Raw genomic sequence first — 72089 nt, forward strand, 5'->3', positions numbered from 1 at the left:
GACATTCGATATCTTAAACACAGGGAGACTAACACGCTCATAATAAGAAGGGGCCCAAAAATGTAATTTGGGATTGGTGCGGTAGTTCAATAATAGTTCTCTAGTGGAATGAATTATTATTGATAAAATTAAGTTGTGTGTTCGGGGCGAACACGGGATGCTTAATTTTATCGGGAGACCAAAACCAATTCCTCCTCTCGGTCCCTATCGTAGCCTCTTATTTATAGAGTTCTATACCCACCTATACCCACCTTCTATACCCACCAATTGGGGGCCGGCCAAGCTAGCTTGGGAACCAAGCTAGGGCCGGCCTAGGTATAAAATTGGGTGGTCGGCCCTAGCTTGAACCCAAGCTAGTGGGGGCTGGCCAAATTAAATTAAAAAGGAATTTTAATTTTAATTTTTATTATGTGGAAGAAATAATTTATTAAAGAGAATTTAAATTAAAATATTTCTCTTATAAAAGATCTACAAAAGATTAAAGAAAGAGATTAGATCTTTTTCCTTATTTGTAGATTGGTGAGATATTTTATTTTCTCTTTAAAATTATTCATATGTTGATAAAATTAAAATTATAGAAATTTCCTTTTATCAACCATGAAGATATTTTTGAAGAGAAATTTTATTTTTAAAATTTCCGGAAACAAATTAGGAAGTTTTAATTGTTGATTGAAACTTGTCCAATTTGTTCTTCATGATGTGGCCGGCCACTTGAATTCAATTGGGGAAATTTTATTTTATTTTTCTCAATTAAATCATGTCAAGGAAATTAAGGAAATTTTATTGTAATTAAATTTCCTAATTTGCCTAGGCCAAGGAATATAAAAGAAGGGGTGAGGGTGCTTTCATGAGATAAAACCTCTATTATTTTCTCTCCCTCTTTTGTTCCTTGGTGTGGCCGGCTATCCTTTCCCTCTCTTCCTCTTGTGGTGGCCGAACCCCTCTATTCCCTTGGAGCTCTTGTGGTGGCCGGATACTACTTGGAGAAGAAGAAGAAGAAGGAGAGGAAGCTAGCATCTCTTGGAGCTTGGTTGGTGTTTTGGTTTTCTTCCTTGGTGAAGCTTCTTTCTTTGTGGCCGAACCTAGCTAGGAGGAGAAGAAGGTGGTTGGTGGTTTCTCATCTCGGAAGATCGTTGCCCACACAACGTCCGAGGTTAGAAGAGGAATACGGTAGAAGATCAAGAGGTTTTTCTACAAGGTATAACTAGTAATTTTTCTTTCCGCATCATACTAGTTATTTATGGAAATAATACCAAATACAAGAGGCTTACGTTCTAGAATTTCGAATATGTTTTTCGATGTTGTGTTCTTTTATTTTTTTTCTTTTTCTTGTGATTTGATTGTTCTTTTTGGTTAACCTAAAGTTCTTTTAGGAAATTAAATATTAGATTTCTATAAAAGGTTTTGTCTAGTCGGTGGTGGTTGCTCCCATATCCAAGAAGGTCGTGTGCCTCGCCACGTCAGTACTGGGAACCAATTATGGAAATTAATATTTAATGGAATTAATAACTTAAGGTGATTTGGGTCGAACGTGTTAAGTTCCGCAGGAGATCCAAGTCAAAACCTAAAAGAACAAATAGATTAAGTTTTGGATCAAACGTGTTAAGTTCCGCAGGCGATCCAAAATTTAATTTAAAAGAACACATGGTTGCTAGGAAAAGGTTCAGATCTTTGTACAAAATTTTTGTACAGTGGAACCTCTAGGTTTTCCGAGTAGCAACCAACAGATTCAATCTCAATTATTGTGTCGTCAATATGTCCTCCTAGGAACACATATCCTTTAGAGTATTTAGAGTGTCTGATGAAGATACACTTCTTTCCTCACGGGTCTAACTTGTCATACTTGTGTGAGAAATCTTTAACATACGTAACATAACTCCATGGCCAGGACAGGCTGCCTCCCTATCTAAAGTTTATATGGAGTGCTAACCACGAACTTTGTTGGAACATGATTAAGGACATAGACTGCAGTTAATAACACATCTCCCTAATGAGAGATTGATAAATTGACCTGCACCATCATGGACCTCACTATCTCTAATAAAGTCTTATTCCTTCTCTTGACGACTCCATTATGCTGAGGAGTAGCAGGAATAGTCAGCTGTCTTGTAATGTCTTTTTCGAAACAAAGTTTTCTAAACTGCACAGATAGATACTCGCACCCCGATCAGTTCTGAGAGTTTTCACTTTCATGTCTAACTGATTTTCTACCTCGCTAATCAACTTTCTAAAATATTCTAGCATCTCAGACTTGTACGAGATCAGGTAGACATAACCAAAATGCGTGAAATCGTCTATAAATGTAATAAAATATGTGGCTTTGTTTCGAGCTCTCACATTTATGGGTTTGTAAATGCCGAAATAAACCAACTGCAATGGAGTCCCAACCCTCATTACTTTTCCAAATGATTTTCTTATAGTTTTGCCTTCTAGATAAAACTCACATAAGGGTAACTCGACCTTAGTTAGCTGGCCTAACGTGCCACATGCTGCTAATCTACCCATCCTTTCTTGCCATATATAACCAAGTCTACAATGTCAAATATTTACATCATCCACTACACTATCAGATGTAAAGACAATGGTAGATGTAGGACAAAACTCATGAAAAGAAATCAAGTTCAGTGCATATAGTCCTTCATGGACTAAATCAGAACATATTACAACACAATATGCTAACTGATTTAGACTACAGACAGAAACTAGATTCCACATAATTTCAGGAGCATATAACACATTATGGAGATACATGACTTGATTACTCTACAACAATAGCTTACATGTGCCAATCCTTTCCACCTCCACAAATGCCTCATTCCCCATATATAGTCTTCTCACATGTGGGCTTAAACAATGGAATTTCACATATGTACTCTTATCTCGAGCTATATGGTCTATGGCTCGTGAGTCCATGATCCATAAAGGAGATGAGTTAGTGAACATCACATTAGATGACACATAACCCATACCATTTAAAGAAGAAAGATATACCTTTCACTCGCTATACTCACGTGCAAAATGTCTTGGCTTACCACATATACAGCATCGTAACATTGCTCTTTACAAGCTCCTTCTTCTTGCTTTTCTATCCCTATCCTTTTTCATCGATCTTTACAAATGACTTCTTCTCGCTACGACCTTTGGTCTTCTTCTCATGCTTACGCCACTTGTACTTTGTACCCAAGATCTCTTACTCAACTCCGCAAAGTGAGCATAACCTAAAGTAGATCTAGTCACCTCCTAGCTCTCCTCCTCGAACTCATAATGCCTACTCACATCTATAAAAGTACAAATACTTTCATTATGTGTGAGATAGGTCTTAACAATATCCAGGAGTTAGGCAAGTACTCGATCACTCCTAATACTTGAAGCTCATTTGATATAGACTCCCTCATGTTCTTCGAAGAGGCAATCATGCTTGACATATGCATTAAATGCTGCTTCATAGTATGATCAAACCTTTTCTTATAAGTTATGAACTTATAAATCAGCATCCTCAACTTAGGAGCTGATGGGGTGCCATATGCTCTTTAAGAGCATGCCAGACCGACACAACAGTAGGACACTGTTCATAAATTGGAATTAGTTCATCGTGCATGCTACTAAGAAGAATTGCCTTATCTTGGCCATCCTTCTTTTGCTAAGCATGATATACCTCCTGATCCAATCTTGCCTGTGTTGTGGTACCTTCCCTGGAGTCCACCATCTCATGCTTAAGAACCTTCCCGAGTTCTTATTCCTCATAAACAAACTGAACCTTCTGGTGTTAAATTTCATAGTTGTCACTACTCAACTTATCTTCTTTCACAAGATCCAGTATGACATTCTTTGTCGCAACCATATCTCTATTACACATAATAGAGAGATGTTAGCGACATTTAGTGCTTAATATCTCAACTTTGTGTATCATATAAATAATCTTAATTCAAATGACTCGGATATAAATTCCAAGACGAGAGTATAAGTCAACAGACGTCATACACAACAATCTAAAATTGACTCTCACCATTCAGATTAAGATGTTATACACAAGTAGTCACATTATACTCTTAAGGCTAACCTACATACCGCTGTGAGTTTACACACCGCCAAACACTAACAACGTTATGCCACACATCTCGGACTTGGGCCTCTTCGTCTTACCCCGAGACACTCGATTCAAGCCAAGGTTAAGTGGTTGTCTCCCACTTTGAGCCATAAACCATGTGTAATTCAGACAAGTGCCGAGTAATGCACATGCTACACAGCACTTCGTGCTGAGCACCTCTACATGTCGAGCACTGCAGGCCTCTGCTCCCAAGAACCACAATCGTGTGCCAAGAACTCGAGCATCGCAGCTTGGCTGCATTCCTGAGCACCTACACTGAGAGCGCAGTTGAGAAGTTTTGTACACGGTTGAACACGCTCACCAAGCATTTCTTCTCAGGCTTCCCAAGCATCTTTACATGCCCGGATTGTTAGGATCGATGGTCGCGGCTAGAGAGGGGGGTGTGAATAGCCGACCCCAAATTGCTCGTTTCTTTCTACAAATCAAGGTTAGCGCAGCGGAAATAAACAATAGAAACGACAACGGAGAATAGCAAACCTCAACTCGTCGATGTAACGAGGTTCGGAGATGAAACTCCTACTCCTCGGCGTGTTCGTAAGGTGGACGAAGCCTATCAATCCGTCGGTGGATGAGTCCCCGGAGAACCGGCTAATAAATACTCCTTGTGGGTGGAGAAACCTCGCCACAATGTTTTGCAAAAGCAATACAGGAGTAGAAAGCAGCAAGAAGCAAAATACAATACAAATGTATGAAACACCTTTGCTTACTTGCCTTCTCTTCGACTGGATGAAGCAGCAGCTTCACAAGACGCCTACAACAGCAGGAACCAGCCGATGAAGCTCACACGAAGCTTCAAGCAGAAGCGAGCTCAGCACAACTCAAATCACAGCAGTGAAGAAGAAGAAGCAGAAACTTTGAACCAGAAGAAGAGCAATCGAGAGAGTCCACTGTAGAAGCCCTTAGCCCTTTTATAGTATGCATCCACCTGCGAGAAGAACAGAGGCCAAAGACAGCAGAAGAATCTAGCCGTTGTCTCTCAACGGCTAGGGCCAGACCGATCAGGCATTACCCTGATCGGTCTGGGGCTGATCTGATCGGTCGTGGGGACCGATCAGGCTCTATGCTGATCGGTCCCTAGGCCGATCAGCATGCTTTCATAGAGAGTTGCCCAACTCTCTGTGCGTGCCCTGATCGGTCCCGGGGACTTATCAGGCTTCCTGCTGATCGGTCCCCAGACCGATCAGTAAGCTCACAGAGGCACACTGATCACTTTCTGATCGGTCTCCAGACCGATCCAGGTCTTGGTTTTTGCCCAAACCAAGTCCAAACCAATATCCGGTCAACCTTGACCTCTTGGTACATCATGCTTAGCATCCGGTCACTCCCTTGACCTGCTAAGACTCCCCACCAAGTGTCCGGTCAATCCCTTTGACCCACTTGGACTTTTCTCTTCATGTCAAGTATCCGGTCACTCCCTTGACCTACTTGACCTTCTCAACACCAGATGTCCGATCACCCTTGATCCATCTGGATTTTCCCTTGCCCGGCTTCACTCACCAGGACTTTCACCTATCTTCACTCACTAGGGTTTTCACCTGGCTTCACTCACCAGGACTTTCCAACTGCCTGGCTTCACTCACCAGGACTTTCCCACTGCTTGGCTTCACTCACCAGGACTTTCACCTAGCTTCACTCACTAGGGTTTTCACAACTGCCTGGCTTCACTCACCAGGACTTTCCCACTGCCTGGCTTCACTCACCAGGACTTATCCGCCTGCCTGGCTTCACTCACCAGGACTTTCCACATCCGGTCCAGAGAACGAGCTACCGAGCTCTCTCCGACTTCCATCCGGTCCACCTACCTTACACAAAATATCATTAGGTAATGAAAATTCAAGAATTTTCGTTACCTCATCGTTGATTGTGGATTGGTGGATTTGCTCCTTCGTCCACTTTTTCTTCTCTAGGGTTTCTCCGTCTTTATCCACCGGATGAGTAAACCCTACCTGCACACAACTCCAATGAACTAGGTTAGTCATAAGAAAGTACTTCATTCTTATCTTCCAAAACACGAAGTCATCGCGATCGTAGAAGGGTGGAATCGTGATGTCCTCTCCGAGTTGATCCATCTCTAGCTTGTGCTCCCTCGGGTGTTAATCCGGCGAAGAGTGACCTCGCTCTGATACCACTTGTTAGGATCGATGGTCGCGGCTAGAGAGGGGGGGTGTGAATAGCCAACCCCAAATTGCTCGTTTCTTTCTACAAATCAAGGTTAGCGCAGCGAAAATAAACAATAGAAACGACAACGGAGAATAGCAAACCCCAACTCATCGATGTAACGAGGTTCGGAGATGAAACTCTTACTCCTCGGCGTGTCCGTAAGGTGGACGAAGCCTATCAATCCGTCGGTGGATGAGTCCCCGGAGAACCGGCTAATAAATACTCCTTGTGGGTGGAGAAACCTCGCCACAATGTTTTGCAAAAGCAAGCTAAGAGTACAAGAGAATACAATACAAATGTATGAAACACCTTCGCTACTTGCCTTCTCTTCGATTGGATGAAGCAGCAGCTTCAAGGACGCCTACAACAGCAGGAACCAGCCGATGAAGCTCACACGAAGCTTCAAGCGAAGCGAGCTCAGCAAAGCTCAAATCACAGCAGTGAAGAAGAAGAAGAAGTTCAAGAGAGTCCACTGTAGAAGCCCTTAGCCCTTTTATAGTCTGCATCCACTGCGAGAAGAACAGAGGCCAAAGAGCGGTAGAAGAATCTGGCGTTGTCTCTCGGCTAGGCTGACCGATCGCATCACCACGATCGGTGCAGATCTCGATCGGTCATGGGGACCGATCGGGCTCTATGCTGATCGGTCCCCGCCGATCATCATGCTTTCAGAGTTGCCCAACTCTCAGACCCCGATCGGTCCCGGACCGATCAAATGACCCACAGTGAGCTTCACTGCAGGCTACTGATCGATCACTGATCGGTCTCCGACCGATCCAGGTCTTGGTTTTGCCCAAACCAAGTCCAAACCAATATCCGGTCAACCTTGACCTCTTGGTACATCATGCTTAGCATCCGATCACTCCCTTGACCGCTTCTCCACCAAGTGTCCGGTCAATCCCTTTGACCCACTTGGACTTTCTCTTCGTGTCAAGTATCGGTCACTCCCTTGACTTACTTGACCTTCTCAACACCAGATGTCCGATCACCCTTGATCCATCTGGATTTTCCTGCCCGACTTCACTCACCAAGACTTTCACCTAGCTTCACTCACTAGGGTTTTCACCGGCTTCACTCACCAGATTTCATCTGCCTTCACTCACCAGACTTTCCTTCCACTACTTCACTCACTGTGACTTTCCACCTGGCTTCACTCACCGTGACTTTCACCTAGCTTCACTCACTAGGGTTTTCTAGCTTCACTCACCGGGACTTTCCCACCGCCCGGCTTCACTCACCGGTTCTCACTGCCCAGCTTCACTCACCGGACTTTCCACATCCGGAGAATGAGCTACCGAGCTCTCTCCGACCTCCGTTCGGAGAACGAGCTACGAGCCCTCTCCGACTTCCATCCGGTCCAGAGAACGAGCTCCCGAGCCCTTCCGAGTAGCAACCAACACCGAGCCCTCTCCGACTTCCCATGTGCCAAGCTTCCATACTTGGACTTCTCCGTGCCAAGTCTCCATACTTGGACTTTTCCCGTGCCAAGCTCCTTGCTTGGACTTTTCACCATGCCAAACTCCCTGCTTGGACTTTTCCCATGCCAAGCTCCCTGCTTGGACTTTTTCGAGTCAGGTCAACTCACCTCGGGTCAACCAGGTCAACCTTGACCACGGGTTGTACCCACAATCTCCCAAGCTTGTATCCTTGTAAAACATCAAGGTATAACTTTTCTGTTCACTTCAAACATAGTCAAACATAACTCGTCAAACATCAAAACACAACTCGAGTCAAGTCAACTCGAGTCTGGTCAACCAGGTCAACCTTGACCTAAGGTTGCACCAACACGGATGTCCTAAGAAAACTCTTTGTGCGTGATTTCCACCAAGCTCATGAGTTTCTTACTCGTGAATTCGTTGATTACTTGGTCAACTAAGTGCATCAAATCAACTTGGCTCTGATACCAATGTTAGAAGTTGATAAAAGTAAAACACATAATTTACTTCTACTTTACTTAAATTAAATTTATCCCTTGGTTGGTGATACACTAATCTCCAGTACTATAAGCTTTCGAAATTGTTGTGAATTCTAATCATGGATTGCTCAAAGTCGAGATGATAGTTACGTATCTCAAACCATCAATGTTATGCCATAATGCTTCAACCCTTAACTTAGTGATGTTTGACGATAACCTTCTTTTTGTTATTCTCAATAATATAGAAACTACAACTCTCTTCTTTCTTAAATACCCTTATCTTGTTTTTACCCTTACTTCTTTTCTCCCATACTTCACACAGGAAGTATGAATTTATAGGAGAAGATAAGAATATTGATAGTCATTTCATTAGGGGAGTTACTAACATTCACTTATATTAGTGAAGTCATTTATGTTAATAGAGTCATGAAATGGATTACTAATATTCACTTATGTTAGTGGAGTCATGAGATGGAGTTACTAACATTCACTTATGTTAGTGGAGTCATTTATATTAGTGGAGTTATGAGATAATCTCATTATCCCATTTGAATGCCCTATAGTGGACATACGTTACTAACACCATATGAATATCTCATAGTGAACATAAGTCACTAACAGTTCCATACTCTCTGGAAGAGATAAATTACAAGAGGTATTTGTCCTAGCATAGCGACTTTTTACATGGAGGAGGTTAGACACCCAGCAAACCTATCTTAGAACTATATAAGATGTTACTATGTATAATTATTTCTACCTTTGTCATTGCAACGTTGTTGCATTCACCTCTTGGGACTGGCCATGAGACATATATTCTATAAAATTTTTGAATTAGCCCCACGAGTTGGAGCAATTGGTTCATACTGTAGGTGCACCGGAGGCCGGCAAGAGGGGGGTGAATTGCTGAAATCAAAAATAAACTATACCTTGTTGGACCCCGTGATAGTTTTGATGTGATCAACCAAGTTGGTTAGGTCATGCTGTGTTTGATCCCTGTGTCTGAGTGTGCAGGAGTTTAGGAACACAGGAAGTCGAGCGGAAGACGCAGCTAGCGAGAAGGACGGCACGGGTAGGGAGCCGACGGGCTCGGTGCGTCCGAAGGACGAAAGAGCTGCGGAAGAGTACTCCGGTGGGCGTGAAGAGCGTGCGCGACGTTCGAGGGATGTTAAGCCGGGACGGAAGGCTGCTCGAGGAGAAGGCCGGGAATTGGGTTCGGGTGAGCCCTATTCCGGTTGGCCGTAATCACCCAAAAGAACGGAGCGTCGGAAGTTGGAAAAACCAAGCTGAAAACTGTGCTGCCAGCTTGGAGGCGCCTCCAGTAGGCTTGGAGATGCCTCCATCATGAAGGCACCTTCAACCCTGTTGAAGGCACCTTCAACAGGTCAAATTTGACCGTTTATGCTGCGGATAAAGTTTTATCCGCTGACCGAGCTAGAGGCGCCTTGAACCTTGTTGGAGGCGCCTTGGACCCTCGGGATAGACTTTCTAGGAGCTATATAAAGGCCCCTGGAGCTAGGAATTCAATAACAACTCAAGCAATCAATCTGTAAGCAATTTCTAAGCAACTAGTGAGCTTCAAAAGTGTAAAAGGCTTCTCCGCCTTCAGAGAAGGAGATTTTTCTTACTACGCTCTTTTCTACTGTCCTGGATTAACAACCTCCTTGGTTGTAACCAGGTTAAATCCCTGAGTCTTTTCTGTTCCTATTCTTTTTCTGTTTCATTAATTTAGTTGCTGTTATTTTTATTGCTGATTTAAATTTTGAGTTGAAATCCGAGGAGGGTAGTTTTTATTTTCTTGTTTTCAGTAATTCACCCCCTTCTTGCTGGTCTCCGCTGCACCAACAAGTGGTATCAGAGCCTGATCGCCTCAGAAGGACTAACCACCAACTGAAGCACTACGATTAAGACGATGGCCGGAGCGAACATCCATCCCCCGAAGTTCGACGGAGACTTCGCCACATGGAAGCGCAAAATGGAGGTATTTTTTAAAACCGAATTTGACATTCTGTTAATAATGAAATATGGTTATGCAGTTCCAAAAGATAAGGAGGAAAATACCTGGATGAAAAAGGAGCAAGCATATTTCGTCGCCAACGGAAAGACTGAGTTCCACCTACTCAGCGTTCTACCGCCGCAGGAGGTAAATCGAATCAGAAGCTACGACTCAGCGAAAGATCTCTGGGAAAAATTCCTAGAGCTTCACGAAGGTACTTCCGAACCGAAGCTAGCGAAGCGCGACATCCTCCGGAACCAGTTAACGAACCTTCGGATGAACCAAGGCGAGAAGGTAGCGCAACTCCAAGCGAGAATCAAGGAGCTGATAACGCAACTAACGAACCTTGGAAAAGAGGTAACCAACCAGCATTCTATCCGATATGCGCTCAATGCCTTCCCAAGAACTCCAGAGTAGGCCTCCTTAGTAGATGCGTACTATATCTCTAAGGACCTCGAGGTAAGTACGTTAGAACAGTTATTTTCGACATTTAAACTTCACGAATCTCGAGTTTCAGAGCCAAATAGAGTAGAGAAGACCAGTCAAAACATAGCTCTAAAAGCAAAAGTAAACGGTTCTGACTCCGAAGCGGCACTACTGGTAAGACGCTTCAATAAGTTTTTCAGTTCTAATAAATTTAAATCGCAGAGGCATCATCGAAAGAAGATGACGGTTCGTTGCTACAACTGCAACGAAGAAGGGCACATCAAGGAGGACTGCCCAAAATTGAAGAGAAAGGAGAAAGAAAAAGAAAAGCCAAAATACAAGAAACCAGAAACCTCCAAGCACAAGAATCTGAAGGCTACTTGGTCAGATTCGTCAACCTCTGAGTCGGACATCGAAGAATTCTCAGGGTTAGCGCTATTGGTGAACCATCAACCGGAAGAAGACTCAAGCTCAGAGATGAGCATCGATGAAGGGGGAGGAACATCAGAAGAAGAAAGCAGCAATGAAGGGGGAGCGTCACCAGATCAGGTAAGTAAGGTACGCAATCTAACCCCGTCTCAGTCATTTCGATTTATTAAATCGCTTTCTAAAGACTTATTCGAAGTAGAAAAAGAAAATAAAGAATTAAAAATTAAATTAGCAAAAGCTTGTCCACTTGAAATGTATGATAGTGTAAAATCAGAAAATGATAAATTAAAATTAGAAATTGAAAAACTGAAATCTACTGCATGCTTTAATCAATTTTCAAATTCAAAATTAAGAATTTATGGTAAATTAAATTGGTATATAAGGAAGCATCAAGGTCAACTTAGGAAAAATACCAAGAAACAATATACCCCCTAGATTTCTGAATAATCCTGTAGGAAGGAACCTCTATTGGGTTCCAAAATCTGTGCTTAATTAATTTTTCAAAAAATTTAAAAGCTTATAGTGAGACAATTAAACATTGAAATTCTTTATGGAAGCTTTGTCTAAGGAAGTGGTTGTTGCTCCAATAACCAAGAAGGCCTAGTGCCTCGCCACGACCTGGAAGCTAAAATATTGAAAGAAAATGTTTAATTAACTTTCTAAAAAAGTATTAAACAAAAATTAAATAATGCTTTGAAAGTTTATCAAATATTTGACTTAGAAAATTCCTTAAAATTTTTTTAATATTCTAACTTAGAAGTTATTTTTTCTTAGAAATTTTTCCCAGAAAAATCCTAAATAACTTCATTTGACTTAGAAATTTTTCAGTTTAGACTTAGAAATTTGTTTTATAAAAAGTTCATTCTTGTTTAGAATTTTTTTTTCCTTAGAAATTTTTTCCAAAGCTTTAATCTTACTTGAAAATATTTTACTTAAGATCCCATTTTTGCTGTGATCAAAGGGGGAGAGAAAAGTACAAGTTTAGGGGGAGTTAGAAAAATTTAAAAATTTAAAATTTTATAAATTTCTGTTATTTTTTTTTTAAAAAGTGTTGCACTTTTACTAATTGCAAAAATTATGATTAACTTGTTAGTTTAGTAATTTCTTCTTTAAAATTACTCTTTATGTCTATTTTTAACCCTAACTTGAACTTGGGTTGATGCACATCAAAAAGGGGGAGATTGTTGGACCCCGTGATAGTTTTGATGTGATCAACCAAGTTGGTTAGATCCTGCTGTGTTTGATCCCTGTGTCTGAGTGTGCAGGAGCTTAGGAACACAGGAAGTCAAGCGGAAGATGCAGCTAGTGAGAAGGACGGCACGGGTAGGGAGCCGACGGGCTCGGTGCGTCCGAAGGACGAGAGAGCTGCGGAAGAGTACTCCGGTGGGCGTGAAGAGCGTGCGCGGTGTTCGACGGACGTTAAGCCGGGACGGAAGGCTGCTCGAGGAGAAGGCCGGGAATTGGGTTCGGGTGAGCTCTATTCCGGTTGGCCGCAATCACCCAAAAGAACCGAGCGTCGGAAGCTGGAAAAACCAAGCTGGAAACTGTGCTGCCAGCTTGGAGGCTCCTCCATCATGAAGGCGCCTTCAACCCTGTTGAAGGCGCCTTCAACAGGTCAAATTTGACTGTTTATGCTGCGGATAAAGTTTTATCCGCTGACCGAGCTGGAGGCGCCTTGAACCTTGTTGGAGGCGCCTTGGACCCTCGGGATAGACTTTTCAGGAGCTATATAAAGGCCCCTGGAGCTAGGAATTCAACAACAACTCAAGCAATCAATCTGTAAGCAATTTCTAAGCAACTAGTGAGCTTCAAAAGTGTAAAAGGTTTCTCCGCCTTCAGAGAAGGAGATTTTTCTTACTGCGCTCTTTTCTACTGTCCTGGATTAACAACCTCCTTGGTTGTAACAAGGTTAAATCCCTGAGTCTTTTCTGTTCCTATTCTTTTTCTGTTTCATTAATTTAGTTGCTGTTATTTTTATTGCTGATTTAAATTCTGAGTTGAAATCCGAGGAGGGTAGTTTTTATTTTCTTGTTTTCAGCAATTCACCCCCCTCTTGCCGGTCTCCGCTGCACCAACATACCCTCCTCGGATTTCAACTCAGAAAAGCAATAGAAAAATAATAATAAATAAAGAAATAGAAATTAAGCAGAAGACAGAAATTTAACCTAGTTATAACCAAGAGGATTGTTAATCCAGGGCAGTAACAAAAGCGCAGTAGAAGATCTCCTTTTGCTGAAGACGGAGAAGCCTTTTACACTTTGAAGCTTAGAACTATTGCTAGGAAAGACTATACAATTGATTGCTTGAGTTGTGTTGAATTCCTAGCTCCAGGGGCCTTTAAATAGCCTCTGGAAATCTGATCTCGAGGGTCCAAGGCGCCTCGAACTGAGTCAGCAGATAAAACTTTATCCGTGCTCAAACGGCGCCTTCAAGCTGGAGGCGCCTCCAAGCCTGATGGAGGCGCCTCCAAGCTGGCAGCTTGAATTTCAGCTTGCTTCTTTGCTTCGCTTTGACTTCCGACGCTCCGATCTTTTGGGTGATTTCGGCGAACCGAAATAGGGCTCACCCGAACCCAATTTCCGGCCTTCTCCTCGAGCAGTCTTCCTCCCCAGCTTAACATCCCTCGAATGCCGTGCACGTTCTTCTCGCGCACCGGTGTACTCTTCCGCAGCTCTCTCGTCTTTCGGACGCACCGAGCCTGTCGACTCCCTTCCCGTGCCGTCCTTCTCGCTAGCTGCATCTTCCGCTCGACTTTCTGCGCTCCTAAGTGTAGGACCGTTGGGCCGGCTAGAATGGGGGGTTGAATAGCCCTGCAGAAATCAAAACACAAACCAACCCTTCTCGAACTCTTAAACTGACACTTGTAAAAATAATCAAAGCAATAAACTAAGATCAGAACAAAAAACGAGGCACCAGGTTTTGACTTGGTTACAACCGGGAAGGTTGTTAATCCAAGAAAGATGATCGCACTAGAATTTCTCCTTCAGGCGGAGAAGCCTCTTACAAAGTTGAAGCGCACAATAGAAGCTAACTACAGAAAGCGTACAAGTGTTTGAAAGAAAAGCGTGAGTTCTGAATTAATTAAAAGCTTCTGGACCAAGGCTATATTTATAGCCTTGGTTGGGGCGCCTGGAAGGGTTCCGGGTGCCCTGGGGGGGATAAATCTTATCCCCCAACGTTCAGATCGAGTTTTGACTCGATCTGGCGAAAATACTGGGTCCGAGCGCCCGGAAGGGTTCCGGGCGCCCGGACGGGTTCCGAGCGCCCCGGAGCCCAAAGTCAACAGACGTTGACTTTTTCGTCTGGGACCTCTTCTCTGGTTCAGTCCCGCCTCGATCCGGTTCTTCTCCTCCGGATCCGCTCACTTGGGTGATCTCTGCCATCCGGAAAAGGGCTCACCCGAACCCAACTTCCGGTCTTCTCGAGCGGGCTTCCCTCCGGCTTCTCGTCCCTCGGAATTGCCGCGTGTTTCCTTCTCGTCCGCCAGCGTACTCATCCGCAGTCTTCGTCCCTCGGTCGTCGACCTTCTCGCTAGCTGCGTCTCTTGCTCTTCGAGCAATCTTCCGCTCCGGCTTTCGTCCCTCGGAACCACCGCGCGCTTCCTTGTACTCTTCCGCAGTACCTCGTCCCTCGGACTGCTGTCCTTCTCGCTAGCTGCGTCTTCCGCTCGACTACCTGTGTTCCTAAGCTCCTGCACACTTAGACACAAGGTTAGAAACACACAGGACCTAACTTAACATGTTGATCACACCAAAACAACCTTGGGGTTCCAACAATCTCCCCCTTTTTGGTGTGATCAACCCAAGTTAAGATAGGGTAAAATAGACTTTAAATAAAATTAAGTAACTTAACTTAATATGCAATTTAAGTACAAAAAGATAGAAAAAAATTAAATCTATCTACCTCCCCCTAGACTTATACTTTTCCTTCTCCCCCTTTGATCACAAAAAATGGGGTTCCAAGAAAAACAATCTAAGGATTAAAGATTTAGTAAATTTGAAAAAATATTTAAAATAAATTCATAAAAATAATTTTAAGCTTTTTGCAAGAATTATTTTGAGAAATATTTCTAACTTAAAATTTTTTTTCTAAGTTTCTGATTTAGGAAAAAATTTCTAAGTAATTTGAGCATAAATTTCTAATTTCAGAAAATCTTTTAACTTAAGAAAGAATGATTTTTGAGAATATTTAAGCACATTTTTTTTTAAAACAAATGACTAAGTCAATTAAAAAATTTCTAAATTGAAATAAAATGTTTTGAAAAACCCTTTTTAAAGCACTAATAAATTCTTGTATTAATGCTTTATTAGTAAGTTAATTAAACATTTATTTCAATATTTTGGCTTCCAGGTCGTGGCGAGGCACTAGGCCTTCTTGGTTATTGGAGCAACAACCACTTCCTTGACAAAGCCTCATAAAGAAATTCTTTGTTTAATTTTCTCACTTAAAGCGCTAATTTTAATTTTAAAATTAATTTAAGCATGACTTCGGAACCCAATATAGGTTCCAGCCTACTGGATTAATTAAAAATTTCTTAGGGACATATTTTCTAGAGATATTCTTAATTTGTCCCGGGTGATATCTATAATACCAATTTAAATTTTTTATTTTTCTAGAATTAGATGAACAAGCATAATTTTTCAAATTATCTACTTGAATTTTCAAATCATTATTTTCAAGTTTCAATTTTTCATTTTCCAAATTTGATTTATCTAATTCTTCTAGAGGGCAGGATTTAGCTAAAATTATTTTTAAATTTTTTATTTCTCTTTCTAATTTACAGCAGTCTTTAGTTAATAACTTAACAAATTTATAAAGTTTATCCGGAGGAAGAGAACGTACCTGACTTACCTTGTCGAGTTCGTTGTCCGTATCTCCCCCTAAACTGCTGCTTTCTTCTGACGTGTCTCCCCCTTCATCGATGCTCTCGATGCTCATTTCGGAAGAGCTTGAATCACAGTCGTCATCTTGATGACTCGCCATCAGTGCAAGTCCGGAGAAAGCTTCGACTTCCGATTCGGACGATGTATCGTCCCACGTCGCTTTTAGGGCCTTTCGCTTTTGGATAGGCTTCTTACCCTTCTCCTTGTCCTTGTTCTTCAGCTTGGGGCAGTTGTCCTTGACGTGCCCTTCTTCGTCGCAGTGGTAGCAGCGGATCGTTCTTCTCTTCTTTCCCTGCGGATGGTTAGTAGATCTGGATTTACAAAGTTTCTTGAATCTTCTTACCATCATTACCATTTCCTCGTCATCGAGAGAGGATTGATTCTGGTTCGTCTCGAGGCTTTGAGGGCGACGTTGTTTTTAGGCTCCTTCATTCCTGCACATCTTGACTCATGCACTTCAAATGTTGAAAAGAATTCTTCTAATGAAGTCTTTTCTAAATCTTTAGAAATGTAAAATGCATCTACTAGTGATGCCCATTTTGAATTTCTAGGGAAGGAATTTAAAGCGTACCTGAGCGAATCTCGGTTACTTACCTCTTCTCCGAGATTCGTGAGTCCGGTGATGATTTCTTTTATTCTGGAGTGCAGATGTACGACTGTCTCGTCTTCCCCAAGTCGCAGGCTGGTGAGCTGATTGCGAAGCAGATCTCGTCTAGCGAGCTTGGCTTCGGACGTACCTTCATGCAGCTCGAGGAACTTCTCCCAAAGTTCCTTTGCGGAGTTATATTTACCGATCCTGTTGACTTCTTGAGGTGGAAGGACACTTAGCAGATGGTACTCTGCTTTGCCGTTCGCCACGAAGTCGGCCTGCTCCTTTTTTGTCCATTTATCTATTTCCTTGTCCTCTGGAGCTTCAAAGCCAAATTTCATTATTAAAAATAATTCAATATCTGTAGTAAGAAATACCTGCATCAGTTTTTTCCAGGTAGCGAAGTCCCCTTCATATTTCGGCGGGTGGATGCTTGGTCCGGCCATCGCGTTGCTTCGTTCGGCAGTTAGTCCTCCTGAAGCGTCTTGGCTCTGATACCACTTGTAGGACCGTTGGGCCGGCTAGAAGGGGGGTTGAATAGCCCTGCAGAAATCAAAATACAAACCAACCCTTCTTGAACTCTTAAACTGACACTTGTAAAAATAATCAAAGCAATAAACTAAGATCAGAACAAAAAACGAGGCACCAGGTTTTGACTTGGTTACAACCGGGAAGGTTGTTAATCCAAGAAAGATGATCGCACTAGAATTTCTCCTTCAGGCGGAGAATCCTCTTACAAAGTTGAAGCGCACAATAGAAGCTAACTACAGAAAGCGTACAAGTGTTTGAAAGAAAAGCGTGAGTTCTGAATTAATTAAAAGCTTCTGGACCAAGGCTATATTTATAGCCTTGGTCGGGGCGCCTGGAAGGGTTCCGGGCGCCCTTGGGGGGATAAATCTTATCCCCCAACATTCAGATCGAGTTTTGACTCGATCTGGCGAAAATACTGGGTCCGGGCGCCCCGGGCTGCTCCGGGCGCCCCGGACTGTTTCGGGCGCCCCGGAGCCCAAAGTCAACAGACCTCTTCTCTGGTTCAGTCCCGCCTCGGTCCGGTTCTTCTCCTCCGGATCCGCTCACTTGGGTGATCTCTGCCATCTGGAAAAGGGCTCACCCGAACCCAACTTCCGGTCTTCTCGAGCGGGCTTCCCTCCGGCTTCTCGTCCCTCGGAATTGCCGCGTGTTTCCTTCTCGTTCGCCAGCGTACTCATCCGCAGTCTTCGTCCCTCGGTCGTCGACCTTCTCGCTAGCTGCGTCTCTTGCTCTCCGAGCAATCTTCCGCTCCGGCTTTCGTCCCTCGGAACCACCGCGCGCTTCCTTCTCGTCCGCCGGTGTACTCTTCCGCAGCACCTCGTCCCTCGGACTGTCGTCCTTCTCGCTAGCTGCGTCTTCCGCTCGACTACCTGTGTTCCTAAGCTCCTGCACACTTAGACACAAGGTTAGAAACACACAGGACCTAACTTAACATGTTGATCACACTAAAACAACCTTGGGGTTCCAACACTAAGTTCCTGCACACTTAGACACATGGATCAAACAAAGCATGACCTAACCAACTTGGTTGATCACATCAAAACACCCATGGGGACCAACAATCTCCCCCCTTTTGATGTGCATCAACCCAAGTTCAAGTTAGGGTAAAAATAGACAGAACAGTAATTTTAAAAGAAAATTACTAAACTCACATATTAAGCATTAGTTTGCAATAAATAAAATTGCAACTACAAAAAGAATATTTTTAATTTTTTAAAAAAATTTCTCCCCCTAAATATGTACTTTTCTAAGCTTGTACCTTTCTCTCCCCCTTTGATCACAGCAAAAACGGGGTAATAGAAAAAAAAATTTTAACATAAATTTTTAAGTTAGAAAAATTTCTAATTTAAGATGAAATTAGAAAAATAGAAATTTCAGAGATATTTCTAAATAAAATGAAGTTTTTTGGAAAAAAATTCTAAGTAAAATTGCTAAGTGAAGAAAAAAATTCTAACCATAATAATTTGTTTGGATTTTTCAAAATAATTTCTAAGTAAAAAATTATTTTTTAGAAAAGAAATTCTAAGCAAATCTTTCAAGGGATATTTTTCTAAAAAAAAAATGAATTTCTAAGGAAATGTTTAAAAACTTTTCAAAGCATTATTTAATTCCAATTTTAATGCTTTTATTAGAAAGTTGATTAAACATTTTCATTTCGATATTTCGGCTTCCAGATCGTGGCAAGGCACTAGGTCTTCTTGGTTATTGGAGCAACTACCACTTCCTTAGACAAAGCTTCCATAAAGAAATTCAAAGTTTAATTTTCTTACTGTAAGCTTTAAATGAATTAATTTAGCACAAATTTCGGAACCCAATAGAGGTTCCTTCCTACAGGGTTATTCAAAAATTTCGGGAGTGCATAGGTCTTGGGTACTCTTTTAAGTTGACCCTGATGGTTTCTAATGTACCAATTCAATTTTCCATAAATTTTTAATTTTGAGTTTGGAAATTTATTTGTATTTAAACATGCATCAGATTTTAATTTTTCAATTTCTAATTTTAATTTATCATTTTCTGATTTTATGCTATCGTACATCTCAAGTGGACATGCTTTTGCTAATTTCATTTTTCAATTCTTTATTTTCTTTTTCTAATTCGAATAACTCTTTAGAAAGAGATTTAATAAAGCGAAAAGACTGAGTCGGGGTTAGATTTCGTACCTGACTTACCTGACCCGGTGAGGCTCCCCCTTCACTGCAGCTTTCCTCTTCTGATGTTCCTCCCGCTTCATCGATACTCATCTCTGAGCTTGACTCTTCTTCCAGCTGATGGTTAGCTATTAGAGCTATCCCCGAGAATTCTTCGACGTCTGATTCAGAGGATGAGTCTGACCAAGTGGCCTTTAGGTTCTTGTGTTTGGGGGAATATAGTTTCTTGTACTTGGTCTTTGCCTTCTCCTTTCGCTTGCTCTTCAATTTCAGGCAGTCATCCTTGATGTGCCCTTCTTTGTTGCAGTTGTAGCAACGAGTCGTTCTTCTTTTTCTCTCATGCCTCTGCGATCTAAATTTGTTAGATTTAAAAAATTTATTGAAGCATCTTACCAGTAGTGCCGCTTCTGATTCGTCAACCGAGGCTTCAGAGTTAGAACTGTTCATTTTTGCCTTTAAGGCAATGTTCTGATTGGTCTTCTCTACTTCATTGGGCTCTAAAACTCGAGATTCATGAAGTTCAAAAGTGGAAAACAGTTGTTCTAGAGTACTTACCTCGAAGTCTTTAGAGATGTAGTACGCATCTACTAAGGAGGCCTACTCTGGAGTTTTAGGGAAGGCGTTGAGCGCGTATCGGATCGAGTCCCGGTTCGTTACTTCTTCTCCAAGATTGGTTAGTTGCGTGATCAGCTCTTTGATCCTTGCTTGGAGTTGCGCTACCTTCTCGCCTTGGTTCATCCGGAAGTTCGTCAACTGGGTCCGGAGGATGTCGCGCCTGGCTATCTTCGCTTCGAATGTACCTTCGTGAAGCTCCAGGAATTTCTCCCAGAGATCTTTCGCGGAGTCGTAGCTTCCGATCCGATTTACCTCCTGAGGTGGCAGTACACTGAGTAGATGGAACTCAGCCTTTCCGTTGGCGACGAAATCGGCTTGCTCCTTCTTGCTCCATGTGTTTTCTTCTTTATCTTTCGGCACTGCAAAACCATATTTCATTGTAATAAGAATATCAAAATCCGTTTTAAAAAATACCTCCATTTTTCGCTTCCATGTGGCGAAATCTCCGTCGAACTTTGGAGGATGAATATTTGCTCCACCCATCGTCTTGATCATTTTGCTTCAGTCGACGGTTAGTCCTTTTGAGGCGGTCTGACTCTAATACCAATTGTAGGTGCAGCGGAGGCCGGCAAGAGGGGGGTGAATTGCTGAAATCAAAAATAAACTATACCCTCCTCGGATTTCAACTCAGAAAAGCAATAGAAAAATAATAACAAATAAAGAAATAGAAATTAAGCAGAAGATAGGAATTTAACCTAGTTACAACCAAGAGGGTTGTTAATCCAGGGCAGTGACAAAAGCGCAGTAGAAGATCTCCTTTTGCTGAAGGCCGAGAAGCCTTTTACACTTTGAAGCTTAGAACTATTGCTAGGAAAGACTATACGATTGATTGCTTGAGTTGTGTTGAATTCCTAGCTCCAGGGGCCTTTAAATAGCCTCTGGAAATCTGATCTCAAGGGTCCAAGGCGCCTCCAATAGGGGTCCAAGGCGTCTCCAAGGGGTGAGCGGATAAAACTTTATCCGCAGCTCGAAACGGTCATTTTGACCTGTTGAAGGCGCCTTCAAGCTGGAGGCGCCTCCAAGCTGGCAGCTTGAATTTCAGCTTGCTTCTTTGCTTCGCTTTGACTTTCGACGCTCCGATCTTTTGGGTGATTTCGGCCAACCGAAATAGGGCTTACCCGAACCCAATTTCTGGCCTTCTCCTCGAGCAGTCTTCCTCCCCGGCTTAACGTCCTTCGAACGCCGCGCACATTATTCTCGCCCACCGGTGTACTCTTCCGCAGCTCTCTCATCTTTCGGACGCACCGAGCCCGTCGGCTCCCTTCCCGTACCGTCCTTCTCGCTAGCTGCGTCTTCCGCTCGACTTCCTGCGCTCCTAAGTTTCTGCACACTTAGACACAGGGATCAAACAAAGCAAGACCTAACCAACTTGGTTGATCAAATCAAAACACCCACGGGAACCAACACATACAAGGGTGTTATTGCCAATAGACCTGAAATCAATTCCCAATAAATGCAGAATACCTCATTGGTTGCCTCAATCCCTCCTTACATGTGCTACTATTGTTGGGCGAAACTTCTATGATTTATCTCCCTTCCAGACAGTAGAGGCCACCCTAAAGGGGCAACCGATGATTTCACCTTTTGTTGTTAATTTCTACCTTAGTCATCCACCTCCTAATTAGATGATGTTATTAGCCATATCCCTATCAACTCTAGACAATGTCCTATATAAGATTGTTGTCAATTGTATCTTATCCATTCTAACATGGGGGTAACTGAAGGTAGCATATGGTTTTACTTTTGATATTTCGTGCATTACCATTTTATCACCCTAACCCATTGGAAAATCATGCTCTTGGCATATTGGCATATTGATGTCCATTAAACCTTTCTTTGAAAACTATGACTAAATAGGACTTAAGCAACTATATTTAATTAAAATTTACTGTGATATTAGGCACTTCATCATCGTTTCAAATTAGGATCATTATGTCGGATCGAGAAGCGCTAGAGGAGGGGGGGGGTGAATAGCGCTCGTGGCTATTTCGTTACGATTTAAAATGTGTCCAGTAAAAACGTAGCGGAAAAACCAAAAACAAACACAGAAGAATACAGGTCGTTTACTTAGTTCGGAGCCTGTGTCGACTTCTACTCCAAGGCCCACGCTCGTTGAGCGTTTACGTTGGGCAACACCTATAATCGCAAGAATTATTACAATCTAAGTACAGAGAAAAACAGTATTTAAATTAATACCGACAACAGAGAAATGATAAACGAAGCTCCGGGTTGTCGGAAGGTTGTTGCAGCACTTTAGGATCATTTTGTTAGCAGCTTGTCATAGAAGGGTTGCTCAGAATTCGTTGTCTCGAAGCTGCAGCCCGAGGCTCCCTTTATAGCCTTTACAGATATAATCCAGATCCTCGAAACCTGGGATCAGTTTTGACCCGAGGTGGATTGGTCGACCGATCCCCGGTTCGGTCGACCGATCAGGCGATCTTCTCCTCATCCGATCCGCTCGCTCCGCTCGCTCCGCTTCGATCTGGTCAACTTCTATCCCTGGTTCGGTCGACCGATCCCGCCGTTCGGTCGACCGATACTCTGGTCGAGCCTGGTCCAATCTCTGTAAATCTGATCTGCTGGCTTGGGAGTTCGGTTGACCAATCCCAAGGTTCGGTCGACCGATCTAGGTCAGATCTAATCCTGCACAAAAATGTTAGTTACTTGCAAAACAGAGTTAGAACACAACAAGTATTATACGAAAAAATAGATTGACAGTCTTCGGACTGTCCGGTTCTGACTTCGGATTTTCTACCGGAAACCCTAAGTCGAACCGATGTCTACTGTTCCCTCTTCCGGGGAACGCGGCCTCACCTACTCCTCTCAGGAGAGATTACCTGATGCCAGTCTGGTCCTCCAAATCGACTGGACTTTCTGCCTAGGGTTACCACCCCCTAGGACCTAGGGTTGCCACCCCCTAGGATTTTTTCTCCACCTAGGGTTACCACCCCCTAGGACCTAGGGTTACAGCGCCCTAGGGTTTTCCTTCACCTAGGGTTACCACCCCTTAGGGTTTTCTACCACCTAGGGTTACCACCCCCTAGGGTTTTTCACCTGCCTAACCGCAGTTAGGACTTTCCTGCAATCTCATTTAAGCACATTAGATAACAAGAAATCTTAACTTTGAATCCCTTTTCCATTATCAAAACTTAGGTTTGATCGTCGGGTGCTTCTCGCACCAACAATCTCCCCCTTTTTGATTATGACAACAAAAATTCAAAGTTAAGTAAAACAAGATGCACAAAATTAAGATAAGTATGCTATAGACAGTGCAGGCATGATTTAAGCTAAAACATAGTGTGTAAGGCCCCCCCTTAATGAGAGCTCTGTTTTTCTTATCACTTAATTTTGAATTAGTGTTTTGAATTTGTCTTACTCTCCCCCTTTGCCATTTATCAAAAAAAACCTTCCTAGGAGGAAAGAGACAAGATGATAGGTCTAAGTTTTTTTAAAACAAAAATTTACGTTTTCAACCAAAAAGTTGTACTTTAAAATGACATTTCTTGTAGGTTTTACTTGAAAATTACTTTAGTGTTGAAGAGCTCTTTTTACTTAGCCAGAATATGTGCAAAGTTAAGTTTAATTTAGAAAAATTGAAACAAGCGATTTTCGAAAGGCAAGTTTCGAAAATAGGCTAAGTTTTGCAAAGAGATTTTGAAAGGCTTTGTTGAAAAAAATTAATTTTGAAGTTAATTTTGAAAGTTGGGTTAACTTGAGATCTTAATTTTTGAAATAAAAATCAAAAAGTTAATTTTGAGGAAGGCTATAGAAGTCAAAAAGATATTTTTAATAATTTGAAAATCCTTAAAGACAAGAGAGGAGTAGTAAGCTTAAAACCCTAATGTCTAAGCATGAGTTGAGTTAAATAGATTATAAATTAATCAATTTACTTTAGCAGGGTATCAGAGTCTTAAAGTGAAATTTGAAATGTTAATATCCTCCACCAACTATCTAACCTTTAGCTACTGGCTGAATACCTTGAGGGCAACAGTTTTCACTTAGTTAGTCAAGTTAAGTTCGTAATCCAGTTAGTTTTGACTAGGGCTGGATCATTTAACTTGATTAATATAACGTTAGTTTTTAACGCCCAGACTCACTATGATGCACAGAGATAAGCATTCTGGAGTCCAGGCTGTACCCTATGCATCTCACGCCGGTCTAAGTTTCTTTCAAACACAAACGAGTTATGCCTAGTGTGTTTCTGAAATGCTCTGGCTGGAGCTAGGGGAGCATGATATCTAAGGGGAATATACTAGGCTAAGTCCAAATTTTGAAAGACTAATAAGATTGGAATTTTGAAAACATTATTTTTCCTAGAATTTTAAAAGATAATTTTAAATTTAAGCAATTTTGTAGATAAAAGGATTTAAAATTAGATGTAGGAAATTTGTTTGAAAAATAAGATCTATTCTACCCAACACATTCCTATTTGTCTTCTAAGTGTACTGAACTCGAGTTCAGGTAAGGGTTTTGTTTTAACTTTATGTTAGATTCAGGTTTAACTTTGGGCTCAACAAATAAGCATTCTTTGGATAAACTTCTGGGCTATGGTGAGTCACTTGGACATCATTAAAGTAACCATGCCTTCGAGGTTTTCCAAATAGCCCTATCCACTGAACTTAGTACAAAACCTTGGTCTAACTAGTTAGGATCCATAAAGGGTAGCTTCGGTCAGTTCCACTTAAACAAATGCATCAGGTCGAAGCCATATCTTCCTAAACATGCTTAGACTAAGCTTCCCTAATGTACTATCATCCAATACTTCACCAGTACCATGGGTCAAGTTAAACTTAGCCTTTTTTATTCTAGTTCTAATTACCCTGTCGGGTAGGTTGCGTTTAGTTACCCTGTCGGGTAGATTCCTTTTGGAGGTGCCAGCTATTCTGGAGCCTCCCTTCATATTCCTTTATAACTTTTATTTAATTTAAAGTTTGAATTATTATTATTTTTTAAATTTATTTATTAATTTATTAGGATAGTTTTTCTTTTTGCTCCCCCTGGATCATAGCCTCGATAAGGTTTATCAAGATAATGAACTTGATCCTTGGGGACCCAATATTGACCAAGTCCAACTTGATTGACCAAGTTGGACTTGGGTACCCATGCTTGGACTAGTTTACTATTTAGTCTGTTGACTAAGGATAGATAGGATCGATATTTCCTTTTGGATTTAAAACCTAGTCCAGTTCTATTATAAATGACTTTTTGTGTCCCAAGAATCAAATCAAGATTCTTGGAGTCCAATGTGAATTGTTCCAAAGCAGTCTTTAAATCCTTGACTTGACTTTTCAGGTTGGAATTCTCTTCCTCAAGTTTTTGAACTTGAGTTGAGGTTCCAGTCTGAACTGGATCAGTCAAGGATTCAGTGTTAGTCACTTCTTTAAGGAGTGTTACCTCCTTTAGAAGCAACTTGATTCGAACTTTGGACTTAGCTACTTTATGCATTAAGTAATTGATTAAACTATATAAACGACATTTACTTACAGAGGGGTTTGACTCTTCGGAAATGGATGCGGATCTGTGGCTTCTCTCGAGTTCGGCTTCCGATTCGTCCTCGCTTCTGGTGTCGTCCCGGGCTGTCAATGCGAGGAAGCTTGCCTGCTCGACTTCTTCGTCGTTGGATTCCTCGGACGAAGATTCGTCCCAAGTTGCCTTCAGAGCCTTCTTCCTTCTTGGTTTCTTTAGATCCTTTTGGTTCGGGCAGTTCGCCTTGATGTACCCCTTCTGATTGCACCCGTAGCAAGTCACCTCGAATTTGACCTTTGAGCTTGTTTGGGCTTCTTTGGTCTGGATAACCTTTTTGACATCCTTTTTGTTGAAGCCCTTCTTTTTGTAGAGTTTCTTCATCAGGTTGACGATTTCGGCTGTGAGCTCGTTGTCGTCTTCCAAATCTTGTTTCTCTTCTGATTCTTGTTCGGTTCTACGTTTTGATTTTGACTCGCGTGCTCTTCCGTACCTGCAATCAAAGCCAACCCTTTCTTGGCCGAACGTGAGTTAGTCTGTTCATGAAGCTCAAACTCAGAAAACAACTCATCTAATTTAATAGTAGAGAGGTCCTTAGAAACCTTGTAGGCATCTACCATGGATGCCCACAAGGTGTTCCTCAGAAAGACGTTTAAGGAGTACCTTATGATGTCCCGGTTATCTACCTTTTGTCCGATCGCATGGAGTCCATTGAGTAGTTCTTGAATTCGGGCGTGGAGCTGGCTAGCCGTCTCACATTCCTGCATTTTTAAGTTATACAATTTATTGAATAACAAATCTCGCTTACTTACTTTGGTATCGGAGGTCCCTTCGTGAAGCTCAATCAGCTTCTCCCATAGCTCTTTGGCGCTTGAGAATGGATCGACGCGGTTGAGCTCCTCCTTTGTTAGTCCGCACTGGAGGGTACAAGTTGCTCTGGCATTTGCCTCCACCTTCTTGATTAATGTTGGTTCCCAGTCCTCGCAGGGTGTAGGTTTGTCGTCTTTATCAGTTGGTAGTTCCAATCCAGTCTTGATGATCATCCACGTCTCGAACTGGATTTTCAGAAAGTTCTTCATTCTGCCCTTCCAGTAACCGAAGTCCTCTCCGGTGAAGAGCGGGGGACGGATAGTGCTGTAGCCTTCTTGTTGGGCCATTTTAGATCTGCCACAGAGAGAAGAAAGAAAGAAAATATCCTAGGACTTGATCCTGGATTAGTAGTGTTGTATGAAAGACAATAATTAATTGTGTTCTCGAGTGGTGTTGCACCGACTTCAAGAAAGAGTACGATAACGAAAAGAACTTAATCAGAAAATAGCAATTATGCTACTTTCCAATTGACTCCGGAAAATAGAAAACACCACGAAAAAATTATTTGATTGGCGGTTGCACCAGATCAACGCTACCCCGCTCTGATACCAATTGTTGGATCGAGAAACGCTAGAGGGGGGGGTGAATAGCGCTCGTGGCTATTTCGTTACAATTTAAAACGTGTCGAGTAAAAATGCAGCGGAAAAACCAAAACAAACACAGAAGAACACAGGTCGTTTACTTGGTTCGAAGCCTGTGTCGACTCCTACTCCAAGGCCCACGTTCGTGTTGAGCGTTTACGTTGGGCAACACTTATAACCGCAAGAATTATTACAATCTAAGTACAGAGAAAAACAGTATTTAAATTAATACCAACCACAGAGAAATGATAAACGAAGCTCCGGGTTGTCGGAAGGTTGTTGCAGCACTTTGGGATCGTCTCGTTAGCAGCTTGTCATAGAAGGGTTGCTCAGAATTCGTTGTCTCGAAGCTGCAGCCCGAGGCTCCCTTTTATAGCCTTTACAGATCTGATCCAGATCCTTGAAACCTGGGATCAGTTTTGACCCGAGGCGGATTGGTCGACCGATCCCCCATTCGGTCGACCTATCAGGCGATCTTCTCCTCATCCGATCCGCCCGATCCGCTCGCTCCGCTTTGATATGGTCAACTTCTATCCCTGGTTCGGTCGACCGATCCCGTCGTTCGGTCGACCGATCTCACCGTTCGATCGACCGATCCCGCCGTTCGGTCGACCGATACTCTGGTCGAGTCTGGTCCAATCTCTGTAAATCTGATATGCTGGCTTGGGGGTTCGGTCGACCGATCCCAAGGTTCGGTCGACCGATCTAGGTCAGATCTAACCCTGCATAAAAATATTAGTCACTTGCAAAACAGAGTTAGAACACAACAAATACTATACGAACAAATAGATTGACAGTCTTCGAACTGTCCGGTTCTGACTTCGGATTTCCTACCGGAAACTCTAGGTCGAACCGGCGCCTACTGTTCCCTCTTCCGGGGAACGCGTCCTCACCTACTCCCCTCAGGAGAAATTACCTGATGCCAGTCTGGTCCTCCAAACCGACTGGACTTTCTGCCTAGGGTTACCACCCCCTAGGACCTAGGGTTACCGCTCCCTAGGATTTTTCTCCACCTAGGGTTACCGCGCTCTAGGGTTTTCCTTCACCTACGGTTACCACCCCCTAGGACCTAAGGTTACCTCCCCTTAGGGTTTTCTACCACTTAGGGTTACCACCCCCTAGGGTTTTTCACCTGCCTAACCGCAGTTAGGACTTTCCTGCAATCTCATTTAGGCACATTAGATAACAAGGAATCTTAACTTTGAATCTCTTTGCCATTATCAAAATTTAGATTTGATCGTCGGATACTTCCCGCACCAACACATTAGACTTTTATAAGTCTTCTAAATGTAATTATACCTTAGACATAGATTGCATATCCTAATTAGAGTGCTCTAAGTTTATGAAATTAGCACAATTTTAAAATATTTTATCATGAGCTCATTAAAGGACTTATGTTTGTTATACTTATTCACCAATACTATCAAGGAATTTTTAGGACTTCCCTGATTTAGATCATGTTAAAATTTTAAAATTCTAATAGCATAGGGCCATCAACAAATTTTAACTCAAACTAAATGATGACCTTAAATACCTTAGAACACTTCAAAGTATCCTAACTAATTGTACTCGTCTCATGCTGAGTGCAATCATGTCCTCATAGATAGATTGAGATATTAAAATTGGAATATTAAATTTATGAACTAATACGTTAAAATCAATTGATTGATGATCCATATTTGTGACCGCTCAAAGAAATTAACAGTGAGTGACACAGTCATATCTATAAATTAAGCATAATAAATTTAGAAATCAACTAGTGTGATCGCCTATCTTGTAACAGTGAACTAATAGTAAATATACAATCCGTTGCTAATAAAGGACCATAATAAAAAAAATTATGTATTTTGATAAATATAAAAATTGAATATATATTTTGGATATTATGTGATTGAATAAATTGTCAATCAAATTAAGATACAAGAGAAAAAGGGGAAATAGGAGTCCTTTCATGACGGTATGATAGTTGAGGACGGTATGATAGTTAAGACATAGGATATTTTCATATAAAATCTCATGATTGAAATTTGGTACATCCAAGTATATCCTTCCTCATGCCTTAGCCACTTATATTAATGGTTAATAATCATTCGTAATTTACCTCCTCCATATTGACCTAATAATGGATTGATAAGTGTGATTTACTTCCCTCGTGATGACCTTGGATCGGGTGCGACGGAGGTAATGGATTGATAGGAATGATATGAGTACCTTTTGCCATAAAAAAAATTGATAGACGGAGAGATAGCAAAAGGAGAAGAGTTTAGGATGCTAAGAGTTAGAGAACATAAAAAAAAAGTTTCATCTGCATTAATTTCTTCAACTTACTCTTCATCCCATACTGGGATCATAGATTTACTGCTGAAATCACCAATAATGGCAATCCTTATTTGTCCTTTAAAACTGTCAATTCGATTTTAGATGAATCAATTTTGGGTGGAAAAGAAAAGTCAAGCAATGCCTTTTTGAAGTTTCTTCCAACCGCTCAATTAACAGGTTCTCTCCCCTCTTCGTCCCTTTCATTTGGGTAGCTTTCCTCCAAATAAAAAAAAAAAAAAACAACACCATCAATGTAACTGTGATCTAGGGATAGACGTTTCAAATGAACAAACAAAAACTCAACTAGACATTAATCCATAAATATTATCAGTCTTTCAGAAATAAAATTAGAAAAAAAAACCTGTACAGGATCTTCATTATGCTTTAAAACCTAATCACTATGGGCCACAACAGGTGATCATAACTCCAAACACAGGTCAATCCCCAGAAAGCATAAGATCAATACTTGCATCTTCATTATAGTTTTCTACAATTTTCTTTGCATACGAGGGGATGTGCCTTTCAGCTCTGCAAGAATTGAAGTAATGGTATATCAAGGATTTCCTTATCATTACATTCTATCAAATGATAGTCATGAGGATTCTTACCTTTGTTTCCCCCATAATCGATGCACATACAAGTAATTCCTTATTGTGTGGTAATCCAACGAATAGCGAGCAAACTCCAAACCTTTGGGGCCGATCTGAATTACAACAAATGCATGTATCATCTTCATCTTGAACATAATAGGGTCAGCATGTGTAAAGTATGGTATACTCACCAGATTAAGCAGGAAAGCAATGATATTCCCGACAAACTTAGGAGCTGGTTGAGGACCCTTGCCTGAAAGTGTCAAAATTGAGATGGATGGTAAGTCTCTCAATCAGGTTCTACTATACATCTGAAATATGGATGCAAGTGACATTACATAGTTCATAGTTAAGCACAAGGCATGATGCACAACATCACATGGACCAATAACTTACCATTTTTTGCTTTATCATCGGCCTTCACAGTCTCCATGACAAATGGTTTTCGATAACCCTGAAAATAGTTATTCATGAATGATAAAGAACTATCAGCATGAATTTTTATGGATGCGTGGGATAATTATCCTTATATTCGGAAAGAGCCATCTGACATACACTCGTGGTAGTTGGAGTGATCTCTAAAAGCTTCTCAACGAGTTCTAGCATCTCCCTCCCTTTCTCATTCCTGACACACGGAAACACCAACCAGCTTGTAAGAGATATTTGTCTAGGAACTACTTAACATAAAGCTTGTTCTGAAACTTTCAGCTTCTATTAGCAGACGACTCCAAAAGGAATTACAAGAGAAAATAAGTTAATTATATGTGCATTTTAAGGATTAAGAATGCTGCAATTCATGTAATGTGCACGGGAATTTTCACATTACCTAACAGTGATATATTGTGGATGCTCAGTCATGCTTACCCCAGAGTATTTTGGAACACCCATATAGCCCACAACTAAGTCCTGCAGTGTTCAACAAATTGTGAGAAATGGTAAATTTAATGTCCCAGTTTTCTTGGCAATAGCTGAAAGATATATCAGATATCACTGCATCTTACTGGTACTTGCATAAAACGCAAGTGCACAGAAATAATTCCTCTTAGGAAAACTTAAGTCATTACAACAACAACAACAACTAAGTCTTATCCCACTAGATGAGATCGGCTATATGAATCATTTTACGCGATTGAGCTTTGTTTCCTACTATATCATCATCTATACTTAAATAAATTTTATCTTGTTTTATTGTTGCTAACCAAGTTTTTTTTTATCTTCCTCTTCCTCGTTTGATATGTGTGTTTGTCTCTCACATCGTCTAACTGGAGTATTTATTGATCGTCTAAGTACATGGCCGTACCATCTTAAACGTACTTCTTGAAGTTTTCCCTCAATTTATACAACTCCGACTTTCTCTCTAATTCTCTTATTTTTTATTTTGTCCATCCTTGTATGTCCACACATCCACCTTAATATCCTCATCTCTGTAACTCTCATCTTCTGCTCATGTGCTCGAGTCATAGCCCAACATTACGGTCACATAAAGCGCTCGATGCTCTCCTCTATTTTAATCATCCCGCTTGTACTCTATGTAAAACATCTCTTTTAATCCCTCCATCGTTTTGCAAAAATGATCCTAAATATTTACAGCTCTCAGTTTCGAGCAACTGGTCATCTCCTATCTTAACAATTATCTCATTATATTTAATATTGCTAAACTTAAATTTCATATATTTTATCTTTATTCTAAAGTCTAAAACCTTTCCCTTCTATTATTTTCCGTCAAAATGCTAATTTAGCATTTACTTCTTCACGTGTTTCATCTACCAAAATAATATCATCTATAAACAACATGTACCAAGGTTCTGTGTCTTGAATGTGTGTACTGAGTTCGTTCATAATTAGTGTAAAAATATAGGGACTTAGAACTGATCCTTGATGTAACCCTATCTTTATTGGAAATGTTTCAGTTACTCCACTTGAAGTCTTTACTCTGGTTGTTATATCCTCGTATATATCCTTAATTAGTTCAATATATGTTACACTGACACCTCTCATTTTTAGAATTCTCTATATAATTTCTCTTGGGACTCTATTATAAGTTTTTTCTAAGTCATTGAATATCATGTTTTTACTCCCAATATTTTTCAATTAATTGTCCAAGAAAATGTTTAACTTCTATTGTCGACCTTCCAGGCATGAACCATAATTAATTTTCAGTCACCGCGTGATCTCCTTAAATTTTTTTATTATTTTTTCCCAAAGTTTTATGATATGACTCATTAGTTTAATACCCTGTAGTTTGCACAATTTTGTACGTCTCCCTTATTTCTATATAAGAGAACTAGAGTACTTACCTTCCATTGATCAGATATTTTTTTTCATTTTCTTTGATAAAAAAAGGATAGCCTGGTGCACGAAGCTCCCGCTATACGGGGTCCCGGGAAGGATCTATTTACATAGCCTTACCCTGCTTTTTACAAGAGGTTGTTTCTAGGATTCTAACCCATGACCTTTTGGTCACAAAGCAACAACTTTATCGTTGCGCCAAGGCTCCCCTTCAAATTATATCTTTGATGCCATATCAAAATTGAAAATTATATTAACTAAAAGAAATATCAAATACATGGGATGCTAACTCCTTTTATCTTCAGAAAACACTGGAAATTCTAGTAGATTTTTTCTAAACTTCTAAACAGACTTATAAAAAAAATAACTTCTATGCAAACTATCTTACTATCACCTCTCATAATATATAGAATATTTCTGCTTATGCATAACTTATCTCTAAAAGTTATAACCAAATTTTAAAAGAGCTGATCTATCTTTAAAAACTATGATAAACTTTTAACAACTCTTAAAAACTAAAAGTATATAAAATTAAATTCTATTTTAAAAGAAATTCTAACGATTCCTAATGTTTAACCTGCAGCACTTAATCAAGTCGAGCAATTATAATATTAGCTAGTCAAAGAAATTGAGACTAAACATTTGAAGGAACCTTGAACAACCATTCATTGAGTTAAGCTCCATATGACTTGAACCTACATTAGCCAACACTAGCGTGAAATATTCTACATGGTTATTGTTGGAAGCAGTTCGAAGATGGAACTTTGTTTTGAGCGTGAATCACTTTCCTTAAGGAAATTTTGCCCCCACTATGTTGCTGTCGGGTTTTAGCGACAAATTTCCTTCAGGATATTCAAAACAATGTAGAATCTATAGACAACAATTCTATAGATTCCCCCAAGACAATTTAGAGAATGAAAAGTGATTACAGAGAAGATGTTAAAAGGATGTATATATAGTGAACAATGTAACCTTTGGGAAAGGTTGTGGAGACACCTATTCATGAATGGGCACGTTAACTGTCACATCTGTTTCACCAAGAAAAATTCAAAATTAAATTAATTCCGAATTTTATATCTGTGCCCACGTGCCCAAGTGCCCATCTTTGACATATATATAAATATGCTCCACTTGGTTACAAGGTCACCAATTAAATATAATATACTTGATGTACATCCTTTAATAAGCCTATCAAACATCTTCATTCTTTTCAATGTGGGACTAAACATATATCACTAACTATTTCAACAATCCCCCACTTAGTGATATTTGTAATCAACTGCAAAGTTATATGTATCGAGCATGTGTTTTTCAACTTAAACCTGCTATTAGTATAAATATTTCAAAATCTCATCGAAATATATGGTAGTAATGAACTTAAACCATAATTTCGATATGATAAGATTGGAAATATTATACACATAGAACTTTTAATTTCTCTAATATGTCCACCATGAGCTTTAACACCATATTATGGTCTTGTGCTACCCTGGATTCACAAACACTTACAAAAGTTTTATTTTCAAACCTTTGATAGAAGCAGCACCACTTCTTGTGTTCTCATAGGTGAAGACCTTTAAATCTCGTTTGAGATTTCTTGTTTATGACCAACATACATCTTCATTAAGAATACTTTATATTCAACCTCTTTTTCATAAGTACTTCATTGATTCTAGTACTTGCTATATGTCACTAATAATTTGTTGTTACCTGTTAAACCTTTAAGATTGCTGTGCAATAAGAAAGGTAAGGTTCCCATTATTACTGGCAAATCAGAATGGTTTTAGACCCATTGCACTTGTAGTGCTTTTTATCATATCTCTCGAGAGTCCTTTTGTTAATGGGTCGGCTAGGTTCTTACTAGACTTAACATAGACAACTGTTATAATACCATCAGAAATTAGTTGTCTAATATATTCATGTCTCAGGGCAATATGTCTTGATTTACCATTGTAAATCTTGCTAAATGCTCTAGACATAGTTGCTTGACTATCACAGTGCAAAGAAATTGCTGGCATTGGTTGTGGCCACAACTCTATGTCTGTCAACATGTTTCTCAGCCATTCAGCTTCTTTACCTGCGGCTGCCAAAGCAATGAATTCTGATTCCATTGTAGAATGAGTAATGCACGTCTGTTTCTTGGAAGCCCATGAAATAACTCCTCCACCCAAAGTGAAAATCCAACCAGACGTCGATTTATTATCAGTGATACTAGTTATCCAACTAGCATCTGTATAACCTTTTAGCACCGATGGGAACTTATTATAGAACAAGGAATGAGATTTGGTTTTCTTCAAATATCCAAGAACTCTTCCAATTCTCTCCAATGTTCGGTGCTAGGATTATGTGTATACCTTGCAAGTTTGCAAATGGAAAAGACAATGTCGGGTCTTGTACAATGCATGACATACATTAAACTGCCAATAGCACTTGCATAGTCTAATTGACTAATTGATCTACCCGAATTATCTACCAATTTATTCGAAACATCAAATGGGGTGTTGGCGTCTTTTATTCCTAGATGAGTGAACTTAGAAAGAATTTTATCTATATAGTGAGATTGACTCAGAGCAAAACCCCCACTATGTTTCATCACTTTTATCCCTAAAATTGTATCAACTTCTCCTAAATCTTTCATCTTAAACTGAGAAGATAAATAAGATTTAGTTTCATTTACTCCTTGCATATTTGTTCCTATAATTAACATATCATCAACATAAAGACATATAATTATACCAGCAATTTTTGTGAACTTAGAATAGATACATTTGTCTGTTCCATTATGTCTAAAGCCATGTGATAAAATCACTTTGTCGAATTTTTCATGCCACTGTTTAGGGGCTTGCTTCAGTCCATACAAGGATTTAACCAATTTGCAGACTTTCTTTTCATGACCAGGAAGTTCAAAACCTTCTGGTTGTTCTATGTAAATTTCTTCATCAAGTTTACCATTTAAAAATGTTGTCTTTACGTCCATTTGATGAATATATAAATTGTAGATTGATGCTAAAGCAAACAAAACTCTTATTGAAGTACTTCTTGCTACAGGAGCATATGTGTCAAAGTAATCAACACCTTCCTTTTGCCTAAAGCTTTGGCTGTAAGCCTTGCCTTGAAGGTTTGTAGAGAACCATCAGTGTTGTATTTTCTCCTAAACACCCATTTACAACCAATAGGTTTTAATTTAGAAGGTGGATCAACTAACACCCATGTTCCATTTGCTAGAAGAGAATCCATTTCATCGTTTAGTGCTTCCTTCTAGAAACTGGAATCTCTTGAAGTCATTGCTTCCCTATATGTTTTTGGATCATCTTCTAAATGCAAAACAATAGGTATTTTACCCAACACCTCATCTCTACTTCCTTCGACCAAAAACATTAATGATTGTGAATTTATAAAATCAGTACCAAAATATTTTCTTTTCTTGCTCTCTGACTCCTTGGTTCATTAGGAGGTTCTACTGATTTTCGTTTCTTAGTTGAACCAGAATTCATAGTAGTGCTTTGTGTTGTATTTTCAGGGATTTCTTCATTTGATTGTGGATCACCTTTTGAATCTTTTAGAAAACTTGTTTCTAAAAATTCAACATCTCTAGATTTTATAATAGTATTAGAATCTGCATCCGACAGCGTGTATGCTTTTGAATTTTCAGCATATCCCACAAAAATACTCTTAAGAGCTCTAGGTCCTAACTTGGTCCTCTTAGGATCAGGAACTCTATAATAAGCTATACACCCCCACACTTTCAAATAACTTAGATTTGACTTCCTTCCTTTCCATACTTCATATGGAGAAGTTTTAGTTTTCTTTGACGGAATTCGATTGTGTACATAACAGGCTATTAGTAATGTCTCTCCCCATAGATTTGTTGGTAGTTTAGCATGCATAAGCATAGCATTGATCATATCTACCAGTGTTCTATTTTTTCTTTCAGCCAAACCATTCTGTTGTGGGGTGTAGGGTGCACTAGTTTGGTGGATTATGCCATTATCTTCACAAAAAATTGAAAATTCAATTGGAAAATATTCACCAACTCGATCACTTCGCAGGATCTTAATTTTCTTTTCCAATTGATTCTCAACCAAAACCTTAAAGTTCTTAAACATATCAAATGCTTGATCTTTTGTTGTCATTAAATAAACTTGCGTGAATCTAGAATGATCATCTATAAAAGTAATAAAATATCTTTTTCCACCTCTAGTTAAGTGACCATTTAATTCACATATATCAAAATGTATTAGTTCAAGCAATTCGGTTGTCCTTTCATTTTTTGGAAAAGGTTTTCTAGTCATTTTCACTTGTATGCAAATCTCACATTTTTCAGATTTTTCATTTGGACATGAAATTAAACCATGCTTTGACATAAATTTAATTGAACTAAAATTAACATGAGATAAGCGAGCATGCCATAAATTAAATTGAGACACAATCATATAAGCAGAATTATTATCTTTATTGATACTTAATTTAAACATTCCATCACAAGAGTATCCTTGTCCTACAAATACACCATTCTTAGAAATTATAAGTTTCTCTGCTTCTATAACAGCCTTCAGTCCCCTCTTGCATAACAAACTTGCAGAAATCAGATTCTTCCTTACATCAGGAACGTGCAATACATTCATCAAGATCATCTTCTTTCCAGAAGTAAATTGCATCTCAATGGTTTCTTTTCCAAGCACTATGGCTGTATCATGATTTCCCATCAAGACTTTTTCCTCCTTTGCCGCAAGTTCATAATTTTTGAATAAATTTCTTTCATTGCAAACATGAACTGAAGCGTCGGAGTCATACCACCAATCAGCAGATTTTTCATTTGTTGCCATGTTGCATTCAGTTATCATGCCGATTTTAAGATCAACAATCATAGCAACGATATCAGGACTTGGTGGACGTTAAAAAACACTCACAGTTTTTTGTCCAACATTTCCCTCCACCTCTAGTCTCTTGAAAAATCTGCATTCATTTTTGTAGTGGCCTACAAAAGTAATAAGTCTTGGTTTTCTTTTTGTTAGCAAAGGTTTCAGGCGAAGTTTCAGCAAACTTTCTTTTCTTTCCAAAATATTTTGTTTTCTTAGACTCAATGTTATTAACCTTAGAACCAGACTCATAAGCAAATTTATTTTCATGAATTCGAGTTTCTTCCTCAATTCGAATATGCTTTATGAGTTGATCTATGGTGAAATCCTCATAAGTGTGTAACAATTTCTTTCTGTAGCCATTCCAAGTGGTTGGCAATTTTGCAATTACAGTAGCCACTTGCAATGGATCAGATACTTCTATTTTCAGATCCTTAAGTCTAGAAACTAGGACAAGTAGTTCATCGACTTGATCCATGACAGACTTATTATCAATCATACGAAATTAAAAAAACTTCATGCTTAGAAATCTGTCCGTACCTTGTTTTTCAAATGTGTAATTGTTCTCTAAGGCATTCTAGATTTCTTGTGGAGATTTGATTGAACGGAAGAGATTATATAATCTATCAGTTAAGGCATTCAGGATGTATCCTCTGCATCGAACTTCATCCTCTTCCCGTTTCTTTCGAGTTGTTTTGATCTCATTAGTATCCTTATCAGTTGGTGCAGGAATCATAGGGCGGATCATGCAACAGTCGATATGCGACGCCCAATTCAATGAGGAGGAAGAACAATTTGTCCTTCCAGCGAGTGAAGTTCGTCCCATCGAAACGGTCCAATTTGCATGCATCAAAAACAAACTTTCAACCAGTGGCTTCCATTGTAAAAATGGATCGAAAATTTCCTTAAGAACGTTGGAAGCAGTCCGAAGATGGAACTTTGTTTTGAGCGTGAATCACTTTCCTTAAGGAAATTTTGCCCCCACTATGTTGCTGCCGGGTTTTAGCGACAAATTCCCTCCAGGATACTCAAAACAATGTAGAATCTACAGCAATTCTATAGATTCCCCCCAAGACAATTTAGAGAATGAAAAGTGATTATAGAGAAGATGTTAAAAGGATGTATATATAGTGAACAATGCAATCTTTGGGAAAGGTTGTGGAGACACCTATTCATGAATGGGCACGTTAACTGTCACATCTGTTCACAAAGAAAAATTCAAAATTAAATTAATTCCGAATTTTATATCTATGCCCACGTGCCCAAGTGTCCATCTTTGACATATATATAAATATGCTCCACTTGGTTACCAAGGTCACCAATTAAATACAACATACTTGATACACATCCTTTAATAAGACTATCAAACATCTTCATTCTTTTCAATGTGGGACTAAACATATATCACTAACTATTTCAACAGTTATTTCTATTTTTATATATGTGATTAATAAGTATGTCAAGTGTCAACTCGAAGTGTGGATGTTGGAGTGTTGGTGTCTGAGTATTGTTATAATTATGAAGAGTGCCAGTATCAAAGGCTTGGACTGATTAACCCATTTGTATCTATGCTTGATCTGAACCAACACCTATGATACAACAATGGTTATAGAAAATACAATAACAAGTATGCAACAGCAACTTTTTCTAGCATACATAGAAGAATCTTTGCACAAGGATTAACTAATGAGGTGCCTCTCAACAAAGATGGGAATCTAGGAAGCAGGCTAAATGAGTACCCTTAAAATATTAATGCTTGACTATTCCTAATAAGGGTTGTATGAAATGACACGAGCAATTAGCTAGTATCAATGGAGCCAGAAGCAATTTATAAATAAAGCCCTGAAAGGAAGCTGATGACATAGTCATTCCATGCAGCACCCAAACAGCAAGAGTCACAGAACAATTACAGAAAAAATACCTTCCAATGATTTTGTTGGCATCCTCATAACAGATGAGGATATGATTAAGCAGTCAAATTAACACACTAACAAAATTGTTTCTGAGTTTTCACATGAACAGCCATTTCAGCAATTCAAATTCAAAAATCAACAATAAAAAGACATTTCCAATCCAGAAATACAAGACTTACTGCTAATGCGTTCGTGTAATCAAAGCAGCTGCAAGGCAAACAAACCAACAATTAGAATACTATTTATACCAAACCCTTAAAATCAAAATGTAGGTTATGGATTGTTATGTGCTTTGAGCAACAAGCCTCAAAATGAAATCATTCATCAATAGCTTACATGGTCAAGCAAATCACGCATAGGAGATAGCCAACTACTTGGAGCATTAGAAGAATAAAGAATTCTTGATTAAGAATACATAATTGAGGACATGACAAGAATTTCAATGGAAATTGTTATCTAGACGGACTGTACTACTGTTCTCACTTACACGATCATGAAAGCTGGTTTTGAGTAGTATTTGCTTTTACATAAAAACCAACCTTCTAGTGCAAAAGGTGATTCGCTTGTCCCTAGTGCTTCGGTCAGTCCGTCCCCAGGTCAACGCGGAAGAGGTAAATCATGGATGGTTAATAGCTTTCGGCGGTTGAATAGCGCATGGGGGAGGGTAGACACCCGACTACTAGTCGGGATTTGACCTCAGACCTCATGGTGGTAACACCACCATGCGCTAGCCAATTGTCTGTCCCAAGGGGACAAACTTTCATTGTCAAGAATGGAAACCAACCTTCTAATAAGATAAAGCAAAGGGTAGTCAGAGCTGAAGAACATAATTAGAACATATGTTAATTTCAAATTTTTTTTTGAGATATATGAGTTTCACATACCCGAGTTTAATGATGAAAATGAAGCAATTATAGTGCAATTATTATTTTTCAAATATTGGTTTCTTTTCTCTTATCTTTCTTTATTAAAACACGATAAATCATTATTGAGCTTTTATTTATAGCAAAAACACTATATAACTCTTTTTAATTTTGTGCATCCATCATGTATCATATATTATGTTTACATGGATGAATGAGTTAATTTTATTAATAAGTTCCATTATATGAGTTTTTCTTTTTTAGTTTATGTTTTTAAATTTTTTAGGTCATTTATTTAGTCACCAAAAGGTAACTATTTAACATTCTTCCAATGACCTAAAAATTGGATAAAACTAACACTTAAGATGTAATTATGATGCATTATAAACTGAAATGTCAAAAATTCATACTCCTAAAACATTATAATTAGTCCAATATGACAAACGTTAAATGTTGGTAATATTCATCGTTCCATATACCACAAGCACTAGTGTCTTATCATATTATACCCTATAAATGACACAATTTTATAATGATTCTTCTAAGCAATTCATGTTATAATACATTAATGTTTACATCATATCTACAAACTAAAAATGGCACATAAAAAAGACAAGTGATTTCAAAGTGTAAACTTTATTGGTGCAATTATGCTAATGTGATTGACATGTGGTTTTGATTTTGATGTTTAGACACTTTAAGTTTGAAAGATAATTATTGATCTCGTGTGTACGCCAAGTGTGGAGGTGCAGGAAACGTAACTTGTGTAGTGGTGCAACAAATGGAAGCCCAAGTAGATCAACAAAGATCAAATACTTAGCATGTGAAAAATGTTAGTACCTCAAGGTAGTTTTGATATGATCAACCAAGTCAGGCTAGGTCCTGTTGGTATTTAACCTCTGTGTCTAAGTGTGTAGGAACTTAGGAGCACAGGAAGTCGAGTGAAAGATACAACTAGCAAAAAGGATGACATGAGAGAGAGTCGATGGGTTCGGTGCGTCCGAGCGACGAGGTGTTGCGGAAGAGTACGCTGGCGGACGAGAAGGAGGCGCGCGGTATTTCCAAGGGACGAGAAGCCGAAGCGGAAGACTTCTCGAAGGACGAAAAATTGGTTCGGGTGAGCCCTATTCCGGATGGTCGAAATCACCCAACTAAGTGGAACCTGAGCGGAAGACCTGGACCAATGCGAGCGGAACCAGAGCGGAAGACCGGGACAGAAAATCAACAGGAAGTTGACTTTCTTGGTCCAGGCGCCTGGATTAGGAACTTCATCCAAATGCGACGTGGTGCGTTTTGTTGCGACGAGGATAAAAGTTTATCCCCTCTAGGCACCTGGAACCCTTCTAGGCGCCCCGACAGGGCTATAAATACAACTCTAGTCTTAGTAGCTCAGAACAACACTTGTAATTGATTTCAATTGATTTTAGCTTTATAGTTGTGAGATTTGACTACTGTAAGAGGCTTCTTCGCCCAGAGGAGATTTTAGTGAGCTTTCAACTTCCTTGGATTAGCAATTCCCTGATTGCAAACCAAGTAACTCTTATTGTGCCTCATCTTTCTTTAATTAACTTTTTAATCCTTTTATGCAAGTGTGAGTTTAATTAAGCCTATAAAGTTCGAGAAAGATTCAATTTTTTATTGTGCAGGCTATTCACCCCCTCTAGCCGAGGGACCTACAATTGGTATAAGAACCCAACAACTTCAAGAGGACTAACCGCCGAACAAAGTACAAGAGATGGTCGGACCGAGCATTAACCCACCAAAGTTCGAGGGGGAATTTACGAACTGGAAGAAAAAGATGGTGGTATTCTTTAAGATAAATTTTGATCTACTATTAATCATGAAATTTGATTTTGTAGCACCAGAGGGCAAAGAAGAATACTAATGGACAAAGGAGCAAGCCATCTTCATGGCAAACGGCAAAGTAGAGTTCTATCTGCTTAGCGTCTTACCACCTCAAGAAGTCAACCGGATTAGAGCCTACGAGTCAGCAAAGGAGCTATAGAAGAAATTCCTGGAACTACACGAAGGGACCTCGGAGGCAAAACTCGTGAAACGAGATCTGATCAGGAACTAGATCAGCAACATCAAATTAGAGGAAGGTGAAATCGTTGCACACCTTCACTCAAGAATAAAGGAACTCATCACCGGACTCACGAATCTTGAAAAAAAGGTAACCAACTGAGATTTTCTAAAGTATGCGCTTAACGTATTTCCTAGGACTACTGAATGTGTATCATTAGTAGATGCTTATTATATTTCTAAGGATCTAAAAGTAAGTACTTTAGAAGAGTTATTTTCAACTTTTGAAGTTTATGAAACAAGATGCGTAGATTTGAAGAAGGCACCTAAGCACAACATTGCCTTAAAGGTAAAAATGGACGAATCAAATTCTGGATCTTCTCTCAATGATGACCAAACGACGTTCATGGTAAGAAAATTTAAAAAATTATTTAAAACTAATAAATTTAATCAAGTGCAGGATAATAGAAGGAAAAGAAAGATAAGATGCTACCACTGCAATGAAGAAGGGCACGTGAAAGACAACTACCCTAAATTGAAAAGCAAGGACAAGAACAAGGACAAGGAGAAGAATAAGAAGCCAGCTCAGACCAAGTATAATCTAAAGGTGACGTGAGACGAAACATTGTCTGAGTCAGAAATCGAGGTCATCGCTAGACTTGCATTAGTGACAAGTCACCAGGAAGATGAAGACGAAGCAAGCTCATCCTCAATGAGCATCGACAAGGTAAGTCAGGGGGAGTTTCAGATCACAGGATCGACAAAGTAAGTCAGGTACGGTCCCTACCTTCTGATAAGTTATTTTCTCTTTATAAAAATGCTGTAAAAAAGTTTCTTGCAAATTAGAAATAGAAAATAAAAAATTATTAAAAGTGTTAAGAGAAAACCGTGTATTAGACACCACGGAGTTATTGACTTATATAGAGAAGGATATACAACATAATTACAATAATACCCCTAGTTATTATATTACAATATTCTAACACTACCCCTTAAACTAGAGAATATAGATCATATGTACCTAGCTTGTTACATATGTAGTCAATTCGAAAACCTCTCAGTGACTTAGTGAATATATCTGCTAGTTGATCATGTGAGTTGACAAAATTAGTAGATATTTCTCCTGATATGACTTTCTCTCTAACAAAGTGACAGTCAACTTCAATATGCTTTGCCCTCTCATGAAAAACTGGGTTCGAGATAATATGCATGGCAGCCTGGTTGTCACATATAAGTGACATTTGTGTAACCTCCCCAAACCTGAGTTCCTGAAGCAACCGTTTTAGCCATATAAGCTCTTGACTAGTTATGGCCATAGCCCGATACTCTGCCTCTACACTAGATCTTGCCACAACATTCTGCTTTTTGTTTTTCCAAGAAACAAGGTTACCTCCGATAAATATACAAAACCCAAAAATAGGCCTTCTATCAGTGGGAGATCCTGCCCAATCTGTATCAGAGTACCCTATGACTCGAGTATGTCCTTTGTCTGCATACAAGACTCTTTCCTGGTGCACCTCTGATATATCGAATAATGCGAGTTATAGCATCCCAATGTTCTTTGCATGGAGAGTTGAGAAACTGACTTACTACACTTACCGCAAATGAGATATCCGGACGAGTAACAGTAAGGAAACTCCCTACTAAGCGCCTGTACCGTTCAGGATCTGGAAGAGGCTCCCCCTGATTTAGTAGGAGCTTGATATTAGGATCCATAGAGCTGTCGACTGTCTTTGAGTTTAAAATTTCTGTTTCTTCCATAATACCCATTGAATACTTCCTTTGGGATATGACGATCCCCTATTTAGACTATGCTACTTCTATCGTCAAGAAATATTTGAGTTTGTCGAAATCCTTTGTTTGGAAATGTTTAAAAAGATGTTGTTTAACCTGTGAAATCCCAAGATGATCACTACTTGTGATGACAATATCATCAGCATAAACCACTACATAGATGCAACCAGTAGATGAGTGGCGGTAAAAAACAGAATGGTCAACCTCGCTCTGAGTCATGCCAAACTGTTGAATTACTGCACTGTGGCAGCAGCAGTTGTTGCTTGCGGCTGGCCGGTGTGAAAGAGGGTAGCAGCCTGACTCTTCGACAACGTCGAAGCTCCTTGGCGACGACCCACAACAGCCGCCGTAGCCCCTCTGGGATGGGGAGGGAAGGCAGAGGGCGGCGCAGCATCGACGGCGTTAGGAAGAGGAAGGCGTAGCGTCAACGGAGACAGGCACGACGTCGGGCGAGCTGAATCGCGAGGGGGAAAAGAGAGAGGCGGCGGAAACTAGGGCAATATGAAGTTAGGGTTTTCTTTTAACTTGACTCTGATACCATGTTAAGAGAAAACCGTGTATTAGACACCACGGAGTTATTGACTTATATAGAAAAGGATATACAACATACTTACAATAATACCCCTAGTTATTATGTTACAATATTCTAACAAAAAGAAAATAATGAGTTAAAAGGAACTCTAGTAACGGTTTGTCGATTAGAGGATTTTGACAAACTAAAATTAGAAAATGAAAATTTAAAGGAACAAATACAAAATTTGGAAAATTTTGTATGTTCCACTTACATTTCTTCAAAATTTAGAAATAATTCAGGACTTAAGTGACATCTTAGAAATCACATGGGCCAAATTTAAAAAATATCATAGAAATATATCCCAAAGAAATTTTTAATTAACCCAATAGATAGGAACTTATATTGGGTTCCAAAAACATGTTTAGATTAAATTGTTATGTTTTAAAGTTAGACCTAGGGTTTTCAGAAAGAAAATTAAATGTTTATTTCTTTAAAAGACTTTGTCTAGTAGTGGTTGTTGTTCCAATAACCAAGAAGGTCTAGTGCCTCGCCACAGCCTGAAGCCAATTACTGAAATGAATATTTAATTGACTAACTGTTAAGCATGTAATTACAAATGATCTAATGCTTTCAAACAAATTGTTTGTCAAACTTTCTGTTAGAAATTATTTATAAGTTAATTTTTTAGCTCAACAAAAATTTTACAATATTTTCTGTTAATTTTTTTTTGCAAAGTTGTTTTCAAACTTTATTTTTCTATGAAAAATTATCATCTTTCTGGATTTTTTTTAAAATTTTATATCTATTCAACCCTTAGTAAAAAATTTTTAAAATTCATTATAAGATTCCAGATTTTTCAAAATTTTTTTAATTTTCTGGAAAATAGTGTTTCCCTTAAACTTTGTTTTAGGCTTATTTTTTAAAGGATTTACAAGTACTCCATTTTTAATGTGATCAAAAGGGGAGAAGTGAAGATTAAGTCTAGGAAGAGGGTATCATTAATTTTTGCACATTATTATTTACAAAATTTACCTTGTTATTATTAGTTTATGTTTTTTTTTCCTAACTTGGGTTGTTCATATCAAAAAGGGGGAGATTATTAGTACCCCAAGGTATTTTTAATGTGATCAACCAAGTCAAGTTAGGCCCTGTTGGTATTTAACCTCCGTGTCTAAGTGCGTAGAAACTTAGGAGTACAGGAAGTTGAGCGAAAGACACAGCTAGCGAGAAGGACAGCACGGGAGAGAGCCGACGGGCTCGGTGCGTCTGAGGGACGGGGCGTTGCGGAAGAGTATACTGGCGGACGAGAAGGAGGCGCGCAACATTTCCAAAGGACGAGAAGCCGGAGCGGAAGACTGCTCGAAGGCTGAAAAATGGGTTCAGAAGAGCTCTATTCTGGATGGCCGAAATCACCCAAGCAAGTGGAACTGGAACGGAAGACCCGGACCAATGCGAGCGGAACCGGAGCGGAAGATCGGGATCGAAAGTGAACAGGAAGTTGACTTTCTTGTTTCGGGAGCCGGGAACCCTTCCAGGCGCCCGAACTAAGAACTTCATCCAAACGCGACGTGGCGCGTTCCGTTGCGACGACGATAAAAGTTTATCCCCTTCCAAGCGCTTGAAACTCTTCTAGGCGCTCCGACCAGGGCTATAAATACAACCCCGGTCCTAGTAGCTCATAACAACACTTGTAATTGATTCCAATTGATTTGAGCTTTATAGTTGTGAGATTTGACTGTTGTAGGAGATTTTAGTGAGCTTTCAACTTCCTTGGATTAGCAATCCCCTGATTGTAAACCAAGTAACTCTTATTGTGCCTCATCTTTCTTTAATTAGGTTTTTAATCCTTTTATGTAAGTGCTAGTTTAATCAAGTTTGTAAAGTTCGAGAAATGTTCGATTTTTTATTGTGCAGACTATTCACCCCTCTCTAGCCGGTCGCCAAGAGACCTACAGAAAACACTTGGCATACAAAAAGCGCAAGTCAAAGACAAGATTAAGTTATAATTGGTCAAGGAGACTAAATGCTAGGCATATGAAGTCTAGGCAGATGAAGTCCGGGAAGCAAGGTGTTTCTAGGCATGAAAGATGAATAAACTTTTTGGCATGATAAAGTCCTTAGGGCATAGAGAATCTCTTGTCATGAATATAAACTCCATGAGGAAGAGTTTTAGTATACATGTGATTCAGGACAAAAGGAATTAGAGTTAGGTGTAAATTCAATCTTAGAAGTGACTAGAGTCAAACTACCAATCGACAAATTTGAGAAAACAATCAATTGGTATGTCAGTCAACTCAACTGAGGAGTCTACTTAGGACTAAAAAAAACTCCTAAGATATTTTTGTTCGACTAGAAAGTTGACCAGTCAATCAACTGCTAAGCCATCAGTTGACAGGTTACAGAACTAGTTGATTGATGGTGTAACAAGCCAAAAGCAAGATGATGGTCAAGATACTTACACCTACAAGCTAAGTAGTTGATTAATGGACACAATTAGTCAATTGATGTGACCATTGGCTATCAAATCAACTAATCAACCAACTAATGATGAAGAAGAAGTCGGTTGATTAACAAAAAATGTTTTTTTAAAAAAAATAGAATTCAAACTTAAAGTTGTGGCTATATATATATGGACTTAAGAAGGAAAGGACCTAATCATGTATACCATGTATCATAAGGTTTAAATTGTAATTTTACCTTGATAATAATAAACATCATGATACATTCTTTTTTGATGAAATATACAATTTAGACTTTATAATTGGATAACAAAATCCTCTCAGGTTCACAAATATAACTCAATTAAGGAAACACAGTTTGAAAATCTTATAAATCAAATTTACTCAATTTAGGGTTGGTTTATAACTTATGCTCCATAAATGCTCATTAATGTTAAGCAATTAGGAGCCTAAATGTAGAGCAATGTGTTGCTGCGGGAAGCATCCGACGATCGAACTTGGGTTTTGATTATGTTAAAGGGTCCAAAATTAAGTCGTCTTGTGGTCTAACGAGTTTGAATGAAATTGCAGGAAAAGTCCTAGCTGCGGTTAGGCAGGTGGAAAATCCTAGGGGATGGTAATCCTAGGTCCTAAGGGGTGGTAACCCTAAGCGAAAAGTCTTGGCGAGACAAAGACTTCGGGCAAAAATCCTAGAGTCGGGGACTCTAGGTAGAAATCCTAGTGTCGCGAACCGGATGGAAGTCTGAGCGGGTCGTGGAGCGGACGTCCAGCATGAAGACTAGAAGCTTCGGACGCTGAACAAAATTCCAGTTGGTCTGGAGGATCAATTTGGCAACAGATAACTTCTCCTGAGAGGAGTAGGTGAGGACGTGTTCCTTGAAGAGGGAACAGTAGACGTCGAATCGACCTAGAGTTTCGACGAAACTCAAAGTCAGAACCGGACAGTTAGAGGCTGTCAAACTTCAGTTTATATATATATTGTTTTATGTCTGGACTAACTTTATTTTGCAGAAAATAAGGGGTTGGAAAAAGCTAGTCCGGGCGCCCCGAGCTGGTCCGGGCACCCGGAGTCGGTCCAGGTGCTCGGAACTCAAAAGTTATCGCCAAGCTGATGTGGCGCGCGTGGAGTGGCCGACCAACGTGGTCCAGGTGCTCGGAGGGGTTCCGAGCACCCGGAATAGCCTATAAAAGCAGCTTCGACCAGGAGCTTCAGAAAAATACAACGAACGACTTTCGCTTCTTCGAGCTGCTGAGAAAACGCTTCCACAACGTCCGAAAGCTCCGACGGCGATTCTTCTAGAGATTTCTTCATACGAAGTTGTCAGTATTGTTTATTTACAAGTTACTTGTACTACAATTGTAATCATTTTGTAATGTTTCGGATTGATTAGTGATTGCCCATCGAAAGTACTCTTACGTGCGAACCTTGAGTAGGAGTCGCCACAGGTTTCGAACCAAGTAAAATCTTGGACTTGTTAGCATTGCTGTGTTTTCTTTTCTTTCGTTATTCCGCTGTGTATTTACTCGAAACGAACGAATTAGCCACGAACGCTATTCACCCCCCCTCTAGCGCTTTTTCGATCCTACAATTGGTACAAGGCGGGGTTGCTCTGAATCAGTACAACTACAGTACGAGCATTCTTATTCATCGCTTTTTCGTCCGTTTTTTATTAAAACCTTACGTCTTTCGTTTTTTCCCTCCAAAATTATTTTTAAAAAATTCATTTCTATCTTTTCACTATTAGTCGGTATTAGCGAAATATCATATTTTCAAAAATTTGTAATAACATTTTTAAAAATATTTTTATTAATATTTTATTATTTTGTTTCGAAATTAGTAAATTACTATTTTTATTTTTCTCCCGCACTACTAATCCAAGACCAAGTCTTGGAACATTTGTTATTGTATTGTTTGTGTGCGAGGTTCTTAATCAATGGCCTACCAAGAAGGCTACAACACAGCTCGTTCGCCTCTTTTTTCCGGTGAAAACTTCGGCTATTGGAAGGGCAGAATGGAGTACTACCTGAAGACAGAGGTAGAGATGTGGATCATCATTCAAACGGGCTTCTCCCTACCAGTCAACAGCACCGGAGCACTTGCCCCTTGCGACAAATGGGATGCACCAACTCGCAAGAAAATTGAAGCCAATGCAAAAGCAACACAAACTCTTCAATGCGGTCTAACCAAAGAAGAGCTGAACTGGATTGGTCCCTTCAACAGTGCAAAGGAGTTGTGGGAAAAATTGATTGAGCTGCATAAGGGCACCTCCGATACTAAGGTAAGTAAAAGGGATTTAATTTTAAATAAATTATATAATGTAAAAATGCAGGAAGGTGAGTCAGCGAGCCAGCTACATGCTCGCATACAAGACCTTCTCAACGGCCTCCACGCAATCGGTCAAAAGGTGGAGAACCGTGACGTCATAAGGTATGCACTGAACGCTTTTCCAAGGAATCCATTGTGAGCATCAATGGTAGATACTTACAAGGTATCCAAGGATCTCTCGACAATAAGATTAGATGAATTGTTTTTAGAATTTGAATTGCACGAACAAACTAATGCACGACCGATCGAAAAAGGTATAGCTCTAATTGCAGGAACAAGCAAAACGCGGGAACCAAAAGTAAAGAGCAGAATTGAACCCGAGTCCGAAGATGAATCAGACTCAGAAGATGATGAGATTATCGCCGAGCTCGAAAAATTGGTACGAAAAATGTGCAAAAAGAAGAAGGTCACTCAATCGAACACGAAGGCCAAGTCTGGGGTTACTTGCTACGGCTGCAACCAGAAGGAACACTATAAACCTAATTGTCCAAATCAGAAGCAAGGAAAAGGAAGTCGTTATAGGCAATGTGGGACGAGCCATCGGAAAGGTCAGACGAAAAAGAACATAAGCAAGCAAGCTACCTTGCTCTACCAGTCCAAGCGTACGTTGCCGAAACCGAGTCCGAGTCTGATATCGAGAGCGAATCGGAAACCAAGTCCGAGAGAAGCCACGGATCCGTATCCATTTCCGAAGGGCCTAATCACATAGTAAGCTCTTTAATTTCTAGTTCTAACGTAGATGATTTACAAAATTTAATTTCATATTTATTAAAGAAATTGGTCAAATCCAAAGTCCAGGTCAAGTCACTACAAAAGGAGGTAACAATCCTTAAGGAGGAGACTAACCTAAGTTCTTTGACTGAGCAAGTTCATGAAGAAAATTCCAATTTGAAAACTCAAGTAAAAGAACTCAAGGACTCATTGGAATGGTTCACTTTGGGTTTCAAGAATCTTGATCTGATTCTTGGAAAACAAAGAGTCGTATACAGCTGAACTGGGCTTGGATACAAGGTCAAACAAAGATTTAGATCCTACTTATCATTAGTAAATCGATCAAATAGAAACTTAGTCTAAGCATGAGTCCCCAGTGTAACTTGATTAATCAAGTTGGACTTGGTCAATATTGGATCCCAAATGATCAGATTCATTACCTTGATAGACCTTATCAAGACTATGATTCAGGAGGAGCTAATAAAAAGATCATTTTTATCATAAAATAGATTTGTTTGATGCTTGCTTTACTGCTTTTATTATACATGCTTAGACTAGGCTAGATAAGGACCTATGCGTGATTCACACTTGACTACCTAGGATTTTCAGAAAGGAAATTAAATATTCAATTTCTTTGAAAGACTTTGTCTAAAAGTGATGGATGATCCTATACCCAAGAAGGCCTAGTGTCTCGCCACAGCCTTCAAGCCAATCATTGAAATAAATATTTAATTGATTAACCGTAAAACCTTAGTCTAACTCAATTGTAAATCAATCCTTAGATTGGAGAATTTAAATTGAAGATTAAATTAACCATCTCATAAAACTATTAAGTCTCCTGATTGAAAATCTAGAAAAAGGGTGAGATGGATCTAGGTTTAAAATATAAAGTAGTTAACCAAACCCAAATTAATTAAAATTAATTCAATTAAGTTAACTTAATTAATTTCAAAATCTTAATTAATCTTAATTGCAATTTCTAATTAATTTCAAAATCTTAATCTTAATTTCAAAATATTGTTTAATTAATTTTAAAATCTTATTTAAAATCATAATGAATTTCAAAAATCTTGATTATTTGATTACTATAATTTTAATTATTTTCATATCATAATTAATCTTAAAAGGATAATCAATTCCAATTAATTCTTAATCAAAGTAAATTATATTCAAATCAAAATTATTTTTAAATATTTTCTTAAAAAGTTTTAAAATTTAATTACCCAAATATAAATGTTTTCAAATTCAAACCTAATTTTGAAACTTAAATATTTTTTCAACATTTTGAAATCCTCAAATTCAAACTTAATAATTTTTAAAATCCAAATTTAACTTAAATTATTTTTGAAATATACTTCAATATTTTAAATATTTTTTAAAGTTAAATCAACTTAACTCCGTCTCACACACACTTATATGTTGAACATGTTTGATAACATAGAATGAGTGAGATGGAAAATCAGGAAAATAAATAATAATCTTTATGTTTTTGATTTACATACTTGGACTCTAGGATTCCCAAACCAAAATTACTTAATTAAATTTTTTTAGCATTAATTAAGGGGGAGTGAAAGAGGAAGTGAAATTTTAAAACTATTTTTGAAAAGAAAAACAAATTATTTTTTTTTGAAGACAAAAGCTAAGTACATGATAAAGTATTTAAAAAAAATAAAAAATCTTTTATTAGCTATGTTTTTAATATTTTTAAAAGCTAAATGTTTATCAAAATCTTTTTAAAGCTAAGCTTTTATGAAATTTTTTTTAGCTAAGTACTTAACTAAGCTTTTATGAAAATCCTTTTTAAGCTAAGTTTTTAAAGTTTTTATCACAATATTTTTAAAAGCTAAAGTATTTTTATCAAAAGCTTTTTAAGCTATGTACTTAACTAAGTTTTTATCAAATTTTGTTATAAAAGGTTAAGTTTAGCTAAGTCTTTAATTGAAAAGAAAAAAAAAAAGGCTAAGTACTTAACTTAGATTTTATCAAAATTTTAAACTAAGCTTTAATCAAATTTTTTTTTTAAGCTAAGTACTTTTAACTAAGCCTTGTTCAAAGCCTTTATTCTTATCAGCTTCTTTTGAAGCATTTCTAAATTAGCTAAATGTGTTTCAAAGCACTTATTTTCAAAAACTAAGTTTTTTTAAGACTCACTTTCAAATACTTAAAAATTAGCTAAGTTTTTAAATGCTACCTTTCAGGGGGAGTTTAAAGTTAAATAGAATATATATTTTCTATCTTTACATGTAAAACAATCTTCTCTCTAGTTAGTATTATTTTTGATTTATGTCAAAGGGGAGAGAAAAGTCAAAGTTACGAATTTAAACATAAAGTTAAGAATTTAAACATAACTTTTATGAATGGGGAACATAAGAGAGTTTTTTACAAATTATTGTATTTATGCTCATGCTTTCCTTTATTTATTGTTATGTTTTACTTAACTTTGAACCGTGTTGTCATAATCAAAAAGGGGGAGATTATTGGTGCGGAAAGCATCCGACGATCGAACCTGGGTTTTGATTATGTTAAAGGGTCCAAAGTTAAGTTGTCTTGTGGTTTAACGAGTTTGAATGAGATTGCAGGAAAAGTCCCAAGTAGACGAAGGCTTCGGGCAAAAATCCTAGAGTTGGGGACTCTAGGTTGAAATCCTGGTGTCGCGAACTGGATGAAAGTTTGGGCGGGTCGTGGAGCGGACGTCCAGCATGAAGATGGGAAGCATCGAACGTTGAGCAAAAGTCCGATTGGTCTAGAGGATCAATCTGGCAACAAGTAACTTCTCCTGAGAGGAGTAGGTGAGGATGTGTTCCCTGAAGAGGGAACAGTAAGCGTCGGTTCGACCAAAGTTTCGACGAAACTCAAAGTCAGAACCGAACAGTCAGAGGCTGCCAAACTTTAGTTTATAAATATTGTTTTATGCCTGGACTAACTTTATTTTGCAGAAAATAAGGGGCTGGAAAAAGCTGGTCCGGACGCCTGGAAGGGATCCGGGCGACCCGAGCTGGTCCGGGCGCTCGGAGTCGGTCCAGGCGCCCGAAACTCAAAAGTAATCGCCAAGCTGATGTGGCGCGCGCGGAGTGACCGAGCCACGTGGTCTAAGCGCCCAGAGGGGTTCTGGGCGTCCGGAACAGCCTATAAAAGCAGCTTCGAACAAGAGCTTTAGAAAAACACAACGAACAACTTTCGCTTCTTCGAGCTACTCAGAAAACACTTCCACGACGCCCGAGTGCTTCAACGACGATTCTTCTAGAGATTTCCTCATACGAAGTTGTCGATATTATTTTATTTAAAAGTTACTTGTACTACAACTGCAATCATTTTGTATTGTTTCGGATTGATTAGTGATTGTCCATTGAGAATACTCTTACATGCGGGTCTTAGAGTAGGAATCGTCAGGCTCCGAACCAAGTAAAATCTTGGAATTGTTAGCATTGCTGTGTTTTCTTTTCTTTTGTTATTCCGCTGTGTATTTACTCGAAACGAACAAATTAGCCACGAGCGCTATTCATCCCCCCCCTTTTTCAATCCTACACAATGTGCCAGACATATGTGAGAGTCCAGAAACTCAAATCCTAGCAAAATACAAGGATAATAGCTGATCAAACAGAAGAGTAGCATTGCTGATGCCTAAATGGAAAGAAATGAAATACCTGTAGCAGGATGGTGCAATAACATCAACTAGTTCATTTGCTGGCAGGGAGAAGTAAGGAACCTGTTTTCAAGGGGAAAACAGTCAGTGATCTATATAGCAAAGGAAGGTTTATCACCCAAGAGAAATTTACCTCCTCAATGTGGCCATCTATATGCTTTAGATGAACCTGTAAGAATACTTGGTTATTTAATACACAATGGTGTAATCTAATATTCAAAGCTTTGTCTGTTCATAATTGACAAAAGAATTAATCTAATGCAAGAAAGATGAGTCTTTTCCTATTATTACATAAAACAATGAAGTGAAGTTTATATATGATTGCTGTGAATAACAAAACAAAACCTTGTAATCTTGCATGAATTCATAATGCAAGACTGTATCCGGGTCACTGCTAGCTGCCTTCAAGAACTTCTCTAGGCCATCCCGAGTTCCATTGTCAACTATAATCAAAAGGTCAAGAAAATCATTATTTTACATTGCACATACTTTTACAATTTTTTCCCCCCCAAAATATAACTGATCTTTTAACTGGAAAAAGATAGGTCAGTCTCTAGTAATTCAGAAGCATTTGTTCTATATTTTAACTAAAATTTCACACAACATGAAATAAAAATAGAACCCGAAACTGTATGAAATTGACAAATACCACAATTGGTGCCGAGAACATAAAGCTTGTCCAGGTTAAGATATTTCTCAACAGATCTTAATGCTGCATTAAGAAATCAATCTGCATCTCAATAGTGATCAGTTATCACAAAGCACAGATTATAAGGACTACACAAAGACTGATCAGGAACAAGTTATATACCTTGCACTTGGCAACCAACTCCACAGAAAAGAAGGCGTTTCACTCCTGCAGCCTGATAAAAGAGAAGTACAAAACTTGCTAAAACTAGTTTATCAAATGTTATCAATAGAATCTGCTAGATTATACATTATTATAAGTTCCCAGGTCTGAAACCAAACATGTATTGTGCATCAAAGAAGAATCAACAGATATTTGCTAAGAAGATACATAATATTTGAAAGTAAGATGATTTTAAAGATAGGTAGTATATGAAATTTCAGTAATGATGACAGAAAAACATCATCAATCATTTATGTAGTATAATAAAAATTATTGCGTTTCAAAGGGAAATTGATTTTTACTGTGCTAGTGAAAATCCTACAAGGGCTCATTCTGAACTATTGGTTTATTGCATTTAGCAAAATGTATCCGAAATCAGTGAGGCTAATTAAGAAAGGATGAAATGTAAGATAATTAAATAGAACATATTTAAAGAAAGAGAAAATCATAATACCTCTACAAGGGCAAGGGTGTTGAGGTTAGGAGATAATGTCGGCTTTACACCTTTTGCTGCATAAACTTCTTCCGGGGTCCTAACCAAAACAAGATCCACTAATCAGGAACAACAGTTATCTCTTGAAGATTGCACATCAGTTGAACATCTTTAACCATGCAAATGATCATACAAATAAATGTGAACCATAGGAGATTTGACTGCATGTGATAAAACTCAGACCTAGCTAAAATTGGCCTTGGAGAAAGCCTGTCATCTGGATCACTGCAGAATTTGAAGCAGGTTTATTTGTCAGTAATTAGAAACATCTTAATGAATGGTTGAACAAGCTAACAATTTGTCTCGAGTAAAGAGTAATTTGACATACAACCTTTGCACACATATTACAGCATCTACCATATTTGCTTTAAGCATTTCTACAGCAATTGTTGTTACAATCCCAGTCCATTGCGCTCCTAAAGATAAAACATGGTACAGATGAACAGTAGTGATTTCATTAAATTAATCCAAGGATAGTAATATCCTCTATTGCGAAGGAAATAGAGTAAGTAAAATAACATCTTCAAAACAGTGAATCATTCATCAGAAGCAAATATAATTGTATTTGCATATAATGAGTTACCCAGATAATGTATTGTTCATATTACTTGCATGCAACCCCTAATAATAATCTCAGAAACCAATTACATTTGGAAAAAAATCTGAAAGGCTCCCTAAACTCCTACTAAAGATAATAAGGAAATGTGTCACCTGAAGCAGAGGGAAGACTAATACAATCCAGTTGGGAAATAATCAGAAATTCAACTGAGAACAGCCTTTCGCCGTTAGTAAAAATAGAAGTCATTAGACATCTTGTAAGGCATCTCCGTGCTTGGACTGGAACTATAATTGTGGTTTTAGGATACCGAAGCTACAATATATTTCCATGCAGGGTTTAAAATTTCGAACGTGCCAAAATGTCAGTTTATGACTGCAACAATAGGATTTCGATACTGTATCATGATGTGTTGATATGGTTTTAGTATTTTTTTAAAATATAAATATATTAATTATTTTTTTAATTATTATTTGAGTTCTCTTTACCTTCAAATAGAAATTATGAAGATAGATCAGTACCTTCTACAGGTTTTATCTTCTTAGCATACAACAGTTGCTGATGAACCCCAAAATACATATCATCCGATTCTGCGGTTCTCCCTCTTCCATGTACTATTGGTTCTAGAACCTGGAGAAGAAATATTTTTGTTGTATATTAAGAACATTATCACTAAAATCATGAATATTTGGTCACCTGTTCAAGTTACTCACTGATATACATTGAAATATTTTTTCAAACATTCTCATGATTTCAATATATTGAGATATCAAGCTTTAAAAAAGTAACATGACACTGTTGTTATAAGTCAAGGATAGCAATAACAACAACAACAATAACAAAAACAAAAAAATCTATGCTTCATTTGAAGAATAGAATATCAACAAAAATCCAACATTAGGAATCAAGTATTAAATAACATGACGCCACTGTTACAAGACAAGGATAGAAAAATAAATTAAAAATAAAAAGAAGAAAGAAGGAAAAGCTATGCTCCAATTGAAGATTAATATATCAGCTGAAATCCATCATTTTCAAGGTTACTACTCCATTAGCCCATTCTAAAGCCAAAACCACATATCAACTTACTGAAACAGTGTTATTTTCGTTGTCTGAAATGCACTCAAAACTCAGAAGAACAGTAGAAATAAGTAACGCACGGGATGACCAAATGTAGTGAACAAACCATAGAATCCAGAGGAATCCACAGAAAATAACCATAGAATCCAGAGAAATCCACAGAAAATACCTCACTAACAATTAACGCCGACAAGTTATCGAAAAGGGTAAACACAGAAAGTAGCAAGCCAAAATATGAAATGGTACCAACAAACGCAGAAGCAAAAGAAATTGAAACCAGTTACAACACCTGGCAAGACTGGCACAGATTGTTCATTTATGCGTTATCTCAGTAAACATATAAAATTCAAAATCTTATGCAAAAATTAGAAGATGAAAAGGTCGTAAGTGATTATATTATTTTTTTAAAAAAAACGTAACTGGCTATTCCCGACTAGCTATGCCCCGTAGTGAATTTAGAACAAATAAACAATGTTCAGTAAAAAAAACACATTCGACGGAAAATCTGGGCGGATCACCTCGATCCGGGACATGCCATCGCCTAAGAAAGCGCAGGCATCCTTCACGTGGGCAATGTAGTAGGTATCGCAGAGCCCGCAACGACTGTCCAAACCGACATCAATGGCGTGCATAAACCGATCAATGAAGGATAACAAAGAAGGAGATAAAAAAAGGGAAATGAAGAAAAAAAACTAGAGGGATGCATTACCTGCAGTGATCCTTTGCGGGGTATACGCCGCCAGGACGGATGGGCTTGGATCGCTTCCGCCAGTCGTCCTTCGACTTCGAGGAAGGATTAGACTTGGAGGTTTCCTTATCTGAACCGAAGATTGATCAGAAAAAGAATCGTGGTAAAGAATTGAAAAAATGAAAAGAAAGAAGGGATGCTACCTGCCGGTGAGGAAGAGGAGCAAGTGATGGGGAAAGGAAGGGCGAAGGAGGAAGAGCAAAAAGACGCCATGGACAAAGCGGCCATAGATGACGGCGTCAGCGAGGGAGGGGAGGAGGAGGAGACAAACAGAAAGGCAGCTCTACCCGTCTGCTACTACGGCGTTATCTTGTCCGGTGAGTGAACGAGCTGCTGCAGCGTGTGGCTGGAAAAGAGTCGGCGACAAACAACATTTTGTTTTATATATATAGAAAACAAGCTGCTTGCGTGTGTCACCACGCTTACTTATGCACGCTCACTGCGATTAAGTGAATATTAAAATATAAAAAAAAAATTATCCAAAACTTAGGGAGGGAAAGAGAGAAGCCAACGCCATCACACTTGGTATAAAATCGTAAATGAGTATTCGTTATAAACTTGTGGCACGATAGTGGTTGACCATCAAATTGAGAAATAATTAACGATAATCTATCAAACAGCGTATTTAAATTTTAAATTTATTAAAAAATATATATTACTTTATTATTTACTAAAAGATATTTTTTTCAAATGTAATTCCTATTTTACCCTCTTGATAATCTAATTTTTTCTATAATTTTTCTTTTCTTTATTATTTTTCTCTCTCTTACATACATGTAGAACATATGAATAACATTACATAAGATTTAATTAATTTTTAATAATATTTTAATACATTTGAAAAAACTAAAATAAATAATGAATAAGATATTTGAACTCCTTGCAATCTCAGAAATCCACTGAACCTGAAATGAATGTAATTGGAGGTTTCTAGGTCCATTAGTGGGTTTCGGTCAAAACTCACTAATGGACCTAGAGAATTTCGATTGCGCCATTTCAATTTCAATGAATTCAAATATGATATCCATTAGTTATTTTAGCTTTTCAGAGTTGTTAACATGTAACAAGGAAGAATCATCAAAAAGCCCCCCATTAGGTCTGATATGGAATCATATCAAGCTCAACGTGGACCTGAATCAGGTCCATGTTGGGCCTGATATGATTCCATATCAGGCCCATGTTGGGCTTGATATGATTTCATATCAGGTCCAACATGAGCTTTTTTGACGATTCTTCCATTTTACATATTAACATCTATGAAAAGCTGAAATAAATAATGGATATCATATTTGAACTCCTTACAATCTTAGAAATGTAGGATCGAAAAAGCGCTAGAGAGAGGGGGGAGGGTGAATAGTACTCATGACTAATTCGTTCGTTTTAGAAAACTTTAAGTAAATACGCAGCGGAAAAGTAAAGACACGGAAGCAATGCTAACACTTTTGGTTACTTGGTTCGGAGCTTGTGTCGACTCTTACTCTAAGGCCCATGATCGTTGATCGATTTCAGTGAGTAATCACTATAAGCTCGAGAATCTTTACAAGATTAATTACAAGTATATAATTTAAGTGCAGAAAACATATACCAACAACTCAGAGTGAGAAAATTCGGACTTCAGGTTGTCGGAGCAGTGCTACGGCTTCTTCAGATCGTTTTGTTAGCAGCACATGGAAGAAGTATTGCGCGTATGAGTTCTTCTTTGGCATCTGCTCGGACAAGCCTTATATAGGCCATCGAGGGCGCCTCCAACCTCCATAAGAGGCGCCTTCAACCCAAGGATTATCCCCTTTTTCGCGGTGCTGATAAGCTCTGTTGCCTGTGCTGCTTATCTATCTAAAGGCACCTCCAAGCTCTATGGAGGGTGCTCTCCATCAAGCGTTCAAGGCTCCTTCCATCTCCTTGGAAGGCGCCTTCGCTCCGTGCTGCGAGGCTTTTATCCAAGGCACTCGAGGCACCTCCAAGCTCCATGGAGGGCGCCTCGGGTACTGTTCATCCGAGGCTTTTTGTGTAACTCTCTTCCTGCAATGCATATTAGTCTACAAACAAAGTATACCATGTAAAATAAAGTTAGCACAATAAAATAAGATAAATACAAGTATTTGACAATCACCGAACTGTCCGATTCTGACTTCAGATTTTCCAGAAACCCTAGGTTGAACCGACGCCTACTGTTCCCTCACCGAGGAACGCGTCCTCACCTACTCCTCTCAGGAGAATTTACCTGTTGCTCAACATCCGAAGCTTGCGGTCTTCATGCTGGACGTTCACTCCGCGACCCGTCTAGACTTTCACCTGGTTCACGACACTAGGATTTCAACCTAGAGTCTCCGACTCTAGGATTTTTGCCCGAAGCCTTCAACCCGGCAAGACTTTCTGTCTAGAGTTACCACCCCCTAGGACCTAGGGTTACCACCTCCTAGGGTTTTCCACCTACCTAACTACAGCTAGGGCTTTTGCCTAAGAACCCTTAGGACTTTCCTGCAATCGCATTCAAACTTATTAGACCATAAATAATCTTAACTTTGAACCCTTTATCATTGTCAAAACTTAGGTTCGATCGTCGAATGCTTCCTGCACCAACAATCTCTCCCTTTTTGATTATGACAATAAAATTCCAAGTTAAGTAAAACATAGCTTGATTATAAGAACAAAAATGCGTACAAGTTAAAAAGATACAATATTACTATTAAGATTCAAGATCAAGTGAAATTAAAAAGATTCAATATTTAGAAATATTTAAAATATTTAGAACAACTTTGTTGTATCTCCCCCTTAATCACTTGTTGTAGCTCTCCCTTAATCACTTAACTTTTACTTTTCTTTCCCCCTTTGTCATATATCAAAAAAAAAAAAAACTTAAACAGAGAGAAGGATGTAATTTTGAACATTTTTGTTTGGAAAAGCACTAAGAAATGTTTTCGAAAATACTTAGGGTGCGTTTGGTTTGCACCGTTTTCATTTTCATTTTCTGGAAAACGCGCGTTTTCTAGAAAACAGAAAATGACTTTTTGTCATTCTCTGTTTTTCTAGAAAACGCAAGCTATTTTTTTAGAAAACAAGAACGAAAAATGCAAACAAAACACCATTTTTCAAAAAACGCGCGTTTTTCAGAAAATGAAAATGGAAACGGTACAAACCAAACGCACCCTTAGTTTTTTAAAAAAACTTAGATAAACTTAAGTTTTGAAAATTATTATTTGGAAAAACACTTAGCTAAATTAGAAATTTTTTCAAAAATACTTAGCTTTTTAAAAAAACTTAGATAAACTTAAGTTTTGAAAGTTATTGTTTGGAAAAACACTTAGCTAAATTAGAAATGTTTTGAAAATACTTAGCTTTTTTTAAAAAAAAAACTTAGACAAACTTAAGTTTTGAAAATTATTATTTTAAAAAAATAAAAATTGATTTTTTTTCAAAAATATTTTTATTTTGAACGTTTAAAAACAAATATTTTAATTTTCAAAGATATTTATCTTAACTCCTTTCACTCCCCCTTGATTAATACCAAAATCCTCTTTAAGTTTAAAGTCTTAGAGTCCAAGCATGAGTAACAACATATTTGCAAGCATAAATATTTACTTTTAAACAAATGTCTAACTGTTAGCTACTAGCTGTTTACCATGAGGTAATAGCTTTCACTTGATTAGTCAAATTAAGTAAGTATTCTAGTTAGTTTGACTAAGCATGGATAACTTAATTTGATTAATTTGAATTTGGTATTTATTGTCCAAACTTATGTGGATGCACAGACATAAGCATTCTGAAGTCCAGACAGTACCTTATGCATCTCACACCATTCTAAATATTTTACATACACAAGCAAGGTAATCCTAGTGTGCTTGTGAGATGCTCTGGCTGAGACCTAGGGGAATATGCTTTCTAGGGGATAAATACCTAGGCTAAGTCTAAATTTTGAAAAACTAATAAAATTAAAATTTTAAAAATATTTTTCCTAGAATTTTAAAATCAAGCTAATTTTTTTTTAAAAAATAATAATAAAGAGGAATATTTTCAAAAATAAGCTCTATTCTACTAAGCATATTCCTATTTGTCTTCTAAGTGCACTGAACTCAAGTTCAGATAAGAGTTTTATGAAAATGTCAGCCAGATTTGACTTGAACTCAACATAGTTAAATATAATATCACCCTTAGCTACATGATCCCATACAAAGTGATGTTTTACTTCTATGTGTTTAGTCCTTGAGTGTTGGATATGATTTTTAGTTAAGTTAATAGAACTTACATTATCAATTAAAATTTTTATATTTTAATTGATAGTCCTTTAAGGTATGCATCATCCATAATAGTTGAGATGTGCATTCCCCCATGGCTATGTACTATGCTTCAGTAGTGGATAAAGTAATACAGTGTTGCTTTATGCTTGACCAACTTATTAGGCACTGACTTAGAAATTGACAGCTTCCACTTGTGATTTTTCTATCTAGTTTGCACCCAGCATAGTCTGACTCAGAATAGCCAATTAGGTCAAAGGTTCTAGTCTTAGGGTACCAAAGTCTTACATTTAAGGTTCCCTTAATGTATCTAAGTATTCTTTTAACATTTGTTAGGTGTGATTCTTTTGCACAAGATTGGTACCTAGCACACATACCTACTGCAAACAGAATATCAGGTTGACTTGCAGTTAGGTATAGTAGACTTCCTATAGCACTTCGGTAATATTTTAAATCTACTGATTTTGCTTCTAAGTCAGAGTCAATTTTAACATTAGTTATCATTGGGGTATTTATATTTTTAGAATTTTCCATGCGAAATTTTCTAATTAGTTCCTTAGCATATTTTGTTTGAAAAATATATATTCCTTCTTTGGTTTGTTTGATTTGTAGGCCTAAGAAAAAGTTAAGTTCCCCAACTAAGCTCATTTCAAATTCACTTTCCATTAATTTGGTAAATTCTTTTAGAAATTTAGTATTGGTTGAGCAAAAAATTATATCATCTACGTAAATTTGGGCTATAAAGATATCTTTTTCTAAGATTTTTATAAATAATGTTTGATCTATTTGAACTTGTTTAAATCCTTTAGATATTAGATAAGTTGATAGACGTTCATACCAAGTCTTAGGTGCTTATTTTAGTCCATATAGGGCTTTCTTTAACCTAAAGACATGGTTTGGATGGTCCAAATCCTCAAATTTTGGGGCTTGACTTATATACACCTCTTCCTTGATGAATCCATTTAAGAATGCAGATTTTACATCCATTTGGTATAACTTAAATCCTTTATGTGCTGTATAGGCTAGCAGCGTCCTTATGGATTCAAGTCTGACTACGGGTGCATAGGTTTCATCATAATCTAACTCTTCTACTTGGCTGAACCCTTTTGCTACTAGTCTAGCTTTATTTCTTACTATTTCATCCTTATCATCTAATTTATTTCTAAATACCCATTTAGTGTCAACTATGATTTTATTTATGGGTTTAGGTACAAGTTCCCAGACTTGGTTTCTCTCAAATTAGGCTAACTCCTCTTATATTGCTAATATCCAGTCTAGGTTAGGTAAGACTTCTTCTATAATCTTGGGTTTAATTTTGGAAATAAGGGCTATCTGACTTAGGTTTCTATAGGATGATCTAGTTCGAACTTCTAGGGTTAGGTCACCCAAAATTTGGTCAGATGGGTGATTGATACTTATTCTTGATGGACTTATATTAGGGTCAATAATTGGTTCTTGTGATTCACTAGATTTAATTTAAAAATTTTCATCATCGTCTATGTTTCTTGTATTAATCTTTTCTGAATTGATATTTTCATTTGTTAAATTAGTTAAGTTATTTTCTTTATCAAAAATTATATTAGTTGTTTCTTCAACTTTTTAGGATATCTTTGTTATAGACTCTGTAAGCTCTACTGGTTGTGGAGTACCCTAAAAAGATTCCTGGGGTTGATTTTGATGTAAATTTTCCTAAGTAGTCCTTAGTGTTTAGAATGTGGACTTTACATCCAAACACTTTTAAATCATTTAAGTTGGAAATTTTATTATAATATATTTTACATGGAGTTTTATTCTAAAATTTATTGATTAAAATTCTATTTTGAATGTAACAAGCAGTATTTATTGCCTCAGCCCAGAATTGATTATTTATATTATATTCATTTAACATGGTTCTAGCGATTTCTTGTAGGGTCATATTTTTCCATTCTACTAGACCGTTTTGTTTGGGGGGGGGGGGGGGGGTTCTAGGGCACGAGTACTCATATTTGTATCCATTAATTTCACAAAATTCAGTAAATTTATGATTTTCAAATTCTCCTCTATGATCACTTCTAATTCTTTTAATTTTAGTATCTTTTTTATTTTCTATCAACTTGCAAAAGGTTTTAAAGATTTCATAAGTTTCATCTTTAGTTTTTAGAAATTTTACCCAAGTAAATCTTAAGTAATCATTAATTATAACTAAGTAATATTGATTTTTGCATAGTGACTTGGCTCCATGTGAATCAAACAGGTCTAAGTGTAGGAGCTCAAGTATTGAGTTAGTTCTATTCAAGTTGGTTTACTTGTGGGTTGACTTGGGTTGTTTACCCTGTAAGCAAGCATTACAGATTGTATTTTCTATAATTTTTAATTTGGGTAAACCTCTAACTAAACTATTTTGACTCATTTTTTAAATGAGTGTGGTATGGGTGTGGCCCAGTCTTCTGTTCCACAACTTAATTTCCTCTTGTTGTGTCAGAAGACACTTTAGTGAGGAGGTTGATAGGTCAATTGTGTAGATGTTTTGTTTTCTAATTTCCTTAAGTGTAATTCCATGATTTTTAACATTTTTAATTAAACACTTAGATTTTGAGAATGTGACTAAGTACCTAGAGTCACATAATTGACTAATGTTAAGTAAGTTAAAATTCAATTTATCAACCAATAGTACTTTTCGAATAATAAAATCAGAACTTAGTTCGATATTACCTATTCTAATTGCCTTAAGTTTTCCGTCGTTGCTGAACGCAACTGAGCCTAAGTTCTTTAGTTGTAACTTAGTGAATTTCAATCTGTCTCCAGTTATGTGTCTGGAGCATCCACTATCTAACATCCATTGATCCAAATCTTTATGTTCCTACACATAAAGTATTTGATTTGATTCAATTTGACGGATCAAAAGTTAGTTTGATTGAAATCAACTTCCTAAAATTCCATCTCACCCAGTCTAGATTGTCAAACATGTTATTCCTATGGGTGACTGTGAGATGATTTTTTTGTTTAATTGAATTTATTAAATTAAGTTAAGTTATGAATTGGTTAAACTTAATAAATGAATAAGATTTATTAATAAAGATTACTTAAGATTTATTAATTGATTAATTAAGATTTATTAATTTATTAATTAAGATTTATTAATTGATTAATTAATATTTATTAATTGATTAAGATTAATTCTAAATTTTACCTAAATCTATCTCACCCTTTTCTAAATTATCAATCAAGGAACCTTATAGGTTTTTGTGAGATGATTAATTTTATCTTTGATTTAGATTATCATCTAAGGATTGATTTACATTTGAGTTAGACTCAGGTTTTATAATTAGTCAATTAAATATTCATTTCAAAGATTGACTTCCAGGCTATGACGAGGCACTAGGATTTCTTGGGTATGAGATCATCCACCACTTTTAGACAAAGCCTTTCAAAGAAATTAGATATTTAATTTCCTTTTTGAAACCCCTAGGTCTAACTAGTCAAGTATAAATCATACCTAGATCCTTATCTATCCTAGTCTAAGCATGCATAATGAAAGCAGTAACTCAAATATCAAACAAATATATTTATTGATAAAAGTAATTTTTCTAATGGCTCCCTTTGGATCATAGCCTCGATAAGGTCTATCAAGGTAATGGATTTGATCCTTGGGGACCCAATATTGACCAAGTCCAACTTGATTAATCAAGTTTAACTCGGGGACCCATGCTTGGACTAATTTTCTATTTGTTCTATTTACAAGTGATAAGTAAGATTTGTATTTTTGTTTAGCCTTAAATCCAAGTCTGGATTGGTTGTAGACGACTCTTTGTTTTCCAAGAATCAGATCAAGATTCTTGGTACCCAAGGTGAATCGTTCCAATGTGTCCTTAAGTTATTTAACTTGAGTTTTCAAATTGAAATTTTCTTCCTCAAGTTATTGGACTTGAGTTGAACTTCCATTTTAACTGGCTTATGTTTGAGCAATCTAGATGCCCTAGGTTTTGATGTTTGGGCAAAGGTTTAAGTTAGATTTATTGTTGTATTTGATATGCATTGTGAGTGTGTAGAATACAGGTACAACAAGGAAAGTCCAAGTGTGATATTAGCAAAGGAGGAAAGTCCAAGGATGATTCTTGGCGGTGTAAGTCCAAGCATGTAGTCTTGGCAACGTAAGTCCAAGTGTGACTTGGCAATGGATGAAGTACCGGAGGTGCAACCTCTTGGTAAAGCAAGACCCGACAATAATGACAAAGCCAATGGAAGCTCTAGAAGGCAAGACGTGAAGGATGGAGAGACATCTGAGGGATGCAAGGCTGATAGAGGAGGCTAGAAGGCTAAGTTTAGGTTGTTCGGGCGAGGACGAGTACTGAGTGAATGTACTCGGGGGTTAAATCCTAGGATTAGAATTTTACCACAATGTTACTGTAGTAATACTGTAGCAGTACTATAGCAGTCGGCTGGTGTTTTCATCAGTCGACTGGTAGCCGACCGTTGGTCTATAAGGTCGAATTTCACTTAGGACTAGTCGACTGGTGGTTGTACCAATCGACTGGTGGCAAGGAAAATAGTAGGTATTTTCCTCCAGAGTTCTATTTAATAGAGCTCGGGGTGCTTGGCCAAGGTTGACGAAAATAGAGGTGGTTAACCCCTATTAGAGTCTCCAAGGTCTTCTTAAGTGATCAAGAGCTTGTGCGAGTTTGTGGCGAGGTTTCTCCACCTACAAGGAGATACTCGAGCTAGCCGGAGATTTTTCGGGGAGTCATCCACCGATGGATCAGGATCGTCCACCTTACAGATAGCCGTGGAGTAGGAGCTTTATCTCCGAACCACGTTAAATCAACGTGTTAGGTTTGCTTTATCTTGTTAATATTTATTTTTATATTTCGCTGTACATACTAACCATTATAGGAAGCAAACGTTGGGTGAGTCAGTATTCACTCCCCTCTAACATACGTCAAGATCTCAACAAGTGGTATTAGAGAGAGGTTAGCTCTTGTTGGACTAATCACCAAGAGAGTGGCTAGAGGAAGAAGATGGAGTCGGAGGGACCTCTCGGATGGGACATCCGAATTCCACCTCTATACGAGCGTGAGGACTTCGACTATTGGAGGAAGCGCATGAAGATGTGGTTCCAAATGAATTGGAATCAATGGATTGCGTTGGAGGAACTATTTAAAGCTCCAATGGATAAGAAGGGAAAGCGTCTCCAACCTCGATATTGGACCGAGGAGCAAAGGGAACAATCAGAGACGGACAAGGAGGTAACTAGAATTTTAATTAATTTATTACCTCCTAATGTGATATTGAATATAGGTGAATACGAGAACGCAAGCGACCTTTGGAAAAAGGTAATTGAGCTTCATGAGAGTCCTACACAAATCCAAGAAGAGGAGGAGCCCAAGGAGAAAGGCTCATTGGTCCAAGAAGAGAAAGACCAATCGGATGTCGACATGGGTTCAACATCTGAGGAGGAGAAGGAAAATGAGAAGGTATCATCCATATCTTTAAGGGAGAAAAAAGTGGAACCATCCACATCTTCAAGTGAAGAAGAAGAAGAGCAATCCAAGGAAGAGGAGATCTTGGAGGCTCAACCCTCCACCTTAAATACCAAGAAGAGTGCAAAGGATCACATCAAATGCTTTGGGTGTGGTAAGATGGGTCACTACAAGAGTAGGTGTCCTTTGCTCAAGAAGATAAAGGAGGTAATCCCAAAACCTAGTAAAGTTTCTTTAAGAACTAATGTGGGTTGTAGGGATGGAGTCAAGGAGAAGAAGCATATTCGATGCTTCACATGTGGTGAGTGGGGTCACTACCATACAAAGAGCCCAAGAAGAGGAGAGCTCAAGAAATTTGTACACTTAAAGAAGTGGGAGAAGAAGAGAGCTTCAAGGGTAAGAGAGGTAAACCATAACTTGAATTCAAGTTCAAATTCAAATTCCTCCATGCATGTTAGAAATAATATGAATTATTTTCCTATGCATATTTATGGTTTTAGATATAATGATAGGAATAGGGTTAATGTAGGTGATAACCCTAGGAAATCATCTTCAAATGATAGACCTAAAAGGAAATAACCTATCTTGCCTAAGGAGAAGAAGGTGGTTGAAAACCTAGGCATTAATCTCAAGAAGGGTATGTAGGTGATCGGTGACTGGCTTGAAGGGTGGTTGGATAGCTAGGTCACCCCCAAATCGATTGCTTCTCCTACAAAGTTAGTGCACAAGCAGAAATACAACTAACTAATAAAAATAATAAAGAAAGAATACCAAATCGCTAACAAGTTCGATGTAACGTGGTTCAGAGATTGCTTGCTCCTACTCCATGATGTGTCCTTGAGGTGGATGAACCCTTGATCCTTCAGTGGATCAATCCCCAACAATCTCCGGCTAGAGCTTTCTCCTTCTCGGTGGAGCAAACCTCTCACAAAGGATCTCTTCCTCTTTACAATGATGAAGTTTAGGTTTGGGAGGAAGAGAGTAGACTTGGAAGCTTTGGGCAAAGACTAGGAGTTATTCAATAAGCATGAGTAACCTCCTTCAAGCCCCAAAGCTTCCTATAAATAAGAGAGAGTTGATCATCATATCAACTCATCTCGACACCAATTGACTGGCAAAACCATCAGTCGACTGGTGCTATCGTCGGAGGTAGCCAACAGCTACTTCGTAGCACCAACGGTTTACCAACGATCATTTACCAGTCGACTGGTGAAACTACCAGTCGACTAGTAGCTGTTGGCTGAGCGAACAGAATGCTTCTGTTCGCTCCCAGTCGACTGCATCAGTTGATTGCACCAGTCGACTGGTCCCGATTACACACTCATCCTTTCTGGAGTCGCCCTCTTCCTCGGCCTTCGTCCCTTAGATGCACTCTAGCCCGCGACTCCTCTCCATGTCATCCTTCACATTGCCTTGAAGTCTGCTTCCCTCGGCTCCACTCTGTTGCTCTTCGTCCGACGGTCCCTCAGATGTCTTCCACATCATCCTTCACCGACTCAAGGATTCGAGCCCTAGGATGAGCTTCCCAAGCTTAGCTACACCAAGCTTCTCATGTGTGTTTCACCAAGTCCTGCAAGACTCAAACACATATATCAAACACATATAAAAGTCTAACTTAAGCTCTTTGACACACACATCAAAACTATGATCGTACCGATCAAACCTAGGTCGATTGTACCAACAATCTTCCCCTTTTTGATGTGTGGCAATATGTTTAAGTTAGGCATAACTAACAACATGAAAATTTCAAGCAATATGTAAACATGAAGCATAATACCCAAGCTTCCCCTTAACATATGCTCTCAACCTTAATTTTCAAGTTTTGTACATAATTAGGTTTCTAACTTAAAACCTTCCCTTTTCTTCCCTTTTGACACCATAAAAAAATGTACCAAACAAGTACACACCCTATGATATCAATGAGGACTTACAAATACCCAACATCAGCTCTTGAAAGTGCTGTAAAACAGGTACTAGTCGACTGCCATCTGTTGCAATCGACTAGTACAATACTAATATGAATTTCAACATTCCGAAGCCAACTTCAGAAATACATAGAAAATTCTAGAAAATTTGAAAAATCATGAAATTTTGAACACATATTTCTTATAATGTTCTTTAACAAGGAAAAATATGTTTTCATAAAAATTCATCATATTTTTGATGTTTTGATAAAAACTCAAACACCTTAAAAATCACTCAAGTTTGTATCAATTTGAGTTAGTTTGCAATCATATGTTTCAACTAAACTATACTACAATAAATAGAACATAGAAATGAGTCGTTGGTCGTGGATAAAGTTTTATCCTCGAGTGCCTCGTTGGAGGCGCCTTCCAGCCCTATAGAAGGCGCCTTCAGCTTGCGGATAAGATTTTTCAGCGGTTATAAAAAGACCCCTGGACCTAGGAAAAAAGTAACAACTTGTGTATTCACTTTCCTAATATTTTCTTAGCTTTCATTGTGTGTAAAGGGCTTCTCTTTCTTCAGTAAAGGAGATTTTTAATGAGCTTTCTATTGCCTTGGATTAACAACTATCTACGTTGTAACCAAGTAATTCTTGGTCTTTTACTGATTTTCTTTAAGTTATTTTTTAATTGCTTTGCTAATCTGAGTCAAAATACGAGGAAGGTTTATTTTAATATTTCAGGTAACTCAACCCTCTCCAGCCGGCCGACTCGGACCTACAGAAGCACAAGCCAGAGCCATGATCTAAGATCAAACAATGTGGGTGAAACCTTGAACGAAGTAGGCGAGACCCTAAGTGTTGGGGTTGCAAGGTTGCAAACATAGTCCCATATTGAAAACACATGGGAAAGATCATGGGTTTATAAGAGAAAAGATATCTCCATTAGCATGAGGCCTTTTGGGTAGAGCCCAAGAGCAAAACCATGAGAGCTTAGGCCCAAAGTGGACAATATCATGCAATAATGGAGATATCTAAATTCTTTTCGATCCTACACTAAGTAGGTCAAGAATCATCCGATACTCGATGGGAGGTCCTGAGCAGGTCAAGAGTGACTCGATATTTGAGGGGGGACCTGTGGTCCTTTGTTTGAGGGGGGATTATTGGGATTGTAAGGTTGCAAACATAGTTCCATATTAAAAACACATGGGAAAGATTATGAATTTATAAGAAAAAGATATCTCCATTGGTATGAGATCTTTTAGGTAGAGGCCAAGAGAAAAGACATGAGGGTCTAGGCTCAAAGTGGACAATATCATACCATCATGAAGATGTCTAAATTCTTTTTGATCCTTCAGACTTAACTTGAACTTTTGAAAAAAATCAAACTCAGGTTCGATTCTAGTGCACCCTGCACCAATAAGATGTTCTTGTTGGACTCGGGCGGGAGCCTGGGCTCGGTCTCCTTATGGTTGGGGCGTTCTTTGATGTCTTACAACACCCCAGTAGTCTCTTCATGGTGGTCCATTCAGTTGTTGGTAACGATGATGATTAGGCTATGGTGAGTGCTGACGGAACCCTTGGTTGGGTGCCTGGCGATTCCCCAAATTGTAACAACCCTGGGTATCATGGGTGCCCGACTGATGGTATGTGCAAAACCTTTACAGAGTCCATCTAGTGGGTTCGGGATATCTTGCCTGCTCAGCCTCCACATATTGTATGACGTGAGACCGTGGTTCTTGATGATGAAGCTGGGGTCCGCCCAATGTCCTTTATATGGAATAGATGGTGGCGCTCGACTCTCGGGAGTTGAAGCTGGTGCGGGCATGGAAACTTCCTTCTTCTGGGCAAACTACGCCTCTTTGACATTGATATACACAGTCACTCAGCTGAGTAGATGGTCGAAGTCTCTGGGGGACCTCCTGATTAGGGAACAAAATAAATCGTTGTCTACGAGCCCTTGAGAAAAGGCGCTCACAAGAATTTCCGAAGTGGCCAAGGGGGCATCCATGACTACTTAATTGAATTTTTTTGATATAGGCTCTGAGCGTCTCTTTGAGCCCCCTATTTGAGTAAAAAGAGGCTCAGGGGGGTTTTGTGGTAACTATGACTGCTGGCGAAATGATGAAGGAAAGCCTTGTGAAAATCCTTAAAACAATAGATGGATTCGGTCGACAATCGCTTGAACCACCTTTGTACTGAGCCAGAGAGTGTAGTGAGGAACACTCACTACTAGAAAACTAGGCTTTTGAGACACAACAAAATGTGTCTTAAATTATAAATTTAGTGTCTCAAAATGTTTTTGAGACGGTGATGAGATAGTAATGTTGTCGTCCCTAATACAAGCGTTTCAAAAAAATATTGAGACAGTTGTACTGTCTCAAATGCTATTTAAGACGGTGATGAGACAGTTATTCAATTGTCTCAAAAGTATTTAAGACAGTTATTATTTTGTCTCAAATGTTATGTCTTATTCTGTGAAAAAGCTAAAGACACTAAATCGAGATGGTAATGTGTTGTCTCAAATAGAAGTGAAGATAATAAATTACTGTCCCTAATATTTTAACTTGTTAGATGCAACAATTATGACAAAAATTAATAATCATTAAAGAATATTTATTATACAAATTAATCTAGATTAAATCTATTAAATTGTCATTTCAAAACAAAAGGAAAAACTCTCTTTTTTATAAATTAAAAATGATATCCACAATATAAAATTCTATAATCATTAATTGAAGTGCATCCAACATCCATCCAACATTCATCCAATAAAAAAACAACTATTCCCATGAAAGTTACACAGAAGAAAGTCTAAAGAATAACTCCTCGTGATCTAGAGATAACTTCTATAATCCTTCTTCACCAGAATCTTGAACATACAAAAAAAACTCTTATTAGAGGTAAAGATGATTTATAATATATAATGTTTAAAAAAAATCAATAAATAGAACATTTCAATAAGAAATCTTATCATCTAACACATAATCCTCTTTCTTGCATGTCATATATCTAATTAATCTCTTCACAACAAGATCTACATCATTGATATCTCTGGTTCTAAAAGTCTTCCACCCTTTTACATTAGTCAAAGAAACAAGCAATCACATTGACAGAGAAACTATAATCATCTCATTCTGATGACTAGAGTTAGAATAGTCGACAAGTATAAATAAACCCAATGAAACTAGTCGTTGTGTTTGGTGTATCCACTATTAATAAACAAAAGTTTTTTTTTGTGTATCTACAAGCCAAAGGAAAATATGTCAACAAAATAACTATGAATTGATGATTCTGATATCACTATGAATTTAGCATTCAATGTTAAAAAAAATGCTGCAACAAATTTAGAATACAAAACTAATAAAACATTGCATATCAGTTGAGCTAATACTTTGTAAGAGAATTCCAAAACATTTTGTGATACATTTTACATTTCTAATTTGCTACCTCGATAAAATTGGTGAGTGAGTAACAAAGAAAAGAAATGACCTTAATAAATTATTCGATATCCATGCACTGCTCATGTGTGTTGGTGCGGGAAGCATCCGACGATCGAACTCGTATTTTGATAAATGGCAAATGATTCAAAGTTAAGATGTTTAGTGAACTAACAAATCTGTTAAGCATTTCAGGAAAAGACTTAACTGTGGTTAGGCAAGGTAAAAACCCTAGGGGGTGGTAACCCTAGGTCATAGGGGTGGTAACCCTATGTGGAAAGTCTTGGCAGGTCGAAGGCTTCAGGCAAAAGTCCTAGGGGGT

General features: G+C 38.3%; 1 protein-coding gene across 1 annotated transcript; it reads right to left on the reverse strand.

Annotated features, from left to right (window-relative positions):
- Nucleotides 1-29310: 29310 nt before the first annotated feature.
- LOC122024322 (7-hydroxymethyl chlorophyll a reductase, chloroplastic-like) lies at nucleotides 29311-57100 on the reverse strand. The gene is made up of 19 exons (XM_042582927.1): nucleotides 56880-57100; nucleotides 56698-56806; nucleotides 56507-56591; nucleotides 55430-55538; nucleotides 54684-54768; nucleotides 54536-54577; nucleotides 54314-54392; nucleotides 53821-53872; nucleotides 53659-53721; nucleotides 53355-53452; nucleotides 53143-53178; nucleotides 53011-53072; nucleotides 38857-38884; nucleotides 30443-30522; nucleotides 30172-30241; nucleotides 30013-30070; nucleotides 29808-29869; nucleotides 29635-29729; nucleotides 29311-29554 (listed from the first exon to the last, which is right to left on the reverse strand). The coding sequence occupies exons 1-19, from the start codon at nucleotides 56962-56964 to the stop codon at nucleotides 29464-29466; spliced, it is 1389 nt and encodes a 462-aa protein (XP_042438861.1). The 5' UTR covers nucleotides 56965-57100; the 3' UTR covers nucleotides 29311-29463.
- Nucleotides 57101-72089: the final 14989 nt, after the last annotated feature.

The sequence above is a fragment of the Zingiber officinale genome, chromosome 9B (assembly GCF_018446385.1).
Source record: "Zingiber officinale cultivar Zhangliang chromosome 9B, Zo_v1.1, whole genome shotgun sequence".
Lineage (NCBI taxonomy): Eukaryota > Viridiplantae > Streptophyta > Magnoliopsida > Zingiberales > Zingiberaceae > Zingiber > Zingiber officinale.

Excerpts from the sequence above, each read along its gene's own strand:
- LOC122024322 (XM_042582927.1), bottom strand. The coding sequence starts at position 56,964 with ATGGCCGCTTTGTCCATGGCGTCTTTTTGCTCTTCCTCCTTCGCCCTT. Across the intron at positions 54,769-55,429 it reads GAAGATAAAACCTGTAGAAG|GAGCGCAATGGACTGGGATT; the intron begins GTACTGATCTAT and ends TTTTATCTTTAG. Across the intron at positions 30,523-38,856 it reads ATTACACGAACGCATTAGCA|GACTTAGTTGTGGGCTATAT; the intron begins GTAAGTCTTGTA and ends TGAACACTGCAG.